The 72,089-nt window shown below is 36.9% G+C and overlaps 2 long non-coding RNA genes across 2 annotated transcripts; one reads left to right on the top strand and one right to left on the bottom strand.

Annotated features, from left to right (window-relative positions):
• Positions 1 to 30,888: 30,888 nt before the first annotated feature.
• Positions 30,889 to 32,479, top strand: LOC122196900 (uncharacterized). The gene is made up of 2 exons (XR_006189375.2): positions 30,889 to 32,284; positions 32,377 to 32,479. It is a non-coding gene; the product is annotated as an uncharacterized LOC122196900 (long non-coding RNA).
• On the bottom strand, positions 32,194 to 35,507 carry LOC122196901 (uncharacterized). The gene is made up of 2 exons (XR_006189376.2): positions 35,311 to 35,507; positions 32,194 to 32,708 (listed from the first exon to the last, which is right to left on the bottom strand). It is a non-coding gene; the product is annotated as an uncharacterized LOC122196901 (long non-coding RNA).
• Positions 35,508 to 72,089: the final 36,582 nt, after the last annotated feature.

Raw genomic sequence — 72,089 nt, forward strand, 5'->3', positions numbered from 1 at the left:
TTGAGTGACATGTCTTAAAGAAGGTTTAAAACACTTGTCAAATGTAAGAGTAAAAGTTTTCTACTCTTGTACATTTGAAATTGGTAAGTTGTGATGTTTTGGATAAAACAAAGACCAACTTAGGCCAATTGTGTGAAGTGTTTGTCTTGATTAGAATCCTCACTATCTCTTGGATATTTGACAAGGGAGTCTTATATGTCAAGAGGACAATGGGAGTCTTAAAGGTCTTGAAAGTCTCAAGAAATAATCAAGAGTAAAACCTGAAGTTCTTCGCTAGCACACGACTTGAGGTTTATAACCTATCGTGTTGACATATCTGTGCCCATTCCAGTTAAAGTTGGCTTTGCATATGAGTTCTTAGAGTTCTCAATTTGTTGCACAACAACTTGGAAGCAATGGCAGGCCCTTGAGCTGCCAGGTGGCAAGAAGTTAAGATTGAGTTCAATCCATATGAGTTTGGATTTGTCATTATCCTTGTCTTGTGACTATGGTTTTGACAATTCACATGGATAAGAACACATACGCCATTAAATCTAAGTGTCATAAGGTTTCTCTCTGATTCATGAAAATGATGGTGAGGAAACACTTTCACTAAGTAGATTTTAGCTAGATAGCAATTGTGATATTTGCATTCTCAAAGTCGTTAGTGGAGCGCGTGTGGTTAACCGGCACACTAATTTGGACTTGTGAGAAGTGGCAAAAAGGTCTAAACATTATGATTACGGCATCCCTCTTCATAATTGTTTAGTTACACAAGTGTGCTATCTAAGGGAAGGTGTATGATTTTGATAAAGACTTATCAAAACAATCTAGTATCAGAAATCTGAACTTTGGTAAGAAAGTCAGCTGATTTCTGAGTACATGTCAAAGCTAGTGGGAGCATAAGTGTTATGCTAATAATCATCATGTTAGTGGGAGCATGATAATTATGATAAGTATTGCAAGTTAGCAATGTTAATTATAGAAAACAAAAAATTTCAATTGGGAAAAAGTTGTTTTGCTATAATTAAGGGAGAGGAAATTATACTTCATATCAAATCTATAAGGTTTAGATCTGAGGTTTTAATCATTTAGTCAAGGATATATATGAATTTCATGTTGGAATGGCTCAACATAAGGAAATTCTGTATATGGGTCCATTATTTGCGTTCTAAAATTCGATTATGATTACGGCATCCCTTTTCATAATCTGAATTATGAGAACTTGGCAAATTGAAATGGAAATATTATAGCAAAAGACTGGTTTAGTCTTTATGTAAGACATCATGAATCGTGTCCCATATGCTTCGGATATAGGATCGATTACATGTGCTATAATCATCCGTTCTAAAATTTTCCAAATGCCTGGGGCATTAAGAAGGGAAAAGGTTTAGAACTGGATATGACTAAAAGGATTAAACAATTGTCGAGGACAATCTAAGGTTTACCAAAGATTGGTTGCTCAAGGATAGTTGGAAGTATAGTGATAATTCTGGAAGGACCATATTGACATAATCTGTAAGGAGGCAACTCTTGTTCAGAAGTGATAGTCAAAATGGAATCTGGAAATGTTTCAAAGTTAGAATTTTCAATCTGTTTAAGATTAGGAAACTTAATGCAAGAAGGATGTTTCCAAGGAGCTGATCTCCTTTGGAATACTCTGTAATGATTGTTGTCAAGTCTTTCTGACTTTGTGCATAATCATTACAAGAGGATCAATGCATATAAGTTTAGAATCTAACAGATTTCAGTAAATGGCATGAATTTGGAATTCTTGCATTTGCAGTATGGATTTGGGGGTGTGAAAAGAGAATCATTGAAGTTATGTTCAATGGATCTAGTTCACAAAGTAAAGATCATAGACAAACATAGTATGCATACTTGGTGTATGGCATAACTAGTGTTTAAGAAAACATAGTGTACATGCTTGGAGCATGGGACAACTATTGTTTTAAATTTAAGAATAAAGTTGATAGCTGAAACAGTATACAATGAATAATGTGTAATCATATGGTGATAAATAAAAGGTGTTTTATTTATGTTCAAAGGGTTGATACCATATCGGATTCTATTATTATTGTGTTTCACTTTGCATGTTTTGACTTCCCGAATAAACTGGGTTATTCTTCCGGAATGACTAAGTTATTCAAACCATCCACAGTCGGTCATATGTTGGAAGTAGATATGAATTAAGACTGTCATGATGGGTTGTAGAGGTCTAAGGTGTTGGACAAGGCTACAACAATCATGAGTGCTCATAAGTTCTGAGTATTGGATTCAACCCGCGCTCATTGGAATCACTTCATGGATTTTATCACGAGTGATCATGAGACGATAATATCTTATATTCTTCAAACCTAGAGATATGAGTTGTTACTATGAGTTGATAGTACATTGATTGCACGAAACCGCATTTGGTAACTCTGTGCTATAAAACGTGCCTTTGTGTGTGATTCAACAAGTAGTAGAACAAGCCATATGAGTCGAAGTTTATCCATTCCTTTTACCTTCGGGATAAAAGCGATATCTGTGGGCCCCTCGATGATTTGATGATGACAAATGGAAGTGCTCGGCCGGGCCAGGACTGATTTGATTTGTTCAATTAGTCAGTTGTCATAAATCGGAAATCGGGAAACAACAAATGGACAGAGAGAATGATTATAATCCATGTCTCAGTCCATATGATATCTAGAATGGAGGAATATATGATCCCTTATCTAATGGACAAGTCACTGACAAAGGTCAGAGTTCATCTACAAGGTCAGAGTTCGACAGAAGCTTTTGAGAGCTACGATTGCCAGTTGGTTCCTGAAGTCATACGCAATAATAGTTTTAGACTTATCCAAGTGGGAGACTGTTGGATTAATGTCTAAGTCCATAACTATATTTGGTAAGACTTGACCCGACCCGACATGGTCCATTTGGGTTGCATACCATCATGCACTTGAATGAGAGAAATAAGACACTTATGGTTATTAATATATTATAAGTTCTAGTATATTAATAATAAGAAGAATAATAAGATTATTTAATTAGTATTGATCAAGAATTAATCTAGGATTAATTAAGTGATCAAAAGAAGACTAATTAAATATATGGGTTGATTGTGTAAATCATCCATACTTGTATAGTGGGCTAATGCTCCATGGATAATCAAGTTGGGCTAAAACCCATAGGATGGTCCATGGATGCTCCATGGTGTATTTGTACCCATGGATCCAAGGAAATGGAAAGCCATGACAATTAAGAGTTTACCCTAATTGTGTAACTATATAAGCATCTTATTATTGAGGAAAAATCGGCCACTAGTAGTATTCAAGAAAGGGCTAGCCGATTTTGGTGAGTGTAGAATTCTCTCAAGTCATTCTAAGTGTTTTGATGATTGTGATTCCATTTGAGGTGTCACACTTGGGGCACTAAGCACTCAAGCTTCATGAAGACTTTCTACATCAAGAGGTATGTATTCTATCTTGTTACATTATTGTTTTGTATGCTAGATTAGGATAATACCTTGGAAGTTCTTATTTGCATGTATAATAGAGAAAACATAGATCCAAGGTATTTAGGGTTGCATGTACACTTAGGAAGTGTTAGAATGCTCAAAACCCAACAGGAGGATATGCTGCGGGCATGCGTTTTAGACTTCGGAGGTAGTTGGGGTACTTACCTTCCATTGGCTGAATTCTCCTATAACCATAGCTATCATGCGAGTATCGACCGTCCTCATTTCAAGATGTTGTATGGGAGGAAGTGCAGGACCTCGATATGCTGCGGAGAGGTTGGGCAGAGATTCATGGGGAGTACCGAGGCGGTACTCAAGATGACAGAGAGGATCCAGCAGGTTCGGAGCAGGCTTCAGACTGCTCAGAGTCGGCATAAAATTTATGTCAACAAGCGTCGATCGGGCCTGGAGTTCTAGGTGGGGGATATGGTGCTCCTGAAAGTGTCGCCTTGGAAGGGCGTCAGTCGATTCAGGAAGCGGGGCAAGTTGGGACCTAGGTATATTGGACCCTTCAGGGTTGTAGCCCGGGTGGGCAAGGTGGCATATAGGCTGGATCTGCCAGCCGAACTCAGTCAGATTCATAGCACTTTTCACGTCTCCCAGTTGCGGAAGTGTCTGGTGGACGATTCGGCAGTGGTACCCAGTGTTCTAAAAGGCGCGCCATGGCGTGAAGCGTGGCTTCGCCGTTACGAAAAGATTCATAACGTTGCTGTTAGGCGTGGCGCGTGGCAAGGCGTGATATGGCGCGCCATGGCGCGTTATGGTTGGTTATGGCGCGTTTTTTTTCATTTGAGACACAGTTTTTTCTCTTTGTTATGTCTTTTCAAATCGGAGATACAAGTATTGTGGTTTTTGTTAACTTTTTGTTATTGGTTATTGATCCAACACTTCTAAAAGGTAGTTATATTTAATATAAATTTATATTTATGTGGTAATATAATTTTAAATTAATACAAAATTGCCGCCTTACATCACGCCTTGAAAAACGTCATGGCTCGTTAATCTTGAAGCTTAGCCTTGCCGCCACGCCACGCCTAATGCCATTTAGAACCTTGGTGGTACCTTTGGAGGATATTTAGGCTGATGACAGCCTGAACTACATCGAGCGACCAGTGGCAATCCTTGACAGGAAGTCAAAGGATCTGAGGAACAAGAAAGTGGAGTTGGTAAAGGTGCAGTGGCAACACCGAAAGGGCTCGGAATGGACGTGGGAGCCGGAGGACGATATGAGGGAGCGTTACCCCGAGCTTTTTCAAGATCAAGCAGCAGACTTCAATGACGAAGTCTAAGAAAAGTGGGGGAGATTTGTAACACCCGATTACTGGTACGCAGTTAATTCAAGCATTTCTTGTGTTTTTCTCTGGGACTCAAGGAGTTGGAGGCCCAACTCGTTGAGTAGAGTCGAGATCCGCAGACAGTTTAAGTGACCTACTCGACGAGTCGGAAGACTGACTTGGCAAGTAGGTTTTGTTTGGGTAAAACCCTAAATTGAGGGTTTGCACCCTATTTAAACACCTTATCTCAGCCTCCATCGTCCCTTATACACCCAGAAGACATCATATCGAAACCCTAGCCGTTTTTGTGTGTTCTAAGTCCATTTTGGTGCTTTTTGGTGGGTTGTGAAGCTTGAGAAGAGGAAAGGAGCTTGTGAGACCAAGGGGAAACAAGAAGATCCAGAGTTTGGAGCTCATTTTCAGCTTATTGGAGGTATGAAGCTGAATCTTTGTTCATAGATCTTGACTTTTGGGCCTTTTCCTTCATCTTTCTAAGCCATAGAGAGGTTGTATTCGGGATTAAGTGTTAAAAGTCAGTGTATGCTTTAGATCCAGGTCTATTGGGGGGTTTTATGGCACAAAGGTTCCCATTTTGCTGCCATGAACACCCCATGCACCTTGGAGGCTACCTTTTATGGCTTTTTGGGCCAAATACCCCTTGCATGTGTACCAAGTTTGGAAATTTACGTGTAAAATGGACATTAGGATGCTATATCTATTGTTTTGGTGTGTTAATACCCATTTAAATCGACTGTATAGTGTTGGTCAAGGATGGTCTTGATGAGATGTTCTTGGAACTCGGCGAGTCGCGGTGTATTGACCACTAAATCCTTTCTGTGGATGGACTAGTTTTTAGGGAGGAAAGTCCCGTAGATGTTTAGACGCGGAAAGGGACCTAGGAATCATGGGACTCGACGAGTGTATGAACAGACTCAACGAGTCCAAGGCAATCTCCCAATCTTTGAAGATGGACTCGACGAGTTGTTCATACAACTCGGGATTCGTAGACTGGACACATTCTTATGAGGGAGATGAACTCGCCGAGTTCAAGGAAGAACTCGGCGAGTCGGATGAAGATGGTCCCGATGGTTTGAATGAAGGAGGACCCGTCGAGTTCTTGCTAGACTCAACAAGCGAAGTCGGGGTTGGATCGGGTTAGTGGAATATGGACTCGACGAGTTGGTAGAACAACTCGGCGAGTCAGGTCAACTGAGTGTTGACTTTGACCCGTGTTGACTTTATCTGGTTTGGTATGACCCCGGTTAGGGTTGCATACTCAAATGGAAAACTTTGAAGCATTGTCATGTAGGGATCGAGGAGTCAAGGGTAGTCGAATTGTACGCCGAAGATAGTTCAGTTACTGCACGACATCGAGGTGAGTTACCTTCTAGTAGGGGTGGGTCTAAGGCCACAATACCTACCCACCATCAGGGGTATTTGGTGGATAGTTGTCTCTGTGATAATTATCTTGGTGTGCTTATGTGATATGGTCATGAGATATGCCTGTATGATATGCAATGTGTATGGTAGTGGTAGTAGCAGGGAATAGTTCTTCCCTAACATCGGTCGTTAGGATCAAAGGGTAGGTCAGTACCCAGATATGCCTGACTGTATGATTATATCTTGATATTTTATGATAGCATTAGGATATGAAATTGTCCCCGGTTACTGGTTGAAAGATACCGATGACAGATACCGGTTGAAAGATACCAATGGCGATTACCGGTTGAAAGATACCGATGGCAGTTACCGGTTGAAAGATACCGATGATATGATATTGTATGTGGTATGATAGGGGAACTCACTAAGATTTGTGCATACAGTTTTGGTTTTGGTTTCAGGTACCTCTTCATTGAAGGGGAAGGAGTCAGCGGTATATCAGCGCATCACACACACACATGGTTTCCGCATTGGGTTTCTGGGATTGTACTCTGATTTTCATTACTTTTGATGTCATGGGTTGGGACACAACAATATGATTTTTTAATGTGTTGTTTTATTGACAATGTTTTGGTAAAATGTTTTATAAAATATTAATTAAAAAATAAAATTTTTGGTCTCGAAATTTGGGATGTTACAGTATTTGCATTTGTTGCAGTGTGGAAGGTTTCCAAGATATGATTTTCTCGGTGTGGGCGGAGTAGGGTTAGTAGGGGTAAGGACTGCTCCCGCTTGTTGCCTCTTGGTAAGCCTCTGAGTCGAACTGCCTCCTTTTTCGTTCCTGAACTTTCGCTTCACGACCTTAGGTTTAGAGTTTGGGGTGTCTCGGTAAGTTGTCCTTCGTTGGTTTCCCTGGTTCTTATTGCGGTTGAAATTATCGACACCGCTTCCATTTTTGGTTGCGTTGTTGGCATTGAGGTATGCCATGACAGTTGCCACGACAGCCATTACAGTGGTTTGGAAAGTGACAGAATCTATTCGTAGGACTGGTGCTTCGTCGGGGTGTTGGTTGTCCTTGTGAGTGGACATTATTCTGTTGCAAGATAGGAAACAGTTTTGTGAGTAACTATGGTTATTTCTACTCATATCTTGTCTATGATTATAGATATGAACTTATGCATGCACGCATACAAATCACATGTTTTGTTATACGTTTCTTGTTGTTTCAACCTACGTCCCCATGATGTATTTACGATGGAGAGTAAAATTAAGCATCGCACGAATGTTATGTTTTATCGGGATGTGGTATAGCCACCTATACAATGGTTGGATTCTGATTACATGGGTTCTTGGAGGGCGTACCTCTCTTGGTTTACTATTACTAGTTGCGGTTTAAGACATTATAAGCCTAAGGTGAGTAGTGTGGTGATTCTCCTATGCCGAAATGGCACACAAAGTGCTCGGCCATTTTACTCATTTCATGAGGGTCCCCTTCCGCTCTTTGTTTTGCTAAGGCTATCCTAGTCTTAGCTGTAATCGGATGTCGTCTTGGAGTGACCACTTCCTCCTCTATTGGGGTGTAGACGGCTCATAGGGCTCTCTAGTTCTACTTGTTGGTTCCATAAGGCTTTGGAATGGTGTTGTTGTTTGTGGGGAGTCGGATTTACATGGTCGTATATCAAACTTCGCCTACGGTATCCATTAGTCCACAATGGAGAGTCGGAAATCGAGAGTCTAGACGGGTCACTCGTGGCCCATATAGGGTGGGTGCTTAGATCATGAGGGTGTTAGGGATCGGAGCATGGTGCACGTCAATTGTGGATCGTTGGCTATCTGGCGGGTAGTTGGGTTGTCCCTTGTGGGAATGCGTCCTGAACCTGGTAGGTGTGAATCACTAAGCTTGCCTTTATGTGGGTATTCTTTTGTTACTAGGTACGTCTATTCCAAGAGTACTTATATTAGAAGTTTACGTATATGGGAAGAGAGAGGTGAAAGGGTCTCTTTCCTACTCCCAATAGGGTAAGACTTGCTAAGGGTGTCTTCGGCGCTTTCATCCTTGCTTGGGTCCTAGTCAGAACCCTCCTTTCATAATTCATCTCTTGGTATTCCTTAGGACCCACCTCTGGGTTTTCCTCATGGACCTCCATTGACCCCTCCTTGACCCGTCCGCAAGTCACTACAACAGGGTAGTAGAGGTCTTTGTGAGGAATTTCAGTTATATTTGTTTGTGCGAGAATATGGGTATGAGAAATATGGGGAAGATTTTATGGTTATCCTAAAATACTCCTATAATATTTTAAACTTGGTGTTCAATTTTGATGTTGCTCTTGCTTGCATAGTTGGTAAGTTTTAGGTTTGTGGCAACACCACCATCACTCCCAAGCACATTATTGGTCATATCTAAAATAAATATAGTTGATCAACCTATATTTATCCCAGATATGATTACATAACTGCCTAGATTTGACTGTAGTGTCCAATCTTTTAGTTACTTTTTTTTTCTTCTCATTATGATATTGTGGTATGTATACTTATATAAAATACTTATATTCTTAAAGTATAATTTTAGTCAGAGTGTTTTAGTCTCATTGTATCTATAGTTGTATATCTTGTATGGCTAGATATACTAGTTCACTATAAACAATGCTCTGATACCAATCTGTCACACCCCCCGGACCAGACGGCGGAAACGACTGGAGGCGGGTGACTTCATTGTGCAGTATCATAACAATTGAATATACATGAAACATAGTGAATCCATACATCATACATTAAGATAACAAACTTACATTGTTTACAATACTTGTTATGTTTAAAAGTTAAACATGAAATAACAAGAGTAGCAATATCATAATGCAGCGATGCCGGTCCTCGATCGTGATAATTACCTGCTTACTAGATCCCTGAGAATACAAGTCTTTTTCAAAAGCATCAACATAAAATATGTTGGTGAGTTCATAAGGATTTTTGTATAAGAATTTGTGATAGTTTAGAAACCCAGAAAATTCCAGTGTTTTCTTGTCAAAACAGTTGTGAGTCTTGTTTCCAATCCAGGATAGTTGCATGTATGTGTGTGTGTGTGTTTTAGTTTATCGTCTTTCGAAATTGTATAAAATCGTTTTCTCCAGAAAATCATATATTTTCTTATATAAAATAGTTGTAAGTCTTGTTTCCAATCGAGTATAGTTGCATGTGTGTTTTACTTTATCATCTTTTGGAATCGTATAAAATCGTTTTTCCCCAGAAAATCCTATATTTTCTTATATAAAATAGTTGTAAGTCTTGTTTCCAATCGAGTATAGTTGCATGTGTGTTTTAGTTTATCATCTTTCGGAATTTTATAAAATCGTTTTTCCCCAAAAAAATCCTAAATATTCTTATATAAAATAGTTGTAAGTCTTGCTTCCATTCAGGTATAGTTGCATGTGTGTTTTAGTTTATCATCTTTCGGAATTGTATAAAATCATTTTTTACCATAAAGTCCTATATTTTCTATGTATGTGTGTAATCATTCAGTGGTCTTAAAACCCTAAGACTGGTGAGGTGAGAGAAACCAACAGGCGATTGTGGGCAATCCGCACAATGCAAGTGGACGATCAACACACCGAATGTGGACAATCACTACCATGCATAGGGGCGGTCAACACAATGTGCCAATTTATTGGTAAGGTTTTCCCTACATAAATTTATAAATAACATTATCATGTTCTAGTGAGCCGTTATAACCATATTAATATGACAGAGGCCTGTCTTGGAGTTTCTCAGGCGCCCAAATCGAATAAAGAAATTTGTCACCCTAGACTGGCTGGTCTAGCTGTAGCAAACATCGAAGGTGCGGGGTGTCAACCCCGTATAGCTTTATACACAAATTACAGCTCTCCCTCCAGGAGACTCTGGTTACAACTCTTTACATGACTTTAAACGTACACTGATATATATATATATATATATATATATATATATATATAGGTACTTTGGAGATTCGTCTGACTAGAATACCAACAGATATTTGTGCTAATAGTGGAACTCCGTTATCTATTACATAAATAACAATAGTTGTACTCGTTGATTAGATATATCGTTTTGTTTTGTAACATTAGTTGTGCATCGTTGACTAGGTATATCGTTTTGTTTTGTTTATTGAAAAATAATCCATATTGAATCATAATTATCAAAGATGATTCAATATTATAGATATTGGCAAAAATGGCCCATCTTTTTATAAGGTATCAAAATAGACCCTTATTTGTCAAAAGGTGTCATAAGTGGCCCAAAACTTGGTGAATTGTTGAAAATGGCCCATTTCTTCTAAAATGCTCATTTTGGACTTATATTTGAGAAAATGTTCAAAAAGCCCTTGTTTATCCAAAAATTTCATTTTTGGTCCTTTAGAAATTGAGATGTTTAATAATTTCCCAAATTTATCCCATGATCCAAAATAGTCCTTATATATTTATATGGACGAAATAGTCCACATAAATGTCATTAATTTCATATTCTAACCACTTCCAAATATTTTGTCCCAACAACTTGTTTTAACTATTTTTGATGCAAAACCTTATGGTTCTTGATATAACAATTTATGATTTATATTTCATAAACATATTAGTTTTTGTTTCTACATCTAATTTGTGATATATATATATATATATATATATATATATATATATATAGTTTAAAACCTTGAGACATGCTAAAAACCTCGAGTTCTTTAACCAATATATAGGGTTCATAACTTTAAGCACATAAATCATAACATATATGCATAAAAAAGCAATTATACTAAGATTTCACAAGACCCTTGACTTGTATTCTCCCATAAAAACAATAAAAGCTCAAAAAAAAATAGGGGTATGAAGCTCACCTTGAGTTGGTTGATGAGTTGGATTGAATGATGGGGTGAAAATCTCTAGCTTAAACACTTGGATGAGTTAAGGAACTTCCTTGGAAGAAATGTTGTCTTAAAAACTCTAAGGATGACTTGAAAATGTTAGCCTTTAGCAAGATCCTTGTTATTTCTCTTGGGAGGAGTAATAAAGAGAAAATGAGAGAAATGAGAGAAATGGTGAAGTTTAAAATTCTCTCTTATGTCGTTGCTTTAAGGGGATAAAAAGGGGAAATATGCATGGAAGTCTGATGGCTCAAACATTGTTATTTGGTGGGTAATGCATGGGTTACTGTGATTTGCATGGGGAATAGGAATTACATCAAATCATAGAGTCAAACCCTCTTATCCTTATCTTATTCTCATCATGGCTTAAAATAATAATATCTTTATAAATCTTATTTATTATTTTAAATGATCAAATTTGGCTTAAAATGGGGGTTTAAGGGGTCTAACTTATGAAAAATACGAGTTTGGTGGGATTCCCGACGTCAAAATACCTCAAAACGGTGAAATGGTCCGAAGTGGTCCAAAATCTAGAGCCAAATGGTGAATTCCGGAATCAAATAGTGAATTCTGGAGTCAAACCAATTGTTCTGAAGCTCTTCCCAAGTTCCAAAGTGGAGTTTCGGGGTCAATCCTCAAGTTCTGGAGTCAAGGCATGAGTTCCGAACTCGAGTTTGCGAAGTCAACTCATCCGGAGCCATTTCCTTCCGAGGCCGCGAGAGCTTCTGGTCTGTAGTGCGAGATCTTCTGGAATGATGCGAGACCTTCCAAAGTCAGCAGTTCCGGATCAGCGGGTCGTCCAAAGCGAGATTGTCTGGGTGAAGGGATTCCGGAGTCAAACCCGAAGGTTCCGAAGTGGGAGGGTCCAAAGTGCGAAGTTGTCCAGTGCGGTTAGGAGGTTCCGAACTGGACTTGCTCCTTAAAATTTTCTCCTTTCATTTTTAGTTGGTTTTGACTAAGGAAACTACATTGGGGGATTAAGGGGAGATTTTAGGTACATAGAGAGATTTTGGAGAGATTTGAGATACATGGAGAGATTTAGGAGAGATTTGAGATACATGGAGAGATTTGGGAGAGATTTGAGATACATGGAGAGATATAGGAGAGATTTGAGATACATATATGTTTTGAATTATAACAATACATGGCTCATTAGGAATCATAATTTAAACCTTCACGTTTTAGCACAAGTCTTACAATGGTTTATGTTCACATGAGGATGAAAATTTCCTAGCTAAAAATGCTAGTTGTGACAGCATGGGACCAAAAACTACCTAAATCCTCGTATCTGAAACATATAACACTTGAATGATCACATGGATCCATAAAGTTGCCAACTTTATGAGATTGAACCATCCAAATTCTAACACCAAGAAGGCATGGGGGCAAAATAGATAGATTTATACATATAAATCATAAAGATTAGATTTTGAAGACTCACAAGGGTCCATAAACATGCTCAAGATAGATGAGGAGAGTTGGTTGCTGGAACTAAGCTCAAGATGGCCTTCTTCTTCTTCATCAAAAAAACCACCAAAATACACACAAAATCAAGGGTAGGCAAAGGAGGATAAGGTTTTCTTTTGGAGACTAGGGGAGAGCGAATGAGGCTGAAGGTGAGAAACCCTAGCCATCACATTCCTTAAATAGGGGCTCAAACCTCGGATTAGGGTTTTTCATTAAACAGCGGCCACACAATGGCGATATATGCCACGTTGTGGTGCCAACTTAAGGACCAAAAAACTCTTGCCTTGGCCATGTCGTGGGACTCCATCACCATGTCGTGGCCACCAGAAATACAAATTCAATTTATTAAAATTACTTAAAAAGGAACATACCTGAAACTTGGGTTACATCAGGGCCCATTATGTATGATGGGATGGGGCCTGATACGTGAGGTGCACAAGGCCCGTTTGGATTGCATAGGCAGGGTGTAACAACCCAAAAATCACGACTAAAAATTTCTTTTAAAACATTACTAAAATCATATTTATAAAAATCGCATCATAAGTCATAACATAATTTCTAGAGTATTAAATCAAAACATAACATCATCATCAGAGTCAAACGTTCCCAGGCTAACTGACTATGGTGTGTGCACTGCAATCTTCCCGAGCTCCTCTTTTGAAAACCGAGAACCTGAAACCAAAACTGAAAACCGTAAGCACGAAGCTTAGTGAGCTCCCCCAATCTACCATATACCACACAATAACATATAAAGCACATACTGGGCCTTGCCCACTGCATCGGACCGAAGTCCGGACTAACTGGGGCCTTGCCCCCTACATCGGACTAAAGTCCGAAGCTGACTGGGACCTTGTCCCCTACATCAGACCGAAGTCTGAAGCTGACTGGGACCTTGTCCCCTACATTAGACCGAAGTCCGAAGCTGACTGGGACCTTGTCCCCTACGTCAGACCGAAGTCCGAAGCTGACTGGGACCTTGTCCCCTACGTCAGACCGAAGTCCGAAGCTGACTGGGACCTTGTCCCCTACATCGGACCGAAGTCCGAAGCTGACTAGATATAGCATAACATATCCACTAGCATGAACACACATATACTACATCGGGCCATAGCCCGGCTCACATAACACATAAATCCTGTCTGAACCACGAAGGCATCAAACATGCTAACTACTGCATCGGACCGAAGTCCGAAGCTGACTGGGACCTTCGTCCCCTACATCGGACCGAAGTCCGAAAACTACTGCTAGCTAAACGGGTCGGCATTATGGCCTTAGACCCGTTCCTACTGAAGGGAAACTCACCTGAACTGCTGAGCTCTGCTGATAAACCTCTGGCTGCTACTCGACAATCTCCTGAACCGTTGTTCCTCTAGTTCTCCGAGCTGTCAATATCCATATAACACTTAGTCCAACTGACCTCCAAAGGTCAACTAGATCAACTCTGGTCAAGGTCAAAATCCTGGTCAAAGTCAACCTTCCAGGTCAACCCTACTCGTCGAGTCCTCCTAATGACTCGCCGAGTTCATATGCTCAGGGTCTTTCTATTCGCGACTTGACTCGCCGAGTCCAACTAGTTCCAAGTCCTGTCCTGACCAACTCGTTGAGTCACCACCCGACTCACTGATTCGAGTCTCAACTTGAAGGGTTTGGGTTTTCGCGACCTGACTCGCCGAGTCCACTAATAGACTCACCGAGTCCAAGGTAATCTTCAACCAACTCATCGAGTTGTTCTTCCAACTCGCCGAGTTCATGCTTAACTTCATCCGACTCGACGAGCTGTTCATCCCACTCGTCGAGTTCCTCCTCATCTTCAAGCTACTCGTCGAGTCCACTCGAAGGACTCGCCGAGTCTATTCAGATCTCCATACATGCAGAGGACTTTTGAGTCATGCATGGACTCCATACTGCAGATCTACCCTTCCCAAGCCTATTCCCCATGTAAAGTTGCAAACTTTACGTGTAGAGAAGGAGATCTAGGCACCATTCACCATAAACTAGGGTTTAAGACAAAAGGGGCTCAACAATCAACCCATAGACTGATGCTTTATAATTCTCTAGGCCAGGATACACATAGATTTGAAGTAGCAACTTCAGATCTGGGCTTCTAACTCGAAATGGTTCATGAACTTGTCCTAAAAGCCCCAAATCCCATGATAAAGGTTGATCTATATGCAAAAGAGGGAAGGTCACGACTCATTACCTTCAAATGCTCTGGAAGACCTCATAAACTCTGGATCTACTGCCAATTCTTGAATCCCCAATGTGTGCCTTCTTCCTTCTTCCTTCAAACCACCCAAAATGGCAAGAAAGCTTGAATGAGCAACAATGGAGGCTTAGGGTTTCTGGTTCTGGACTATAGGGCCGCAACTGAGCCCTAGGAAAGAGAATAAGATGCTTAAATAGGGTACCAAGTCCCGAAATTAGGGTTTCCAAACCCAGACCTGACTCACCGAGTCCACTTGCCGACTCGTCGAGTCAGTCAATTGCTTTACACCCGGATCCCGCTCCGACTCGCCGAGTTCCTCCCTGGACTCGACGAGTCAACCCTCTTCAACTTAGGGTTTTTCCTTTCTTTTCTTGACCTTTCTGATCTCGGGTGTTACACAGGGCCCGTATGGTTATGTGATAATTTGGGAAATCACTAAGCTTTGTGCTTATTGTTTTGTGGTTTAAATGTTTTAGGTACTTTTAGTTCCAAATGGAAGGGCCCGACATGATCGCACAACATCCCCTCTAGTTTATTTCGCACTATTTATTTGATTCTCTATGATGTTTGAGAACACGCTATACATTAATTGGTTTTGAAACAAAGGTTTATATTGTTTTTTGTGCTTTGAAAATGAAATTTTTTACTAGTATTTTTGGGACATTACACTAGAAATACCAAGAAGCTTTCCTACAATGACTAACCGACATACCCGTACTTTATCATTATTAACATAAACCACTAAAGCGCCCAACAACAAATAACATGCATAAGGCATCTCTCATAAGCAAGCATTCTAGCATGCATATCATACTATAGCACATATAATATATAAACAAGTATAAGTATTTTGGGAATCACTTACTTGAGCTCTGGTTGCTTGCACTCATCATATCCTCTTCTTTTTATAAAACCTTTTAGAAAAATGTTATGTAAAAAGATTCTCTCAGTCTTCAGCTTGAGTCTAGATGCACCCAATGATAACCCGAATCCCTCAAACCAAGGCTCTAATACTAACTTGTAACATCCCTAAATATAAAGTAAATTTTCCATTTTTAATTATGTTGGGAATAAATCTGATATGACGAATGCGGAATATCAAGAATAATCAATAATCAATCACTTTAATATGCAAGTAATCTGATAAAGGTTTTGTGTATATTGATTATGATATGAATGTACAAAGAAACCCCTAATCTGGAAAAAGTTTCCATCAAAAGCTAACCTAATGATTATTTATAGGGAACATAAAATATTTACCATAAATATAAAACCAATGCCTTAGAAGAGCTCTATGAAAAACTTCTACTATAAAGGCACCGTAGAGAATCATAAAACAATTAACCCTAAAAAGGCTTCCCTAAATAACCAAACATGCCAAATCAGTTTCAATAGCTCAAATACTCAACAATCTCCCCCCTAGATGTTGAAATTGATGAAGATCGCGATTTTCGATCTTCTTGGCATTTCTCCCCCTAAATTGTGAGACTCATCAGCATATGGAGTCTTCAAAGCGAGAAACAAATATCGTCTTCTAAATACGAACTCCCCCTTGAATAATCATCACTCCCCCTTGTATATTTAATAAATACCATGGTGAAAATCACCAACAAACTCCGCTATCCCGAGTTGCCAAAAAAAAAAAAAAAAAAAAAAAAAAAAAAAAAAAAAAACCTTCAAAACTCATCAGATTAGACGAAATAAATCCTTTTAGAATATACCCAATTCTCAAAAATTAAAACCGGAAAAATAACAAAAATTAATTTTGTATTTTTCGATTTTTAAATATTAGACAAAAAGAATGGAATTAGAAGCAATTATTTAGAAGGGATTAAAAAGAATAAGACCAAAGAAAAGGATAAGAAGTGAATATTTTGGTAAGAAAGGGTTAAAATGGTAAAAATCTATTTAATTTGTAAAGAATTTTGGATATAGGGTAGAAACTACTAAGTTGAGTAAGCTCCAAGGACTGAACATGTAAATTGAATTATATTATATCCTTAAATTTAACGGAGACAATTACGATCTTTGACTTGAAAAAGTCAAAATCATGTTAACGAGGATATGTGATACGCAGCAAATCCCGACGAGCAACAATTCCGAACCCAAAGAAATCCCGATTGAGACATTTTTCAGTCATGATTGTGAGACCACTGATCAATTCCGAACACAGATTCGTTCCGAACTCATTTTTTATTTTGATTTCCGAGGACCCGGAGTATGAACACAATGGATATACGGAAGAAACTCCGAACGACTTCAATTTGTGATATAGTTGCGAATCCGAATCTTCCGAGCCTAGAACTGCGAACGACAGAACTCCGAATCGATTGCAACCTCCGAACCTTGAACTCCGAACGCTCGGAGCGATTCGGAGACGAACGTCAAATTCCGATTACGAACGTAAGATCAGTTCCAATTACGAATGATTTGTTCAATACCAATTCCATTTGAGACCTGATATCCATATTGATACAGAGTGCAGATTTTTGATTCCGAGCCCATCTCAATCCCGTAATAATTCCGACTACGAACCAGGATGATTTCGTTGCCGATTCCGATTGAACTTCGTGGACGGGATGTAATCAGATCATTTGGAGACATTAACACTAGAGTTACGTATTTGGTCCCATGAGAATCAGTGAAGTAACACATTCAGCCCAATATACCGATCAAACACTATCTTTGATTATAATTCCGAATTCAGCCCTTTATATCTTCAAATATCCGAAACTATCCCCTTTTGTCAATAAGTCCGAATGTAACCCTCCAGTTACAGTACACTGACAGCTTGCACCCATTTTGCTGAAATATATCAGATGGCACCTCTTTTTTTTTTGTAGAAAATGTCTTTTTTCACCCCCTTTTCCAACTTTTCCACCTTTTGTCATTTCCAACCATTAAAAATCAATAAAAATTGATTTCTTCAACACAATTTCATATCCTTGACTGATTTTTCACTAGATCTCACCAGATTTTGTCCTCTTTTTGGATTTTTTTTTAAACAAAACTTTTATGAGACCTTTGGTAACCATTTGAGATTCAACATTAAATTTGGCTTCTTGCACATCCATTTATTTGAAGAAAATCAATCATCTTCTGAAAATAATACCCGCTTTTTAGTTGAAAAACCAAAATTTCCATAAATTTCATTAAACCAACCAAATTCTTTTTTCTCTTTTCTCCAACTTCTAACATATTCATCTGAAGAAAAATTGAATTTTCTTTGAACATTCTTGACTTCAGCTTTCTGAATCTTTTCACATGCATTAGGTACTTGTACCTTGGGCATCCAAACCTTCTTCATTTTACTCTTGTTCTTTTTCTTCTTCTTCTTTCTTTCCTTTCTGATTTCTAGGCTTCAGAAATGAATTTCGGATCTAAACAACCTCTTTATGTTTCTGAATCTGAACATTTGAAGACTTTTGGACACAATCCTTAGGAGTTTGGTAAATCTGAACATCTTGAATTATTGGCTTTTTGTAAGAAACCAATCCTTCAATAACATCATCAGAACTAGAAAAATCATTTGTTTGAGTTCCAATTGAACAAAACTTATTCACTTTCATGATTTCAGAAGTTTTGCTTTGTGATTCAGCTTTAGAACAACTAGATTCAGATTGTGACACTTCTGAAAGGCTTGAAACTTTTGACTCCCCCTCAACAAGAACATCTGGAGTCACCTTTTCTTCAGAAACATGAAGAACATTATTAACTTCATCAAGAACTTCTTCTTTTTCTTTTCTTTCTTTCTCTAACTTCTATTGTATATTTTCTCGATATAAATGTCCATAGATAATACAAAATTGTTCTACTATTCTCTCATTCTTTTGTAATTCACGTTCATTAACACGTGAGTATTCTTTTATTTTCTCATCAACAAAAAAATATATAACTCAATAACATCCCTCAACGTAAAATCACCAAGAACATGAAACAAAGTCGCTTTGTCGACACCATAGATTGGTTTAATGACATTTAATCCAAGTTCTAAAATGGAGTTACATAATAAAAGATTCATTAGATCTTCAACAAGTGACAGAACTTGAAGAGAGAGAAAGTAGACCTGATAAAAATTCTAGAGAGAGAAAGTAGATCTGAGATGATTTTTAGAGAGATAAAGTAGATCTAAACATAAAAGTTCGAATAAACACAAAATTTTTCTTCTAATTCCCTTCCAAAACACGATTCAAGAATAAATTAGATGAAATAATGAGTAGAAGATAACAGATCTGAACAAGATTTTGCAATAAAACGAGGTATTAAACTTTTTCTTTTCAGAAAACTTACAAAACTTGAAAAACAATGTGATATTCATGATAAAATATCGCCATAAACAAGATCGATTCTTGCAATAATCACTGAGATCTACAAAATCCTACTCTGATACCACTTGTTGGGAATAAAATATGAGATGACGAATGCGGAATATCAAGAACAATCAAGAATCAATAATCATAATATGCAAGTAATCTGATAAAGGTTTTGTGTATATTGATTATGATATGAACATACAAAGAAAACCCTAATCTAGAAAAAGCTTTCATCAAAATCTAACCTAATGATTATTTATAAGGAACATAAAATATTTACCATAAATATAAAACTAATGCCTTAGAAGAGCTCGATGAAGAACTTCTACTGTAAAGACACGGTAGAGAATCATAAAATGATTAACCCTAAAAAGGCTTCCCTAAATAATCAAACATGCCAAATCAGTTTCAATATCTCAAATACTCAACAAATTATAATAAAACCAATCCATCATCATTACATAAAAGGTAACGAAGGTATAAGTTTGAAATTCCAAAATCAAATATCATAGTAAATAAAATAAAAGCCACTACCGTGGAAATCTCTCGTAGATGCGATATAATCAGATCGTGTTCTTCCCTTTACTACCATAAATACCTGAAACAAGAACAACAAATGAATCGAGAAAGTGAAAATGAATATTTTCCACATAAATTATATGTGATTAGATACATATAATCACATGTGATTATATGCATTTAATCACATATGATAATTGTGGACAATATTTATCTTTGTGTTTGCGATTCAATAGTTGTTCCCGTGTATATAATCATATGTGATTATATGTATCTGATCACATATGATTTATATAGACATCATTATTTTTTGTCCATATAAATCATATGCGATTAGATACATATAATTATATGTGATTATATGTATTTAATCATATATTACAGTTGGCAAAGAACAATTATTGAATCGATAATGTGACAATGAATCGTATCCACATAAATCATATATGATTGGATACATATAATCACATGTGATTATATGTATTTAATCAGATATGATTTATATAGACAATATTTATTTTTGCGGTTTCGTTAAATAGTTGTTTTTGTGTATTTAATCACATATAATTTATATAAACAAGATTTGTTTGTTCCAAATAAAATCATATGTGATTTGAAAAATATAATCACATTTGATTAAATGTATTTAATCACATATGATGAAAGTGGAAGAAACAATTATTGAATCAAGAATGCGAAAATGAATCTTAGCCACATAAATCATATGTGTTTACATACACATAATAGGAGACTTAGTGTAACTCACCTCCTTGAACTTGAAAATCAGCTAGCGTGAGCTAGATGGATTCTTGCCTTTTCAAGAACCTACACAACAATTATAACATTATTTAGCTTGTGCTTTGTTGTATTACTCTTATAAAACTTATGTATATATTTTCTTATTTTCTCTTTGATTGTAGTGCTCTTTTTGGGATCTATTTTCTTACCTTTAAACTCATTCTTAAATTTCGATAAGATAATATTGGTAAAGTTCCCCCTTTTATATTTTCATAAATATAAAGATATCATTCTAATGATTTTTGGTTGATTTTATATTAAATTTACAAGTTAGTAACTTTAAGCTGTCACTTTCCGGACCACTCAACACTTTTGGAATAAAATATACCAATCTACTAAGAATTACATCAGTCCCTTTATATAGAGGAAAAAATACATCCATATCTAACTATAGGATTTGGAATTTTGCTATTTTGAGTTCTAATGAATTTATTATGATTTTTTAAAGACGATGCATGAAATCTGTGACAGCATGAACCAACCTGAGAAGATTGCCAATTTTACCCCTTAAGGAGTTGGAATTTCGAAATGTGATTCAAAGTTTGAAGAAACTAGATATACTAAGATTTCTAAAAAAATAAGTCTCATGATTTTTAGGTGTTCTTATTGACTTGCACGAATTTTAGAATTTGGAGGACAGATTTGGAAAAATTGATCATAATAGCTTTTAAATCACTTTTGGTGTTCTATTAAGGACTTAATGGTTAAGCCTAAAGTTTATCACTTTTTATATGATTGTTGGTTACTTATTAGGCTATTGAGATGTGAAATTCAATTTAACCTAAGGGCCTTAATGCATGCATATTTATAGACATTCTTTATTTTGTGAACAGAATCTATTTAGTAGATTAGTTCCTCCTCTATAGCAATTAGAGAAGCTTCTATAAGATGGACCAACAAAAACAATTGATATATTTTTATCTTCTAGTATTGATCCATCACAAAATATATTTTTTAGAGAAAGTAGCATTGGTTCAAGTCTAGTTGATGCAAAACGACTAACAAAAAGAATAAAAGATACCTACATAGATTTGTGATGCCACCGGCCACTCTTTGGCAAGCGAAATGTAATTCATCCAAAATTAAGCACTTTTTTAAACAGGTCCTTGCAAAGCTTTTTGTCATTGTCAAATCAGCCCCTAATTACTAAAAAATTCTAAGAGGACTTTCAAACAGTTGGTGTGCAACACAAAAAACTCCACCTCCATGTGAAGTATCAGTGTATGTATGATGATCCCATTTTCATTCCAACACACAAATTTGGTGACCAGTGAAACAAGATCGGAGAGGATAAGAGAGGGGACGGTTTTCGATGACTTGGTTTTTCGACAAGTTGATTTTGTGGCCTTTTGTTTCAGATCTGGTAAAATCAAATCTGATGGCTGATGAAACAATATGAGAGAGGAAAGGAGAGGGAAGTGGTTGCCGAAAAGGTGGTTTCACAACTAATTCGAGAAGGTGATTCAGGGCGGCGTTTCGGGAAGAGGAAAGGCGGATAAAGCTTATTTCTGACGAGAATACGAGTAGAGATGGAAGGAACCGCTAGATCGGGAGAAAAGGGAGAGGAAACAGTTGGCTGATTCAGACGTTGGTCCGACGATTCCGACGATAGACGGTGAACTCCGGTAATGGTCATGTGGTCTAAGTGGGTGGTGCAAGTTCAAAAGAGGTTGAGAGACGTCATAGTGGAGTGGGGTCTTTCGTATTAGTCTAATTAAAAAAAATGTCTCAAATGTTATCATTTGAACATATATATATATATATATATATATATATATATATATATATATATATATATATATGCGAAAAGTGAATATATGGTTGTCATATAGATAATGTTAGGTATAGAACCATCAAAATTGACTTCATTTTGATTAAAAAAAACATTTTTCTTTCATTGTTAGCTTCTTCTTATTGTCTTTGAACTCATATTATATTTGATTTCGTGATTCATTTCAAATATCTATCTATTTCGAATGTGTTTTTTGTTAGACCTCTAGTAGGTTGTATAACTCCTTTAACACCTATCTTATGTATACTTGTACGATTTTTCTATGGTGGCTTATGGAAAGATTTTTAGTGGGTTTTTTAATGAACAATTTCAATCTTTCAATGTAGTTTTTTTGTATTAAATTTCAATTTGGATACCTACAAGTAGTCGGTAAATATTCTTATACATGATTTGTGGTTCAATATCAAACTTATAAAATTCCATAAATATATATAAAAAGCTTAGTATAAACTCTAAGAGAGGACACAAGAAAGATGGTAGAGAGATTTGATTGCATTCTGTTAAAATCGTATAGTTTTTCATAGTTCTATATTTAACATTAGGTATATGACAGCCACATATTCCCTAAGCCATATATATATATATATATATATATATATATATATATATATATATATATATATATATATATATATATATATATATATATATATATATATATCACCTACCACATTACCAAGCATAACCAAATTCCTTACACCTTCAGATTCAACATACAAATATGAAAACAAATACATGAAGATAGTCTATATATCCATGAAATTATTATCATAATTTGACTCAAACTCCATTAAAATGTCGTCATGTTTCGACTAAGTTGATAGTATAAAACATATAAGTTGAATTTTGTTGCTGAAAATAACCAAAATACCCATAATAATATAATACAATGAATAGAAAAGGAGAAGAAATGAGGAAATACCTTCATTGGTTACATCAAATCGGAAAAATCCTTGCCCCGTGTGCCGATCACCCACCGCCCCTCAATCCCTACACTTTCAAAGCACATGACCCCTCCCCAATCCCCATCGTAGCTCGTCTTTCTACCCCAAGTACAATAAAGTGCGAACATGGTCCTTAAATCTCTTTGACCCTTCGTTGGTGTTAGTAGACGTTGGTGCTGGTGAAGGTGGTAATATGTGTTGTTGCTCGTGGATGTCTTCATCAACCCTATATTACGATAAAAGAAGCCCAAAAAAACTACATGAATAACACATAATCTTTTAAATCGAAAGAAACATGCAACTTGGGTTGCATACAACTACAACAAAGAAACCCAAACGGACTACCTGAATGTTATTACATTAACATAGCAAAATTGACTGACTGAAACATGGTTACCTAGATAATCATCAAGAAATGTTTGAAGATATTAAAGAACGTGAAGAATATAATGAGAATGTGGTAAGAATTGTATTTATTTCACCTGGAACGGTCTATAAGAATTTAAATATGGAAAAGAAAGCCACAAGTTGTTGTTCTTTTTCTTCTGATTTGTTACACATTGCCATTCCCAATCATCTAAGTAAATGTTGGAACATAGTGGACAATAGAGTAGCAAAGGAATACCGACAATCGCTCAAATTTCTTAACCTCCTGTAAAACTAAATTCAACAAATAATGAAATCGATTAAAAATGAGAGAAATCGCAAATTAAGATGAGAAACAATGTTCGTCATTGAAACCTCTTATCCACCATTTTCTTCTTTTAAATCGAGAAACGCCGGAAGAATGGGTGAGAGAAAATGTGTCCTCTTTTCAAATTGTATCCATAAATGCTAGAAGATCAACAACCTGCTATTACACATATATTTATTATTTACCATAGCAATAACTGTAAGAACTCAAAAGCCCTACAAAATTAGAGCAGACATGTATATATATTGTTGTTCAAAGTCAAGCTCATTTAGCCAATCCACATAGGGCTATAAACATGTTGTGTTTAACAACTCTATAAAAACTCTGAAGTGTCCATCCAATTTTTGGCTTAAATTTAGGATATAGATTCGTTGAATTTACCAAGTTTTTAGGTAAATATAATACACACATAGATACATGCATCTCGACTGAATTTAATTTTATAAAAACATGCTTGCTTAAGCAAAATATTTTCCTTTACTCTTAAATTCAGGGTGTTATATCGAATAATATCACCTTTTGCACTATTACTTTCCTCCTATAATCGAACATAAAATATTTAATGTTTTTTCCCTTGACATGAATATGTGTTCTCATTTGATAATCTTTTACATACCATACATGTGCTCAGACTTTTCCGATTAGTGGAGTAAGTGTGTCAAATTTGATGCAAGAAAAAGTAGGCATCTTGGTAATGCAAGACAACCCATGAATAGAAAAGTTGATAGGAAAATAAATCGATTAGATCAAATGATTAATGATAATACTCAAATTCGGATATAGCTTTTTAGGTCATGGGCAAAATGAATGTCATGTAATGATGGTTTTTGTCTTTGTTGGCTTGTTCTGAAGATTCAAATGCCCTAGGTGGATAAAAAATACCCTTAGGCCTTAACGTTTAACAAATTAAATTACATAAACTAATTTTTTTTATTAAAATGACGATAAACTTTATAGCAATAAACAAAGCAAAGTCATAGTATTTTAATGAGTAATTATATATCCTAACAGCTAACCGACGATCCATGAAGCTCTCATAGCATTCTTGATTGCAAATTGGTTGATCAATTCTTCATAGTCTATACTATCTAAGATTTCGTTCTCGATAGATATCTATTTCTAATAATCTATTTCAAAATTATTCATTGATTTCATTCAACATTGAATCATACAATCGGATTTCAATATGATAATATGACATAATGACAATACAACATAGTGATAAACAATTAAACATTCATGAATAACATTCAAGAATCTAATTATCTAAAACATTGAACAGTTAAAAGATAATCTATTTAATCTAGTTATCTAAAACATTCAAGAATCTAATTATCTAAAAAATTGAACACAATTAAACATACCATGAATCTGAAAAATTGATAATCTATTTAATCTATAATTCATTCAAACATTCAACTGATCCAAGTATGCAATGTTGCAATTGAGTTGACTATCATAATTTACTAACTCGCCTAGAATAGAATTTGATGTATAAGAGGATGAATGATGAATCGATGATTGTTGTGGCTGAGGCGTGTGACAGCTGTTGTGCTGCAATCGATTTTTTTTTAACGGAAAGTCGAAAACGCTCAATTGTTGCAATTCGTTTGCTGCTCTGCTTCGCGTGTTGCTGTTCCGATGATATTGGATTTCTTGGGCTGAACGATACATCATGTACTATAAAAAAAATGGCCCCTCAAAATTTTGGGCCCTGTTCCATTGCCCATATTGCCTCTGCCCTAAGTCGGGCCTGGTCTTTGTTTTAATTTGCTTTATATATATATATATATATATATATATATATATATATATATATATATATATATAAAGAGAGAGAGAGAGAGAGAGAGAGAGCTATGTTCAAATGTTTTTAGCAACTATTGTGTGCATAAATGCACCAATAGGAATTTAGGGATAATAAAGTTATTAAAAATAATATAAGGGTAATTTTGTAACTTTACATCACCTTCATTTATTAAACCAAAAATAATTCTCTTATATAAATAGAAAACTCCTTAATTAATGGAACAGTTACCATAAAAGGCCCTAAACTAACCCTAGTCGTCCAAGTCATTGTGTGAGGACGTGTTCCGTTGGTTCCCTTTTTGCTATCAGCCGAGAAAGAGAAATCTAGAGGGGAGGGGTTGTGTGATCGGAAGAGAAGTGGATGAAGGGAAGTGAGGTTGAAATCGAGTAGGAATAAGAAAAGGGTGTCTGGTGGTGTCGATTTTGAGGTAAGTAGGCATTTTGTTTCATCATGTATCATTAGTTGCCATCAACGACCAATTAACCATAGTTGCAAGTATGTTTTTCTTGTGTTTTGATTTTTGTTTGATGTCAATCGATTCCAATTTCAACCACGCTTCCATCATTGACTTTATGTTGAGGTTTGTTTTATTTTCTTTCCATTGATCTCTATAGAAGGTTATATATAAAATAGTAATCGATTTTAGTAGAAATTGCAGCTTTTCTTACAAATTCATGTTGGTAGTGCAGTTACAATTCTAATCTATTGAACTCAAAATTCGACTTTCTTTGTCAATAAATTAATTTTATGTGTTGTGCTTATGCAAAACTACAAAAGAGTACAACATGCTATTCCGGCCAAATTTTCAGCTCAAATTGTTATTTCTTATTTTCTAATGGAGGATATGATTGTTCAAACATTCAAGAATGCCTAGAATTTTGTTTTCATGGCAGAATTCTCACATATTGTAAATGCCTAGAATTTGATTTCATGACATTCTCATAAAATATAATTTTTTTTTTATCAAAGATAGATTTTAATCGTTGTAGATAGGAAATCATTTTACTAAAATTCACATGGTTCTAAATTTCACATGGATATTGGCAAACTGGATTTTGGTTGCAAAAAAAAGTTATTTAAGTGCATTCTGTAATGTATTTTGTCAGAAATTATTTATATAAACGCATTCTGTTAGAAGGTTTTTTGAGAATGTTTGAATGGTATTTAAGTGCATTCTGTCAGAATTTATTTATATAAATGCATTATGTTAGAATGTCTTTTGAGAATGTTTGTTAACAACAAGTATATTTGTTTAACGGGTAATAGTAAGTAATACTAACCAGTAATATATCTTATTTTTTTTCAGAATTGCATGGAGAAGAATTCAATATTGATCATACAAGAGAAATATTTGGAATCGAGTTCAACAACAAGTATATATGTGAAGATCAAGTGGATATTCGGTTAGAATATGTATAACTATATTTAAAATGTATAAGGATTTTAGTCTGTAAGAATATCTATGAATTTGTATTTAAGTTCGGATGTATAAGAATATATTAGAATGTTTGTTATTTTTCAACATCCGATTCAAGAATTTCATTTTTCTTCAATAATATTCTATTAGAATAAAATTCTAAAAGAGCATCATTCTAACAAAAAATATTCTGACAGAATAAAATTGGTAAAAATTGAAATTGAATTAATTAAAAAATTCAGATTTTTTTAAATTAGGAGAATTAGTCATCCCTAAAAATTCAAAATTCCGTTTATAAATGCAGTTAATTGTCCAAAATACCCTTTTGCTAAAAATTGTGTGATTATATGGTACATGTTACCCCATTGTAATATCATACACTCTCAAATCATGTCCATTGATTAATTTCATCCGTTGGTCCAGATCTGTGCATTCTGACATACAATACTTAGTAAAAACAAAATAACTTAAGTCTCTATATGTATATATATATATATATATATATATATATATATATATATATATATATATATATATTAGGTTAAAACCCGTGCAACCCATGGGTGTAAATTTTAAATTGAATTTAAAAATTAATTATGTAATAAAATAATATTTCATTAATTTAGAAAACTTATGAATTGTAATATTGCATATTTTAATAACTTTGTGATTTGTACGTGTTTAATTACACAGTAAATGGTAAGTATTTAATTACAAATGAAGATTTTTAAAACCTTGATTTTTGGTGTATGATTCTCGTTGAACATACGGAGATGATGCCTTACCCATGTGTGTAATGAGGTAAAATAATCTAGTACTGCATGCTAATAAAAAGTTTAACTAATCATGTATTGTATATAAATGTAAAGTAATCATAAAACATTGAATATAAAATAAATATTCACAGATATCGATGTTTTTTAAGATATCTGGTATTGATGTACTTGGAACGTTGGATCTTGTATTTAATTTCTTCGATCTTTTATTTTGCAAATATAATTTTCTTTGTCTTCTTTTCTCTTTGGCTTGAAAGTGCTACATGTTATTGTTGTTTTAGGTGTAACACCTGGTTCTTGGTACGTGTTCTTTTATTAAGTCCTTAAAATATTTTGCATTTTGGCCTTGGACTCGGCGAGTTGAAGGACCAACTCGCCGAGTAGAAGCGGGATGAGACGCGGGGTTTAAGCAGTGGACTCGACAAGTCGGGTCCCGGACTCGGCGAGTAGGCCCTGTCTGGACAAAAACCCTAATATGAGGGTTTGCACCCTATTTAAACACCTTAACTCGGCCTCCTTCGTCCCATTTGCTCCCAGAAGACCCCCATAGCAAACCCTAGCCGTTATTGAAGTAATCTAAGGCTTTTGGAGTGATTTTGGTGTTTTGTGACCCAAGGAAGGAAGGAAAATCTTGAAGGATCAAGAGGAGGCTAGAAGGATCCGATTTTGAGCATCATTTGCAGTCTATAGAAGGTATAAAGTCTATACCTTGTTTGTTCTTTTGATAGATCCCATTTTGTGGAGTTCTAGGGCTTTTCTAAGCCATTTTGGTCACCAACCATGATTGCAAGCATGGTTTGGGGTTGATGTTTCAGATCTGGGTCCTTAGAGGGGTCACAAGGCAGAAAGGAGTGGCTTTTGCACTCAAAGAAGGCCCCATGCATTGTAAGAGTTTATTTTAGGACCTTTTGAGCTCAAAGTCCCATGCAAGCACGTAAAGGTTGTAACTTTACGTGCTAGATCGATTGTAGAAGCATAGATCTATCTTATGATCAAGGGTTGTACATCAGAAATTGAAGATTTAGTGAGTGGATGTGACCAACTCGACGAGTCCATTCTTGGACTCGGCGAGTCTAAGGTTTCTGTCCCATATTAGTTGAGGGTCAAAAGGACCCAGTTGAGTGTGGAAAGATTTTAGGGAGTCCCGGGGAGTGACCCAACGTTCTGGGCCAAGCCATTGTTTTGGAAATTCATGGACTCGGCGAGTGCATGAGCAGACTCGGCGAGTCCAAGGCAATCTTCTTAAGGATGAAGATGAACTCAACGAGTTGTTCATCAATTCGGCGAGTCGAGGACAGAACTTGTTCATCAGATGAAGGTGAACTCAACGAGTTTTTCATCAACTCGGCGAGTCGGATGAGTTTTCATGTGATGTTCATATGAGGGTGAGGGACTCGGCGAGTTAACGGCCCAACTCGGCGAGTAGGGTTAACTTGAAGTTGACTTTGGCTTGGACTTGATTGGGGGTAGAATAGTCATTTTACCCTAAGAGTAGATGTCAGTTTCTGACTAAGTGTTTGTGGGGGATTGTAACCGGAGGATTTCTGGAGCAACAGCAGACAGAGACTTCCCACACGGATTATCAGCAGCTACTTGTTCGAGGTGAGTTACCTTCCAGTAGCGGTGGGTTTATGGCCACAATGTCGGCCCACCAGTAGGAGTTGTATGATTAGATGATTGTCTTTGTGATATCATCTAGGTTTGCTACTACTTGATATGTTATATGTTGGCATGATATGTTATATGTGATAGTAGTAAAGTTCGGTTGTAAGGACCGAAGGGTAGTTCGGACACCCCAGATATGTCTGATAGTATGTTTATGTTATGATATATGTGATAGTAGTAGTAAGGGGTGGAATAGTCCCCGAGGGTCGGTTGTTAGGACCGACGGGCAGGTCAGCACCCCAGAATGGCTTGACACGAGTAGGACAGCACCCCAGAATAGCCACATGGGTAGGTCGGCACCCCAGAATGGCCGTACGGGTAGGTCGGCGCCCCAGAATGGTCGTACCGGGTACGTCGGGCACCCCAGAATTGCCTGGCAGTATGTATGCTACGTGATTGTATGGTATGTGGCACGATGGGGGAACTCACTAAGCTTCGTGCTTACAGTTTTCAGTTTTGGTTTCAGGTACCTCTTCAGCAAAGGGGAAGGAGCCGGCGCGGTAGCGGCACATCATACACACACTCTTTGTTTTCCGCACTATGAGTTATTCTGGGATTTGTACTCTGACATGATTATGTTTTTACGATTCGGTTTTCAGATACGAGACATGTTTTTATTAAATGATATGATCGGATGATATTTTGTTACAAATGTTTTGCAAATCACTTCATCAAAAATGAAATTTTGGACGTGAAAATTGGGTCGTTACAATAGGATAGGCTATAAAATGTATAAGGAGGTAAAAAATATGTTTTTTATAATAAAATTGAAGAAATAAATATACCTTTGTAAGCATCGATAACCAGTGTCGAGCAATATTTATTTGCAGCGGACAAAAAAATTGCCTAAGTATCAACGGTTTTAGTTGTTGCGGATAGATGTGTTGATGTGGTATCCAATTTAATATTATTTGTATTATCTATGAGGAAACTATTTAATTTTCTAGTCTTTTTAGAAGAAATTGAATGCATTGTATGTCTACAACATTAACAGATAACTCGATTTAGTTAATAAAATAACATGTCTAACAGTACACAATAAGTAATTCATATATAATATGTATATGTTGAACAAAGGGGTAAAATGTAATTTTTTTGACATATTGACAAATTATGATTATATTACAAAGAAATAACATATAAACCTACAATTTGCTAGTACATAATATGTAATTGAAATATTTTTATTAAACTTTATACTATGGCACATTAGTTTCACATATATCCATGTTCTTATTTTTATACAATTAATATAATATTTCAAAAAAAGTATACATATTAAATAATAAAAAAAATCTAACGTTTAGGAATGTGTAAGTTATGTTTGAAAGTTTATAATGAAATATGTTGAAAATAGTGATATATAAAAGTAAATATACTATTGAAATATTGTTATTACATCATATAAAGATTGTAATTAAAGATTGTAATTAACAACTATGTAAGAATCCCATTTATATTCCATTAACCATAATATTAAATTTTAAAAAAGGAATATTATTCTAAGAGCAAGCATTTACATGTGAAAGCACATGTAAAACGACATAAAATTAAAGTTGTAAAAAATGATATTGTTAGAAAACATATAAAACAAAGTAAAAAATGATTTTGTAATCTAATTCCAAAGGAGGGGCTAACATGGTTTAAAAGAATCAATGTTTGAGATTTGAGCTTATTTTGTTAATAATTTCCATAAGGGTCTGTTTTGGTCAAATTCATAAAGTGTAGGGGCTGAATTGGTCGATTAGACCAAAAATTGAAATTGGGGGAAAAGGGGTCAGGTCTCCGTTTTCTTCAATTTGAGAAAAAGAAACAACCGATCGAAGAAAGGGTTCCGATGGCCTTCGATCGGTAAAAGAAGCAGGGGGAGGATCTCTGGGGTTTCACTGGACCGAAGGAAGGAGAAGAACGAAGAATGAAGTTGTTGTCGATTCTTGGTGGGTGAAGGTTTGAGGATGTGAGCACCTCTGATGTTCAAATTGTCTGCAGAAAAGGGAAGAAGCAGGGAGCCTACTTCTTTTTTGCTCTTGCAGTAAGATGTGAAGGAGGATGGGGGAAGGTGGGCTTCGAGAGAGAGAGGGGGGAAAGGTCTTTGGTCCTCAGTTGGTCCGAGAAGAAGAAATACAATTGAAGGTAGGAAGTGGGTCGGTGGTGGTAATCTATCGCAAATAGGGAGAAGTCGAAATACTGCGACCTCCTTATGGTTGCTCTCTTCGTCAGCAGTAGTAAACAGATGGGGTAAGGACGAAACACTGAGGCTGCTCTTCTTCTACTCCTGTTAGTGTGGTGCGAAGGAGAAGAAATGTTGGTGGAGGTTTTTTCGACTGAAAGTGACGAAGAAAGAAGGTGTGTATGTAATGCTCACCGAGAACAGCCATCTACAATGGTGTTTGGCTTGCTTCGATCAACAGCAAAGAGGCTGCTGCCTCCTTAATTTTATAGAAAAAAAAAATAACAACTTGTGGGGTGTTTCTTGGCAGTTCACGAAGCAGAAAAACAAAAGAGATACGAGAGATAGTTTGGCTATTTGTTTTGGTTGAATAAAGGTGAAGGATTTCTGCGAATATGGCTGATTATTTGTGTTTCTAATATGTGTGTACTTTTGGTTGATCATTGAAGCAATACCTTTGACAAGATCTTATGCAGACTTTTGAGTGTGAGGGAAGCTTTTGAGTGTAAAATTGTATATTATATGATCTTCTTCCCTTTTTAAGTAGATTTTACATGATTTGATTGTATGCCTTTATGCAGTTTTGTTTTGTCAGGGCTTGTAGAGGCTACAGCTCTTCCATATCTTGGTATTCAAATCGGAGAATGAAGTGTTGATGAGAAGGCATAAATAATCTTTTTTGCTCAGGTGTATGACTTTTTAATTTTATTTTACTATTACATTGTTGAATTAACTTATTATTAATAGATTAAGTTGTCTTGTTTGTTTATGTTTTTCAGCTTCACAATAGCTATTTTACTTGCAACACTTTATAGTGTCACCAACAGAAGTGGACAAAAATACTTGTATAGCTATTGTAATTAATTAATTATCACTTTATCAGTCATAAGTCATAACTCGTAACTGAAAACATACTGTTTTTTTTTTTGTTACAAACTTATTGACATTTCATAAAATTAATTTTCCAAATCGGAAGAATCCTTTTGATTTTCAAAAAGGGTGGCTTTTGTGGGCTGGAATAGATCTTGTTGAGCCTTGATTACTATCTCACTTACTGGAGCTGCCATGGTCTTTTTTAGTGGTGAGCCACCTCAAAGATAGGTAAGTAAATCTATATATTAAACAATTAAAAAAGTCATTTAGAAATTTAAATTTTTAAATATATGTACTTCTATTTTTTTTAAGCATTAAAGGGAACATTCCTCAATTAATAAACTGATTTGCATCTTTGGTCCCCGATAGTTGTTCCGACATTGGAAATAGTATGTATATAGCATTCTACTTTTGAATAAAGGACTAGTATTATAAAAACCCTAAATTTTTAACGCGTAATTGGAAAAAATCCTGATATTTTTTTTTTATTATTGTTGTGGCTACAACTTTCTCGCAGAATTATCACTCTAGCCCACTTAACGAGTTTCATGGTTAAGTTGGTTAACTTTTTTGCAAAATTAGTCCTAAAAAGTTCAAATTTAGTCCCTGAGGTTTGAAAAAATTACACCACTTGGATTTTTAACTTTATTTTTCGTTTTTTGTATACTTTATTTATTTTCGGTTTTTTTTATAAATATATGTACATTTTTATTTTCTTTTTATATATACTTTATTTATTTTTATTTTTTAACTTTATTTTTCAACAATTTTTTTAACCTTTTTACTTTTTGTTTTCTATTTTTTAGTGTATATATAGAGTATATTAGAGTTATTTTAGGTTTTTTCATATTTCTTTTCGTATTATATTTTATTTTTTTTCATATGTATATATTTTTATTTTTTTATATTTTTTGTTATTTATGGTTTTTCTAAGGTTTTTTCATATTACAATTTTTGTTTTCTATTTTTTTTCCTATTTTAGTTATTTATGGTTTTTCTAATGTTTTTATTTACTTTGATTCAAGTAAACGAACTTGAATTCAATATAAATTACTATAACAAGTTTTTTTTTTATGAATACCGACTATTATTATTATTTTTTATTTTTTTTAGTCTATTATCAAATTGAAAAATATTATCTTGAATTTAATCTATTGATATCATATATAGAAATATGATTTAATTTGCAAGTTATATAACACATTGAAACACTAATTCTTAGCAAACAACTAATTTTTTTTAATTTTCATTTTTTCATAACATAAATATAATAGCACTAAAGAAAAAAAAGAATAAAAAGAGAATAATTTGGACCGAAATTACAAATATAAACATAACTACTTTATTTACTTGAATAAAAATAAAAAAATTACAACAACTATAAATTATCAAAATTGTAATATACTCTAATATATTAATACATTTTATATTTTTTGAAAAAGGTCAATAAAAAGATAAAAAAAACAAAAAAAACAAATAATTGGAAAACAAATAAGAAAAAAATAAAAAGATGAAAAAAAATAAAATATAATACGAAAAGAAATATGAAAAACCCTATTAAAAAAACTCTAATATACTCTATATATACACTAAAAAATAGAAAAAAAAGGTAAAAAGGTTTAAAAAAATTGTTGAAAAATAAAGTTAAAAAAATTGTTGAAAAAAATGAAAATAAATAAAGTATATATATAAAAAGAAAATAAAAAATGTACATATATTTATAAAAAAACGAAAATAAATAAAGCATACAAAAAACGAAAAATAAAGTTAAAAAACAATGTGGTGTAATTTTTTGCAAACCCCAGGGACCAAATTTGAACTTTTTAGGACTGATTTTGTAAAAATGTTAACCAAGTTATCCATAAAACTCGTTAAGTGGACTAGATTTGATAATTCTAAGAGAAAGTTATGGCTATAGCAATAATAAAAAAAATATTAGGTTTTTTTCCAATTACGCGTTGAAAATTTAGGACTTTTATAATATTAGTCCTTGAATAAATTAAGTTTTCTGGCATACATTTGTTTTTAGTATGAACATTGAACTCTTTGATGTGTTTTTTTATTTTAAAAAAATAAAAATTATTGAATATATTGCTCCATTAACACTTCTTTAATAAAATCAAGGTGTTAATTGTTAATAAATATATAAACCAACATATTTACATTCAATCTTCAAGAGTTCCCTTTTATGTATTTATACATTTAATGAATGGCATGAAGGGGAAAATACTTAAATAAGCTTAAAATATGCATTTTACAAAATCTATTTTTTGTTATTTCATGATGTCGTAACACTATATTTGAAATTTTGGTTATGTTAAACATAAAAGTATTTGGTAAAAGATAAATATAAAACTAAGAATTGATAATAATAATAATAACAAAAGAATGTTTCTTGGTACTTAATAACTTGAATTGATAAATCTAAAGTATATTTTTGTGAATTCTTAATTTACAGTAACATATTTATAATAACTTGAACTAAAATCATAGTTTTAGTGAATCGAAGCTTACAGTAACATTGAAATAATTAAAAAAGAATATATAGTTTAATTGATTAGTTTATTATAACATTATACTTTAAATTATTTGTAAAAGATACATATACATACACATCAATTAAAACAGCAATGGATGAAAGAAGAAGATGAATACATCGAACAATACTTTCATCCATATGTTAAATAGACATATGAAAAAGTAAATCCAATATGCATCCAATTTAATAAAGAGAAGAAACAGGAGAATGGAGAGTAAAGAAAAACCAAAAGATGTTATAAAAAAAGAGAGATATACAGAAGTCGTATAGGAGGATAGAGTACAGATTAAAGATTCCTAACCTTGTGGATGATTATGTAGTAAACGATCACAAAATCAAGGAAATTAATCCTGGTACCGACAGGAAGGATTGAAGAACTTATGTTAGATATAAATAGATAGAAGTTAAAAAAGTATCATTTAGAAGATTTAAGAAAAACCCTAATATCATCTCCTACATGAGTTGTAGATAAACCCCATTTCATTACATAGCAAGCAATTTGAAGGAACTCCTTTTAAGATTGGAACATGAAGATATCCCAATTGATATTGGTGGTAGTGGTGATGGGTCCTAAGAGGAGGTGGTTTTAATCCTAGGGGCCCAAACTGTTTCCTATATTGCCTACATATTTTTTAGAATTGCAATTACTAAGTCTTCTCATTCCGCCATTGTTGATGAATTACTTCATGCAATTTATCATAGGTCAATCTATGGCCTAGCTACACCTTAATATAGAAGAAGTGTGTCCAAAGTTAGGAAAAGATTGTATCTTGAAGATGTGTGTTCCGATTAGGAAGTGGTTGTAGCATGAGTTTATGATCACTGTCTCCTATCTTGCTTAGCAGTATGCATCTAACTTTATTTTAACTAATTATTTTGAGTTTTTAACTGAATCATACAACTTTTAACCTCATATGATCCTCTTAGTTTACATACGTTTTTTATGTGGTGATCTCTCTTATTTTCATAAAGCTTTATGTATTTGAATGTGTTGTTTTATCCGTTGTTATGTTTGTTTATTCTATGGATTATGTTATTAGGAAAGAGTGTTTTTTTGTTCTTTGATCCTTTCGATGTTGGCAATATTAGAATGACACATGAAGACTCCCACAAAATCATTTCTAGAGCATGATTTAGGCTTCTTAAAACTCATTGGATATGAAGCTCATAACAATAGTGAAGGAGTGTGCCGATGGTGAAGGGAGATCAATGGTGATATTGTCGGCGATGATGTTCACAATGAAAGGGGCTAAAGAGAGAAAAATGCAGAAGGGGTTGGTGGGGTTTGAGGGTAAGTAGACCCCTTTTTATTTTTTATTATTAAAAACTATAACTTAGTAACAAAAAATGAAATCTTCAAGAAAGTCTTTATATTTTGGCCTCATAATCAATTTAGTAATTATATTTTTTTTTATTCAGTTAATTCCCAATATTAGTAATTGTTTGCATTTTGATTATTTTACCTGCTAGTCAGCAACAGAATATGAGTACTTTTCACAAATATGATCAAAATATAAGTTTTTTTCTAAAGTAAATTAACTTAAATTTTTTATAATATTATCTTGGTATCTTAATATAATGTTTTATATGTGGCACAAAGTATTATCTTACTATTACTTTATTGTATTTCTTTGTTATTATCATACAATATTCTCTTTAAAATGAACATAAGAATCTAAAAATTACAAAAAGCTATCTTTAGAAAAGATAAAAAACCTTGTTAGACAAATGATATCAAGGTTGTTAAAACACAATCCTTATCATATGATTGTATGATCACCTAGGTAAAATGATCTTATTAGAGATGTATATTTCATGTTTTAAAGGATTTATTGTTAACTGAATGATGAACTGAGAGACATAAATATATTTTTGGTGTTCTAGAATATGTTTTGTTAGGATCTTACATTATTAACAACCTATATGGGATCTTACGATCATGATTTTACGAAGTAGAAAACTATCTTATATAGTAGAAATAAAATATCTAAGATTAATGTAAGATAATATTATAAAAATGATTATTTTTAAAAGATTTTTTTTCATAACTTAAAAAAAATACCATAATATTAATATAAGATAATACAATCCATTAGACAAAAAAAATATACTAAGAAATAAGATAATGTTGAAAAATAAAAAATAAAATCTTTATATATTGATCATATTTGTGAAAAAAATCATCATATTATGTCGGTGACAGGTTTACCGGATAAAATGATCAAAATACAAACAATTGCCAGATTTTGAGACTTAATTAAATAAAAAACATATAAATGACTAAATCGATTATAAACCAAAATATAAGATTGTAACACCCTATTTATTTAATATATAAATAGATAAAATTAATATAAATAGTAGCCCTGAATGTGGAATAATTTAGCAAGGCGTTAGTTCTGGGGATTTAAAAGTTATAAATTTAGAGGTTGTGGGTTAAAAGTGTAAGTTCTGGGGATCTATTTTGTAAAGGTTTTTAGAAGACGGGGTTGTTTGGGAACCGAGGGTTCTATTTGGTAAGCCTTGGACTTGTTATGAAACGATTTTGAGAACCGAGGGTTGTTTGGGAAAAATTCATACCTAAATTGTAAATGATTTCAGGAGTGAGGGTAGAAAAGTTAAATCAGGGACTTAGTTTAAAAGAAGAATGAGAATGAGGGACCATAATGGTCATCCTGGAAATAAGTTGGAATAGCAACGGGTATATAAGCTATATGAGAACCCTAGCCCTAACGCAAGGTTCAGCCGCCATGTGTGAAGTCGGTCGCCCCTTCCCCCCCCCCTTCTCCTCGTTTTTCCGATCTGATCGAGTCGCCGCTTACCATCGGGACACCGTGTGTGGCTTGGAGGACCACTGAGACCGGAGCATGGGCTGTGAACGAACAGAATAACGCCGGAGTCTGTTGCTGTTGTTTGCTGTCGGCGATTGCTGGAGACGAGGCCGACGTCGGGGTCATCGCATCTCTATCTTCTCCAGTAATGACAACCTTTCTCTCTCTCATTCCTCTGCCATTTCTCTCATGATTGTCGTCATCTCCGCCCCGATAGCTATCACCTTTTTGTTGATATTCTTCTAGTCACCGCAAACCATCAAAGGATGGCAGTGATGTGTGTATTTGACGTGTATTTCTATTTTTTAGCAAAGGATGTGATTTTTGTGCATGTTCCGTCGTCACCATGGAAGTGTGTGGGTGAAAGGGTGGCTAGCAACGCATGAAGACCACCATGGAATCCAACCATGGTGGTTGTCGCCGGGAGCTGCTGCCAAACGTCACTGCCACCCCAAGACTATCGTTGTTACCGCCAAGCGGTACCAGGTGGTGGTTGTGTTACTTTTCCGAGCTTAGGGGTGGGTGTGTGTTATTTCATTGATGTATGATTGGGTTTGTTGGCTGGATAGATCAAGAAATCCACTGCCACGAGCCACCGCCGGCCACCACTAGGGTGGATGTGTGTGTGTGTGTTAGAGTAGTTAGTGTGTGTTTGTTTATGGATTAAAAGCTTGTAATTGTAATTAGTAAAAGATGTAATGAAAAGAACCATAACCAACACCGTAAGGTGGTGGTCGCCGCCGTGAGCCGCCGTTGACCACTACTACCCGAGGTGGTAGTGGGTGGTGCCCCACAAGTAAAACCCTAAATGAACTAATGAAACTTTAATGGGCTTAAAGATTAGTTTTGGGCCTATTGGGCCATGTTTGGATGGAAAACCCTAATTAGGGTTTAGAAAACCCTAATTGTGAGTATTTGGGCCTTGGACTTATTGGGACCCACATTGGGCCATTGGGATTGGATTGTGTATTAAGACCAAATTATTCCATATCATTTATCTAGTAGAGTAAAGGACTTAATGGATTAATTCCTTAATGGGTTAAGTGAGAAACACTTAACCCTAATTTCACTTGGACTTTGAGTTGGGCCTTCCTATTGGGCCTTGGTGATTGGGATAATAATGGACCATCCAAGAGCAAGCAAATGTACTAGAATAATCTAATAGACTTAGGATAAGGCCCACGTAAGGAGTTTGGGCCCAATTTGGAAAATCGGGCCATCGATGGGCCATAGTCGGGGCCTTGATGATTATAAGATTTTGGACTATGAGAATGTCAAGTGTTGGACCAAGAATGATTGATTGGGCCTTAAGGCAAGACCATGTAGAGGTTGGGCCCAATTTAGAAATTTTGGCCACAGTTGGGCTTTGGTCCATTATTAGACTTTTGGGCCTTTGGATTGGGCCTTGGGCTTTAGCCAAGCTAAGATAGGGGTAAAGTAGTCTTTTACCCCAAGTATTGACTTATGGTTATGAGTTGGAACCCAATTATTAATTGGGTGTTATTTTGATATTGACATACTGGGAATCTGTCATCCAGTAGCTATGGTTTGGTCAGAGGGACTTCAGTAGTGTGAGGTGAGTTTTTCCTCCAGTAGGAACGGGTCTAAGGCACCAATGCCGACCCGATTAAGTAGTAGACTATGTCGGGGTGAGCCCGATGCTGGGGTAAGCCCGATGCAGTTTATATGTTTTCGGACTTCAGTCCGATGTTGGGGCGGTCCCGAGAAGTAGCTATGTATGCTTGATGTCTTTGTGATTCATGCATGTTTATGTGTTATGTGTTATATGTTCCGAACCTTGGTCCGATGTCGGGCAAGCCCGATGCAGTATATGTGATTATGTTATATGTTATGTGTTCCGGGGTAAGCCCGATATCGGGGCAAGCCCAATGTATGTTAGTCATTATGCCATGTATTATGTATTTGGGGCAAGCCCGATGTATGCTAGTTTATGTGTTATATATTCCGGACTTCGGTCCGATGTCGGGGCAAGCCCGATGCAGTTTACATGATTATGTTATGTGTTTATGATATATATGTTATGTTGAGTATGTGACGGGGTAAGCCCGATGCCGGGGTGAGCCCGATGTCGGACAAGAGCCCAATGTCGGGATTTGTCCCGATGCAGTTGGGAAGAGACCTAGAGTTATGTTATTTGTTATATGTGCTATGTATGGTATGTGGTAGTTTGGGGGAGCTCACTAAGCTTCGTGCTTACAGTTTCAGTTTTGGTTTCAAGTACTTCAGGTTTCAAAAAAGGAGCTCGGGAAGGTTGCAGTGCACACGCCATTTGTTCAGTCTGGGATGTTTATACTCTGATATACATGACAGTTGTTATAGTATTCTGAGATACATTGTTTATGATTTTTCTATGACGTATGATGATTATGCTTTTTATCATTAAATTAAAATGAAATTTTTGGCTTGTATATTTAGGATGTTTCAAGTTGGTATCAGAGTCTTGGTTTGAGGGATTCAGACACACTTTTGGGTGTGTCTGAACTCAAACTAAGGAAGTGGTATAAATTTTTTAAAAGAAAAGAGTTTTAGAAAAGCGAAAAGAATTTTTAGAAAGAAAAGAACTTTGAAAAGAGAAAAAAGGTGTGGTGCATGCAATCAGCCGAGCTCAAGTAAGTACTCTCAAATTACCCATACAATTTTATGCTATGATATGATTATCAGCTTTATTAGAACAGCATGCTAGATTAGGACTAAGGATCTAGGAAGGATGCCTTATGTGCCTGTTATATGTGTTTTAGCTTTATGAGAACTGCTTTCTAGTACAGATTAGTCAGGGTGATAGCCTGAGTAGTATATGCTTGATTATGTGTACTCAATGCCCAAATGTTGTTTTCTTTTTGCTTTTAGAAGTTCTAGTTGTCTTTCACTAACTAGTAAACGAATATGTTAAGTTACATATTGCCATGACTAAATAATTTCAGAAAGTTAGGTCTAGCTCTATTTCGCAGCTCTTGTTTGAGTCCAACCATTGTAGATTAGGATCTTTCATTCGAATAATTATCTAGTCTGAGTAATATGTAATAGTATTCGCGAGCTAGTTAGGGGAAGAAGACAGGGACTTCATATGCAGCTGATGGCGGAGAGTGAGTTAGTGATTACCCTAGGGCAAGCCTAGGATGAGAGTAGCAAAGAACAATATTATTAGAAGGGACTTGGTGGAGTCAAGGCAGTTCTTGAGGAAAGTAGGGATATATGTGGAAGGTAGTATGGTCCCATACTACTGAAAGCAGAGGATTCGTACTCGAATCAAGGAAGGGTGAGATAAGACCAGGGAACTTGTAGTGTGTGAGATCCCTCGAGTTTTGATGAGTATTGTGATGTTAGTGATGGTATATTACCGAGTATAGTGACGCTACGTGTTAGACCATATGGTAGTTCTAATGTCGACGAGGGATCAGGCTCGGACTGTGACAACCGTCAAATTCTGGTCAATTCAAAGTCAAATAAAGTCAACAAGTCAAACCGGTCAACTCAATTTGCCCGTAGGTACTAGAGTTTAAGTTATGTAATTTCTAAACAACTCTCTATTCTAATGAGAGATCATAAATCGAAAAGTGCGTACATCTAGATCTCCTTAACCTAAAACTGTGGTACGTGGCGAGCCAAACCGATAAAACAATGTTGCATACTCATCGGGAGTATGCAAGATCCTTAAATAAGGCTTAACGGGGCTTACGGACCTTGCATTTCGAAGCCAGACACTCACATTCATCACACACGAAACCGCTCTCAATCGTTTTCACTCTATCTCTTTGTATGAGAAATCTCTCCAAGAATGTCAAATCTCTCCCAAATCTCCCTAAGTATGAGAAATCTCTCCCAAATATCTCTTTGTATGAGAAATCTCTCCAAGAATGTCAAATCTCTCCCAAATCTCCCTAAGTATGAGAAATCTCTCCAAGAGTGTCAAATCTCTCCCAAATATCTCTTTGTATGAGAAATCTCTCCCAAATATCTCTTTGTATGAGAAATCTCTCCAAGAATGTCAAATCTCTCCCAAATCTCCCTAAGTATGAGAAATCTCTCCAAGAGTGTCAAATCTCTCCCAAATCTCTCTAAGTATGAGAAATCTCTCCCAAATATCTCTTTGTTCGAGAAATCTCTCCAAGAATGTCAAATCTCTCCCAAATCTCCCTAAGTATGTGAAATCTCTCCCAAATATCTCTTTGTATGAGAAATCTCTCCAAGAATGTCAAATCTCTCCCAAATCTCTCTAAGCATGTGAAATCTCTCCCAAATATCTCTTTGTATGAGAAATCTCTCTAAGAATGTCAAATCTCTCCCAAATCTCCCTAAGTATGAGAAATCTCTCCAAGAGTGTCAAATCTCTCCCAAATCTCTCTAAGTATGAGAAATCTCTCCCAAATATCTCTTTGTATGAGAAATCTCTCCAAGAATGTCAAATCTCTCCCAAATCTCCCTAAGTATGTGAAATCTCTCCCAAATATCTCTTTGTATGAGAAATCTCTCCAAGAATGTCAAATCTCTTCCAAATCTCTCTAAGTATGTGAAATCTCTCCCAAATATCTCTCTGTATGTGAAATCTCTCCCAAATATCTCTTTGTATGTGAAATCTCTCCAAGAATGTCAAATCTCTCCCAAATCTCTCTGAGTATGTGAAATCTCTCTCGAAATCTCTCCCAACTTTCTATAATCACTCGGGGCATTCCGACCCTCGAATTTGGCAAAAACAGCCCAAAAGCGGAAGTCTACGCGAAAAACGGGTTTGAGGAACCGAAACCCCTCTTAGGACCCGAAAGTCCTCTTAGGAACCGAAAGTCCCCTTAGGAACCGAACCCTCCTGATGAAGAAGGCTGCTGAACCGAACCGCACCTCACTCAAAGAACCGAACCGAACCTCACTCAAAGAACCGAACCAAACCTTCGCTTCTGACCCTTCGGACCGAGCCTTCGGATGAGCCCCTCGCCTTCGCCTTCTTCTTCTGGTTCGCACTTCGTTTCCGGCTCAGCACCAGCAAGGACCGAACCTCGGCCTAGGACCGAGAGGTCTCGCTGGGAACGCATTTTCTCCCGGTTTTCGACTAAATTCGCATTTTAGGCCCGTTTTTAATTGTTTTAACACGGGATTTTCACCCAAAACTTTATTTTAACATATAAGGACCCTTAACTATTAATTAATCACATTTTTAAGGATAAAACCTTATCCAAAAGAGAGTGGGTGAAGTACAAAGGTAGAGTGTTGACTTTACTTATTTCTATGACACAAGCAACCACTCTCATACCCACTCCATGTCACTATTCACCACCAGCCCATCCCTAGTCACTTCATAGGTCCTTTCTCACTATTTTCAACTATTCCCACGTTCTTAGGGCTGGAACATCCATCCTCTCTCCTCACACTTTAATCATTCTCTCATTTTTATCAAGAATCACACTCCAAACTCTCTCATCTTTTTCTCTCTAATTCGAGAATTTCAAGGCATACTCCAAGACTCTTCTCCTACCATTAGTAAGTATCATCATCTTTCTTATGATTATTACACATCCTCCTACTCAAAATCAAAGATTGCTTACACAAACATGATCACATTCTTGTTAGATCTTCGAATCTTCAAGTGATTCTTCAAGTGTTCTTGGGTTGAACACTTCTCTTCTTCAACACTTACCTACTAAAATCACTCAAGGTGAGTTCATACCCCTACATTTTCATGTTTTCTCAAGTTTTTAGGGGGGGAATACAAGTTAAAACACCAAGAACATAACTAAACTTTTCTAACAGCCTTCATCAGAAAAGTTCAACTCCATTCACGGACTGTTTTGGACATCTTAAACATTTTAGTTTTCAAAACTGTTTTAGGTGCATGTAGTTCCACTTCTTAGCTTTAAAATGACTACTTGCACATCTCCATACGATTTTTCTACAATTTATGGTGATTTTTACAAAACTGCCTATCATTTCAAACATCAATCCGGACCAGTCTGTGATTATGGACTTTTTCACACAAGTAAGAGGTCATTAAAAATTATAATAAAAAATTATGAACAAACTAGACTCATTTTCCAAACTCTCAGAAGTTACAGAACTTGATTTGGACATCTTATGATTTTTCTACAAATTTTCCAATAACAGTTACAGAAAACGTTATTAACAGAAAAACACTATAAATTTCATTTCACCTTGTAACATGTTGAGCAAGGTATACATCATTATGTGATTATGTGTTGTTGCAATATATGACAATTTTGTATTCTTATATAGACATACATCAGAAAACAAATGGATTTTTACCTCCACAAGTATGGCAAATATATAAATGATATTACAAGGTTATATCCATTAAAATATAAACATTGGTAAATTATGACAAGTAAGGCTTATGCTCACTACCCACACAAATATTTAATAAACTATAATAGGTATAGTTTAGGGTTATTTTACATAACAAACACATGATTAAAGGTTTTACACATACAAAAGAGTTATTACCACTATGGATAATTATGATAAACTATAATAAGTATAGTTGAGCCATTATACCCCCACAAACGAACACGCTAGTTATAATCGGTATAGTTATGGCACATATATATATTACAAACAAAGTGACAAAATATAATAGGTATAGTTTATGTTTCATCTACACTATGAACTTAATTACAAGAAAGAAATTCACCATCACCACCACTTTTGATAAGCTATAATATGCATAGTTCATGTTCACTACCACTATCACTATTTGATGAACTATGATATGTATAGGTTATATTCCCCATCACCACCACTTTTGATAAGCTATAATATGCATAGTTCATGTTCACTACCACTATCACTATTTGATGAACTATGATATGTATAGGTTATATTCCCCATCACCACCACTTTTGGTAAACTATAATATGCATAGTTCATGTTCACTAGTCACTATCACTATCCGATGAACTATGATATGTATAGTTTATGTTCACAGTCACTATTCCTATTTCGTACACTACACTAGGGTTTAGTGCCGGTTTTTGGATTTAAGTCCGCATTAAATTTTCGCATTGTTAGACTTCAACTATAATCGTTGAGCGTATATGCTTGAGTCATACAAGAATTTAGTCTGGATTAGCTTAGAATTGGTGGTGCCCGCCTCATCTCCTGTTCCTCGTTGGGTTGTGGACCTAGGGCAGACCCACTATATTCAACGTTTTATCTAACTTAAATCTTATATAACTTATATACGCTGGACGATTATAGGGGAAATCTACGGGTCAATCTAGGGTTCATTAACACATCATATAGGAATATTCTGTTTACACTTAACTAAGAAAATATTGGATTTTCTGGAAATCAACTCTATCGATTTTATAAGGAAAACGATTTCTACTCCAAACAAAACTATTATGAACTCACCAACTTAATTGTTGACACTCTTTCAAAACTACTTGCATTCTCAGGAAATCAGTGAAACAGGAAAACTTCAGCGCTTTGAGGATGGGACGTTAAACCGTCAACAATTTATTTTTGTCATCATAATGTAATTGATTTTGAAACATGTAAACATATACTTTGGTGTAACTTTTTCAATTATATTTATGATGGTTGTATTTACTTTGAGCATTATTATACACGTTGTTGTGATACTGTACATGAAGTCCTCCACCCCCGGACGTTTCCGCCATCCTTGGTTTGGGGGTGTGACACGGACTCTGTAGTCGAGCAGCTCGAAGATCTAAAGAAACGAAAAATAGACTCTTTGTCAAGAACCAAATCAGTTCTTATGATCTTCTCGATTCATCCATTCCAATCATTCAAAATATATATATACACAAGTTTGAATTAAAGATAAGTTATGCCAGATAAGAGCTACTATGATAAACACTAGATAACAGAAAACAAAGAGATAATCATAAAAGGTTAAAAGGGTAGATACGTAATTTTGTTCCATTGGAAAGGAACTTGGTCTGCAGCCCTCTAAACCACAATCAGCAAGTATATCCAGAGTATACTTTCTTTGACTAAGAACAATTCCATCTGGCGTTCGAGCTACTTCAATACCAAGAAAATATTTCAATGGCCCCAAATCTTTTATACTAAACTGACTATCAAGAAAGGCCTTTATTTTAGCCATATATTGATCATTATTTCCTAAGAGAATAACATCATCAACATAGATGAGAGCCGCAACATACGTGTCCCTTTGTTTGAAAATAAAAAGAGAATGATCTGCCTTTGAATGTTGAAAACCAATCTGAAGAAGAGCTTTAGTAAATTTATTGTACCAGTTTCTAGACGCTTGGCGTAGACCATACAACGACTTTTGAAGGCGACATACTCTAGTATCTCCTTCCTTTGCAAATCCTTGTGGAATTTTCATGTAAACCTCTTCATCCAAATCTCCATGTAAAAACGCATTATTTACATCGATTTGATGAATGGTCCACCGTTTCATAACAGCACCTGCTAAAAAAGTTCTCACGGTAACAAGTTTAGCCACAGGTGCAAACATCTCATGAAAGTCTAATCCTTCCATTTGAGTGAAACCCTTCGCAACGAGTCTCGCTTTGTAGCGTTCAACATCCCCAGATGGCTTGTATTTGATTTTGTATACCCATTTTGAATCAATAGCTTTCTTCCCGGGAGGCAAGGTTGTCAAAGTCCACGTGTTATTTTTCTCAAGGGCTTGGACTTCTCTTTTCATAGCATCCCTCCAACATTGACTTTTAACTGCTTGATAATAATGTTTTGGCTCATCTTGTGAAGATATGGCAGCCAAAAAGGCTTTGTGTGAGTTAGTAAAACTTTTATAAGAAACAAAATGAGAAATGGGATGTACCTTAGAAGAAGTTGTATTGTCATTGGAATGGGAATGGTCTATAGAAGGTGGTAATTCAACTTCAAAATCTTGCAGGCGAGTTGGTTTAGTGCGAGTTCGTTCTGGACGTCGATTGTGAGCTATCTGTGGCTCATCACGTTGGGCAGTCTCTGGCTCAACACTCGCGTTTGGGCTGCGATGCGGGCTGCTGGTCTCACTCGATCGATTATTTTGGGCCGAGAGATCAAAAAAGTTGTCAAAAATCCCAAGACTCATTTCAACCTGATCAATATGATCGTAATGGAGGTTTGGATCCATGTAATCTTTATCTTCTATTTCATTCCTGCCATCGTTTTCATTCACCCTTTGGAAAGGAAAAGCACACTCTATAAACTTAACGTCTCTAGAAACAAGAATCTTTTTGTCCTCAATATCAAAAACACGGTACCCCTTTTGCCCCTGTGGGTATCCAATGAAAACACAAGGTCTCCCCCTTTCTTCAAACTTATCCTTTCCAGCTTTATTCTCTTTAACATATACCAAACAACCAAAAACCCTCATGTGTTCATATTGAGGCTTATAACCGAACAAAATTTCATATGGTGTCTTGTTTTTGACTGATCGAGAAGGCAATCTATTTATGATGTAAGTGGCAGTTAGAACACATTCTCCCCAAAACTCAATAGGAAGACTTGCTTGGAACCTGAGGGCTCTGGCTATTTCAAGTAAATGCCTGTGCTTTCTTTCAACAACCCTATTTTGTTGTGGGGTGTGAACACATGACGTTTCAAGGATAATGTCATGTTCCTCATAAAATTTGAGCATATTGTTGGATACAAATTCGCCCCCGTTATCACTCCTAATCCTTTTTATTCTCCGTTCAAATTGTGTCTCAATCAACTTGTAAAAAGCAATTAAGTTGTGACTTGCATCTGATTTTTGTTTTAACAGGTATACCCATGTTGAACGACTATAGTCGTCAACAATAGTTAGGAAATATCGTGCCCCTGACAAAGACGGAACACGGTAACCTCCCCATATATCACAATGAATGAGATCAAAAGGTGCAGAAGTTTTAATAGAACTAGCTTGAAAAGGCAATCTGGTTTGTTTTGCTCGAATACATGAATCACAATGATCTATATTTGCTAAGCTACTTATAAAACTAATGTGTTGTAGTCTAGAATTTGAAGCATGTCCCAACCTCATGTGCCAGATCTCTGTGTCTACTTTGACAGCCATCGCCTTAATTCTAGCATCCACCTCTTCCATGTTGTATAGACCATTCCTACATTTCCCCATGCCAATCAGCTTCCTCGAATGTAAGTCTTGTACATAACAAAAATCCGGGAAAAATGTTATAAAGCAATTGTTGTTCTTGGTAATCTTGCTAACTGATAAGAGATTGCACTTAAAATTTGGTATGTAAAGGACATCATTGACTTTCATGTTACTCGGCAAACAAGCATTCCCAACTCCCTCAACAGGAACACTATCACCATTTGCTATGTTAACCGGAACCCCATCAGAGGACCTTTTTAGATCTAGCAAAATGGAATCATTACAAGCTATATGTTCCGTGGCACCGGAATCAATGACCCACGGTTGGCAAAAGTCAATCTTACTAGCCATATTGACCTCCGACTTAGGACCATCATTCAATTGTTGCAATAGTTTCTTGTATTGTTCCACATTCAGTCTGGGTATTGGGTTGACCTCAATTCCCACAGCTGCCGCCCTTGGCCTTTGCTTCGCCTTCTTTTGATCACTGGTTGGTTTTCGTTGTCGAGTATCCCACCAATCAGGATACCCAATCTTTTCAAAACACCCTTCTATAGTGTGTCCAACTTTATTGCAGTGCTTACACTTTAGGCCTTCTCGATTGACGCGCTTGTCGGAATGGTTGCTATCAAAATTTTGCGGTCCCCGAACTTGAAACGCAGCAGCTTCAACAGCTATTGCAGGTTTTCTTGTGACAGAGATGTTCTTCTGTTGTTCGTCCTCAGCCACCAGATGATACATTGTTCCCAAACTTGGTATAGGCTTAGTGCTAAGTATTTGGGTTTTTATGGTTCCAAAAGACTCATCAAGGCCCATTAAAAACTCATATATATGCGTTCCTTTTCTTTAGCCTCTACAAGTCTTTTTCCCAAATCACAAGTGCAATTGTTACAGGTGCACTTAGGTAAAAGGGAAACTGATTCAATTTCGTCCCATACTCCTCTCATCATTGTGAAGTAGGACGAGACTGAGAGCTTGTCTTGTCGCATATTGGTCAGAGTTCGTTTAATTTCATATGCTCTCGGGGCACTTTCTTTTCCGAATCTCTCTTAAAGATCTTCCCAAATCTGCTTAGCTGTTGTTGCATACTTCACACTATTTCTGATCTCCTTCTCCACAGCTATGGTAATCCACCCTTTAATGATTGCATCACTGTGTTGCCATGCTCTGTATTCTGGCTGATCTTCTGCTGGTTTTGAAATGGTTCCATCGATGAAACCAATCCTATTTTTGGCAACAAGAAAGTCATTCATCTCACGGGACCAGTCTGCATAGTTGTTGTCATTTAGACTATCATTCACATGCATCTGTCGTGGGTAATCGGTGGGATGAATGTAGTAAGGAGAATCAGGATCAGAAGATGGAGTTTTAGCCTTGTCTTTACCACTAGCTGATGCATCTTCAGATCCGGCCATGGCGACCTTTGGAATAGAAACTCAGCGGATCAGAAGACCTGCTCTGATACCATAAAGAAACGAAAAATAGACTCTTTGTCAAGAACCAAATCAGTTCTTATGATCTTCTCAATTCATCCATTCCAATCGTTCAAAACATATATATACACAAGTTTGAATTAAAGATAAGTTATGTCAGATAAGAGCTACTAGGATGAACACTAGATAACAAAAAACAAATAGATAATCATAAAAGGTTAAAAGGGTAGATACGTAATTTTCTTCAAGATCAGATGTGGGAGTTCATTCCATCTGAGATTACGCGCAGTATCATTGACCAGACTCCTGTGATCCCCAGTATGATCATAGAGGGCATTATAAAGATTTGTTATGAGAGGCCGAGTGCAATCTGCACTGAGATAGCAGTCATGATAGGGACCCGTACGTTGATGTTTCGGGAATTTAGAATTTGTGAGGCTTTAGATTGTAATGGGGTTAGGGACCCCATTGTTAGCAGCAGATGGTTGGTAGATGTCACCAACACTTTTTGTACCAGACGTTGTCTCGAAAGGAGACACGATCCGACTTACTTCCTGCCTCCTGAAGGATAGGGCGTGTGATTCATGGGAAAGAGGTTGGTAGTGATTTGAGTAATGATGTGGTCAATGCTATGTCATGGGATGACTTTTCGATCGGATTTCGGGCCGAGCTTGCCCAAGCAATTGAGGCGCTGCAGTTGGTGCAAGAGTTGTTAGATCTCCGCTAGACTATGGAGACAGTGGCAGAGATCACTGCCAAGTCTTAGGAGAGAGATTTTAGTTGGTTACACATTATGCAACAGACGAGGAAACGAAGAAGGTAAGGTATCATGACTTACTGCAGAATGATAGCAAGAAGATCGTGAGTATCTTGGGCTGCAAGACCCTGACTGATATGACTTCTAGAGCCCGGGAACGGAATATGGACTTGGAGCACATTGTTAAGAGGGAATTAGATCAGTTACTTATATAGAAGGGTCTTGGGAAGAGGCCCAAGATTTCAGAACAACTTTTGAGAGACCGCAGGGTCAGATTCGGTATAGCACGTGCGGTAAACTGCACGGTAGAGCCTTTAGTTCCAAGGGTTTGAGTAAGTGTGACTCTGGGTTATCCTCTATTTGTGTTTGAATTATACTTCCAAGAAATGGCATATGCCAATTGCATACCGAGAATTATTAGCGGATAGTGAAATATCATATCCTAAACCACGGGATTTGGGAGAGTACAACGTCATCTTGGTTTATTCCAAGACTAAGGTGATGGGTTTGAGCCATAAGAACTTTCCTATGTGCACATGCAAACCCTAATTGCTTGGATCTAGGTTTCTCTAATTGAACATGCATTGAATCCAAGACTTACAATACTAGATCTAATGTAAACAATTGATTCTAATCATATGAATTAAGATCTAGAACTATACCTTGGATTACTTGCTTGATACTTCTTCTTCTTCTTGGAGCTTAAAGTCACAATTGTCACTTCTCTAATGGCTTACAAACACCAACTAGCAAGAAGATGATTTAAGAGAGGGAGAGAGGTGAGAAATCGGCTCTAGGGTTTCCTCAAAGATTGATTGGCCGATTTCTCCAACCCTAAGGGTCTATTTGTATTATGAGCTCCTAGGGTTTCACCTTAAACCCTAATTGGATAACTTAGCCTCAAAGCAATCCAAAGATACTTCTAGATAAGGCCTTGGATGATTTTTAAGATATCCATATCCTTAAAATCGTCCCTTCCCATATCCATAAGGATTCATAGCCCTAAACACAACTATCACACATTTGACAGTTTATGCCCCTTTATTCAATTAATCTCTTTAAGTCACCAAATTAATTCCTAATTAATTTATGACTTATATCAATCAAATAATATTATTATTCCTTTAACATATTATTCTTATAATACATTAATAATAACATCTTTTCTCTCTTTATAAATCACCTTGTCAAGTTGCTATGGTGAAGGCAACCCAAAAGGACCATGCACAACCGGGTCAAGTACTTACCAAATATAATTACAGCCTTAGATACTAATCCAACATTCTCCCACTTGGATAATTCTAGTAACTATATATGCAAACACAATCCGATTAGCAATCGTAGCTCTCAAAGACATTGTCAAACTCTGATCTTATCAGTATCCTGTCCTTTAGATAAGGGATCGTACAGTCCTCTGTTTAGATATTATGCGGACAATCTTATGGAACTTGTTGTCCAACAATTGGTTTCTCGATCTCAGATTCATTTGACATAGAACTTAATTGAACACATCAATTCAGTCCTGACCGGGCCCGACACATAAGTCAAATCAAATAATCGAGGGGCCCTGATATCGCTTTTACCCTCTTAGGATAAAAGTAACAGATAAACTTCGACTTATATGCATTTACTATTTACTAATCAATCATACACAACAATGCATTTTACGACATCAATTTACTGATGCGGTTTCGCATTATCAATGCACAACCAATTAATAAACAATAAACCATATATTTTGGTTTTAAGACCATATGATATTATCGTCTTGCGATCACTTGTGTCTCATTCCAAAAAGTGATCCCAGCAAGCGCGGGTTTATTCCAATGCTCAAAACTTGTTCATAAGCACTCATGAACGTTGCAGTAAACCTTTGCTATGTCTAATACCTTTTAGACAATCTTCATACCAATTCATGACAATCTTCATTCATACCTACTTCCAACATATGAACGATTGTGGATCATTCGAATAATTCGATTATTCTTAATAACTCAATTATTCAAAAAGTCAAAACATGCAAAATGAAACAATAGTTAAACAATTAACGTAAGACAGTAGCTTTACTTATAAATAATACTCCTTTATTTAAACATCAAATGTCAATTACATTTATCTATTACATGTTTCCAAAACTATCTAATCTAAACTAATATCGTCTTTCAGCCCAATGCTCCTAACGTGCTGCAGGTGCTTAACCCTGCTCAGTCCCTTCGTAAGCGGATCTGCTGGGTTATCCTCCGACGATACCCTCTTTACTACGAGGTGTCCTTCTTCTACTCGATGTCTAATAAAGTGATATTTTCTGTCGATATACCGAGATCTACCATGATCCCTCGGTTCCTTGGTTAAGGCAACCGCTCCCTCATTATCACAGAAAATTTTCATAGGCTCCTTTATGGTAGGCACAACTCCAAGATCACCAATGAAGTTCTTCAACCACATCGCCTCCTTTGACGCTTCGCTCGCCGCAATGCACTCTGATTCGCACGTTGAATCAGCTACTGTTTCTTGTTTGGAACTTTTCCAGGTCACCGCTCCTCCATTAAGGGTAAAGACCCAACCCGACTGCGAACGGTAGTTGTCCCTGTCGGTATGGAAGTTGGCGTCACTATACCCTCGCACCTTTAAGTCATCACTCCCTCCGAGGACTAATAACATTGGTCCTCCGAAGGTACTTAAGTATATTCTTGACCGCAATCCAGTGAGCCCTGCCAGGGTTCCCTTGATATCTACTGACCATGCTCAAAGAAAAGGCCACATCAGGGCGAGTACAAGTCATAGCGTACATGATTGAGCCAACTGCGGAAGCGTAGGGTACTCGGCTAATCTCAAATATCTCGGCTTCTGTGACATCCCCATTTTCACGGCCAGAAAAGACCGATTTTGTTTATGCTTTATAAAAATCAGAGTACTTCTTTTCATAAAAATGTTGCGGAGTTTGTTCCCAGAAAAATACGATAAATACGTTATCAAAACTCTTTCGAAGAAATGTATTTTATTCATTTTAAAACGTTTGGGATGTCATTGTCAATACATGAACATAAGCATGAACGGAACTTACATTTATTTACACTAGTGATCTACATCTCTTTAATCTCTCAGGGTAATGTCACTTCATATCGACACCTGTGATATAAATAAACTGAGTGGGTCAGGTTGGGAAACATGGTGAGTACATAGGGTTTTCAACCCACAATAATATAATTATTATGTTTAAACAATTAAACAATCAACCCAAATTACCCATCCCCATTATCTTCTTTATTCTTAAGGATCTACCCTAAGAATCAGCTATTCCTAGTTCATTTATTCCTAAGGAGTATCCTAAAGAATAGGTACAAATTTCATCGTTGTGAATGACGCATCTGTCAAGCACAACTGCAAGTTCTGTCACTAGGGCGTAGCTGCCAAAATTGTGACATTCTCTATGGGGCGCATCTTCCAAAATAGTCCTTTAGGAGCATCTGTCGGGGTTATGAGGTTCTCTATTAGGCGCTTCTGCCGGTAGAGTCTTTTAGGCGCATCCGCTGGGTTTTACTGACAGTATCGTTTTCGAGAGTCCACTCGCAATACATATCAATGGGTTTTTAGAGTACACCAGTGAACACGTCGTTCACAACACCTACAGGTCGCGAGCTTGCTAGTGTTCCACTGGACTGTCTAGAATAGTCCGTGGTTGTCATCCATACTCTGTTGAATGACGGGGCCATCATTTGGGTAAAAGGCTTCTCACATCGTCCACCTCTCACCCTCACCTCACGGTCTATTTCACCTCTCAACTCATTATCCAACTCATATTTCATCTATTACATCTACCCATGTCTTATCCGAACATTTTCGTAGATATAAAATACTTATACAGTTTAAATCATTTAAAACGTGTATAAAATTGCTCATCCATAATAGATAACAAGTATTCAGATAATATGCACACATAGCACGTAATTTATAAAAAATACTTCATATCTATGTGTAAGCTGAAAGGGACCATGCACTCACTTGAAAGGTGGCGACTCAGCACTCGGACAGCGCTTCGATACTCTCAAAACAATTTTCCTTCGATAAAACCTAGTATCAATACCACTAGGGTTTAGTCTAATGATAACCGCGACAAATTAATAGCCTGACTATTATTACTATTATATAGGCGTTAAATAACACTCAATATAACTCATAATAATAGCCCAACTAATTATTTTAAGGACCTAATAACATTACAATAATTATTTAAAAGCTATATTAAAAGTTGCGTAAGCGTAGCTCACTTACAGCGGATTTTAAAGAAAACTGGGCTTTATTTGGAGTAGCGTTTCGAAACCAAAAGACACTTTTCTCGGGACTCCGGGAGCCTCGGGGCTTCCCTTGGGAGCTAAAGGGGTTTACCTAGGGTTTTAGGAGGTTTAGGGATCCTAGAGAGAGAAAGAAACTAGAGAGAAATGATTTTTGGTGTGAAAATGCGGGCAGCCTCGGCCTCCTTTTATAGCTGCGAGGCCTCGGTTACGCTGGGCGTAATTCCAAGGTACGCTGGGCGTACTCTTGCATCGTACAACACGTGTTGTGGCTTCGGTGGGGCGACGTGGCTTCTTCTGGACCGAGGGAATACAACTGTACACGGGGCGCAATTCTTTCCGACGCGGGGCGTACTCCGGACGCTAGGTGTCTCTTCGCTATAATGGGCGTAACCCTCGCACCAGGTGTCACCATCCGAAGCGAGTTCATCCGATGGCTGGGAGTTCGGCCACGTCATCATTTCATGCATCAGCTTCGCAAGCTCATGCTTCAACTTTAAAAATTCATAACTTTCGCGTACGAGATCCGTTTTTGACATTCTTTATATCCACACAAAGGTGGGAACGTACTCTACAACTTTCATTTAGACTCCGTCAGCTAATTTTGACTTTATTTTAAAAGATATATTATTAACAGGCCGGGACAGGATTGGTCCATTAAATTCTCATAACTTCTTCATCCGACGTCAGTTTTCGCCAATCTTTTTCTCGTTACGCTGCTCTTAACGAGATCTTCGATTCTGGTTTAGGTCGTGTCGGCTAAAAACTGCTCGATCTAATATTCGAATTTCGGGTTGTACACTGTTAATCCGAAACTTCGAAAAATCATAACTTCCTCATACGAAGTCAGATTTGGGTGTTCTTTTTATCGACGCTCTTAGTTTAACATATTCTATGACTTTTGTTTAGATCGCTAAGTCTAAAAAGTCCTCTATTGTAAATTCACTATTTACGCTTCCAGGTGTCGTGCCGGTCCTGTTGCGAAACTTCGACGGGTCATAACTTCTTCGTTATAATTCGGATTTCGGCATTCTTTATATATACGGAAACCTTGTAACATATACTACAACCTGGTTAAGATTATTTGTTCTAATTAATATTTTGCCAAAAAGTCATTTTCGACCCTTATTGCCTCTAATTTGACTAGCCCGGATCTACGGGCGTTACAATTATCTCCCCCTTAGGATGATTACGTCCCGGAATCATCAATGAAACAAGGCTTGTATAATGAATCCATACGTCATCTCTTCATCCTAGGTAATAATTATAACTTCTATATTCCTTCAAGTCTATCCCTTAGACTTATTGACTGGAAGCAGTACTTAATCGTGCACCTACTCTCTACCTCATGTTAGACTCCAAATTATGACCTATCATCATGTGATGCTCGTTTAGACTCAAGTCTCTTAGAGTTAAATTCTAAAACAGACTATGCCTTTCTTCATGTTCTAATGTGATATAATCACACTTTAACATGTAGCATTTCTAGCTACCAACTTCTTTAACAACGAGCGCGATACTTCTATTGACCGCTTTGATTTCAATAGTTTGGTTTAAGTCGGATGCTACATCAAACTTGGTTCTCTGAACCACGTAACGTACTCATCATAGTCGGACTCAATGTGATATGACCACTAGGATCGGGATAACAACAATTTTTTTCTTAGTCGTTACCGAAACAATGGTAATGCCATACTTGAATAAAACGAAATCAATTACTAGCTTCTTGGTAACCTTGTGACTTTCCCTGATCCAAGTGTGAGTCATGTGCTTCCAGTATTATAGGCCTCTACTACCATTCACACCTACTCATACTTGTCCCAAGTATTGTCCCGTAGTTTTCCAAGTCATCATGCAAGGAATCACATAGCAGTTTAACACGTCAGATAACAAAAGGAAGGATTTATTATTATTTCTTGAAACTATTACATAGGTGTTCAAGTTCACCCTAGACTATGCCTCTAACAGGCTACATCGCGAGGTACTATCTACACGACCCCTTCATAACTCGATCTTTGGATGTCAAGCCTTCACTCCTGAATCCTCGCATTGTCATATGCTTCGTCAAGGATCATTTGAAATGCTCTTGCCTTTGGCTTTGGCGGCACATTTGGCTTTGTAGCCCCTTCTCTCTTTGGGCAATCTTGATTGAAGTGCCCTTCCTCATTACATTCGTAACACACCCTTTTGTTGAATTTACACTCGTTGGCATAATGCTCATGCTTCCCACACTTGAAACAAGTCACCTCCTCACCGCATTTTCCAGAGTGTTTCTTTTTGCACTTCTCGCACCATCTTTCTTCACTCCCTCCTCTAAACTTCCTGGTACTGGACTTGCTTCTCTCACCGGGCTTCGCAGACCCCTCAAGCTTCCTCTTTTCGCCAACCTTGGTCTTGTTGGCGGCTCTTCCCTTGATCATCTCCTCAACCGACTTGGCAGCCCAGATAGCTGCCTCCAAAGTAGGTGCCTGAAGCACTGGCACCGCGTACTCCCATGGAAGTCCTTTTGCATATTTGTCGATTTTCGTCAGCTCATCCGGAACAAGACGTATGGCGAACTCCATCTTCTCTGTGAAGTTGTTGGTGTATTCATCAATACACATGCTTCCTTTCTTCAAGGTAAGGAATTGGTTTTCTAGCTCGAGCAGATTTTGGGCTGAGCAATACCTACGTTTGAACTGCACCAAAAACTCTGCCCACGTCAGTTGCAGGGGCTCATTGGGGCTTAGAGTCTTCCCCAGAGTGTTCCACCAACGAACCACGCCTCCTCTGAACTGGCATACCGCAAACGTTGTTTGTAGTTTGCCTGTGCAACCACACGTCATGAAAGCTAACCCCATCTCCGAGATCCAATCCATGACCCCGATCGGATCTTCCTTTCCATTGAAAGTCGATGGCTTGCAAGTCAGAAAATCCTTGTACTTGCATCCATTCCTCTCGAATCCGTCATCTTGGTTGTTTTGTCGAACTATTGGTGGGTTGACTTGACCAACGGTTCCACTGTAGTTCCCCTCCTCAGTCTGCCCTTCGTTCAACTCGGGTTGTTCGATCTGTATGGTCGCTTCCTCTCGATTTTGTTGGAGCAAACGTCTGGTTTCCTCCATTTGACGATCCAACATCGCATGGATCATTGCTTGCACTCCGGTCATCGTTATTGGCTCAACAACGGCTACCACAACCGGTATTTGCTCAATCACTAGGGGCTGATCTCGGTTCCCATTTGCATTCACGTTTCCACTACGGGTCCTTGCCATCTTGATCTATACACCGAATAAGGTGAATCTAGATCTTTATTTAGGATTGACGTTTAAATCATCCTTATCACCCCGAAACGTTTATATGATAGTTCTAATATCGTAGTTAAACGCTTAGAATTCTAAACACATAAGGTTTCCAGATCCGGTCGACAATAGACCATAGATCCGAACAAATAACAGCATATCAGGCACAAGCATTTAGCACATAAAAGCATTTTAGGCACAATCCCTAAAATAACCTAGTGCTCACACCGCACAATCATCGCTTAGCATTCTAAGTTTAAGTCTAGAAATAAATCAATATTCCTAGTTCGTTTAAACTAATGCTCTGATACCAACTGTGACATCCCCATTTTCACGGCCAGAAAAGACCGATTTTGTTTATGCTTTATAAAAATCAGAGTATTTCTTTTCATAAAAATGTTGCGGAATTTGTTCCCAGAAAAATATGATAAATACGTTATCAAAACATTTTCGAAGAAAAGTATTTTATTCATTTTAAAACGTTTGGGATGTCATTGTCAATACATGAACATAAGCATAAACGGAACTTACATTTATTTACACTAGTGATCTACATCTCTTTAATCTCTCAGTGTAATGTCACTTCATATCGACACCTGTGATATAAATAAACTGAGTGGGTCAGGTTGGGAAACCTGGTGAGTACATAGGGTTTTCAACCCACAATAATATAATTATTATGTTTAAACAATTAAACAATCAACCCAATTACCCCATCCCCGTTATCTTCTTTATTCTTAAGGATCTGCCCTAAGAATCAGCTATTCCTAGTTCATTTATTCCTAAGGAGTATCCTAATGAATAGGTACAAATTTCATCGTTGTGAATGACGCATCTGTCAAGCACAACTGCAAGTTCTGTCACTAGGGCGTAGCTGCCAAAATTGTGACATTCTCTATGGGGCGCATCTTCCGAAATAGTCCTTTAGGAGCATCTGTCGGGGTTATGAGGTTCTCTATTAGGCGCTTCTGCCGGTAGAGTCTTTTAGGCGCATCCGCTGGGTTTTACTGACAGTATCGTTTTCGAGAGTCCACTCGCAATACATATCAATGGGTTTTTAGAGTACACCGGTGAACACGTCGTTCACAACACCTACAGATTGCGAGCCTGCTAGTGTTCCACTGGAGTGTCTAGAATAGTCTCTGGTTGTCATCCATACTCTGCTGAATGACGGGGCCATCATTTGGGTAAAAGGCTTCTCACATCGTCCACCTCTCACCCTCACCTCACGGTCTATTTCACCTCTCAACTCATCATCCAACTCATATTTCATCTATTACATCTACCCATGTCTTATCCGAACATTTTCGTAGATATAAAATACTTATACAGTTTAAATCATTTAAAACGTGTATAAAATTGCTCATCCATAATAGATAACAAGTATTCAGATAATATGCACACATAGCACGTAATTTATATAAAATACTTCATATCTATGTGTAAGCTGAAAGGGACCATGCACTCACTTGAAAGGTGGCGACTCAGCACTCGGACAGCGCTTCGATACTCTCAAAACAATTTTCCTTCGATAAAACCTAGTATTAATACCACTAGGGTTAGTCTAACGATAACCGCGACAAATTAATAGCCTGACTATTATTACTATTATATAGGCGTTAAATAACAATCAATATAACTCATAATAATAGCCCAAATAATTATTTTAAGGACCTAATAACATTCCAATAATTATTTGAAAGCCATATTAAAAGTTGCGTAAGCGTAACTCACTTACAACAAATTTTAAAGAAAATCGGGCTTTATTTGGAGCAGCGTTTCGAAACCGAAAGACACTTTTTCTCGGGACTCCGGGAGCCTCGGGGCTTCCCTCGGGAGCTAAAGGGGTTTACCTAGGGTTTTAGGAGGTTTAGGGATCCTAGAGAGAGAAAGAAACTAGAGAGAGAAATGATTTTTGGTGTGAAAATGCGGGCAGCCTCGGCCTCCTTTTATAGCTGCGAGGCCTCGGTTACGCTGGGCGTAATTCCAAGGTACGCTGGGCGTACTCTTGCATCGTACAACACGTGTTGTGGCTTCGGTGGGGCAACGTGGCTTCTTCTGGACCGAGGGAATACAACTGTACGCGGGGCGTAATTCTTTCCGACGCGGGGCGTACTCCGGATGCTAGGCGTCTCTTCGCTACAATGGGCGTAACCCTCACACCAGGTGTCACCATCCGAAGCGAGTTCATCCAACGGCTGGGAGTTCGGCCACGTCATCATTTCATGCATCAGCTTTGCAAGTTCATGCTTCAACTTTAAAAATTCGTAACTTTCGCGTACGAGCTCCGTTTTTGACGTTCTTTATATCCACACGAAGGTGGGAACGTACTCTACAACTTTCATTTAGACTTCGTCAGCTAATTTTGACTTTATTTTAAAAGTTATATTATTAATAGGCCGGGACAGGATTTGTCCGTTAAATTCTCATAACTTCTTCATCCGACGTTTGTTTTCACCCATCTTTTTCTCGTTACGCTACTCTTAACGAGATCTTCGATTCTCGTTTAGGTCGTGTCGGCTAAAAACCGCTCGATCTAATATTCGAATTTCAGGTTGTACACTTCTAATCCGAAACTTCGAAAGATCATAACTTCCTCATACGAAGTCAGATTTGGGCGTTCTTTTTATCGACGCTCTTATTTTAACATATTCTACGACTTTCGTTTAGATCGCTAAGGCTAAAAAGTCCTCTATCGTAAATTCACTATTTACGCTTCCCGGTGTCATGCCGGTCCCGTCGCAAAACTTCGACGGGTCATAACTTCTTCGTTATAACTCGGATTTCGGCGTTCTTTATATGTACGGAAACCTTGTAACATATACTACAACTTGGTTAAGATTATTTTTTCTAATTAATATTTTTCCAAAAAGTCATTTTCAACCCTTATTGCCTCTAATTTGACTAGCCCGGATCTGAGGGCGTTACAGCTTCTGTACTCGGACTTTGAGTCTTACTCAATTTGGCATTACTCTGTATCGGTAGTTCTCCCTTCTTCGAGTTTTTTATACAAAAATGTTTTAGTACTTTATCCAAGTAAGTATTCTGACTAAGTCCTATTAGTCTCTTACTTCGTTCTCTCACTATCCTTATTCCCAAAATATAGGAAGCCTCTCCGAGGTCCTTCATAGTGAAGCACTTCCTGAGCCAGGACTTAACCTCCTGCAAATTCAGGTTTTCGTTTCCTATGAGCAGTATGTCATCGACATACAAAACGAGGAAGCTAACTATACTCCCACTGGCCTTGACATATACACATGATTCATCCTCACTTCGTACAAATCCAAACTCTTTGACTTTCTCATCGAAGCAAAGATTCCATCTGCGAGATGCTTGCTTAAGTCCATAAATGGACTTCTCAAGCTTTCACACTCTATTAGGATGCTTCAGATCGACGAAAGCCTCTGGCTGAGCCATGTAAACATCCTCAGCCAACTTCCCATTAAGGAAAGCGGTCTTGACATCCATCTGCCGTATCTCAAAATTATGAAATGCATCAATGGCTAGCATCACCCTAATAGATTTTATCTTAACAACTGGTGAGAAGGTCTCATCATAGTCAACTCCGGGAGTTTGAGTAAAGCCCTTCGCCACCAATCATGCCTTATACGTGTGCACATTCCCATCCATGTCGGTCTTCTTCTTAAAGATCCATTTGCACCCAACCGTCTTACGTCCGGGCACATTGTCAACCAAATTCCAAACTTGGTTGTCATACATGGACTGAATCTCGCTGTCCATCGTCTCTTTCCATTTTGCAGACTCTGGGCCTGCCATGGCTTCCTTATAGCTATTAGGTTCATCTAGATTTATTAGTGTACCATCACTAATATACGTGTCCCCTTCGGTAGTAATATGAAAACCATAAAACTGGGGTTGAACTCTAACTCTTTCGGAACATCTAAGAGGTAAGGATTCGTCAATCGGTTCAACCGGAGTTTCCTCCTCGGGTTGAGCGCCAGTGTTAGATGTTCCTTCATCGCACGACTCTTGAACCTCTTCAAGATCGATTTGCCTCCCATTGTCCCCTTGGCTTATGAGTTCTCGCTCTCGGAAAACCCCTCTCCTCGCAACGAAGACAACATTGTCACTCGTTCTATAGAAGAGATATCCAAAGGATTTCCGTGGGTAGCCGATGAAAATACGTCACTCACTACGAGGTTCGAGCTTGTCATGAGTTTCTTGTCTTATGAAAACCTCACAACCCCAAAATGAGATAGGTAGTGAAGCACGACTCATCATAGAACGAACCATGTCTAACAGGGTTCGATTACGCCTTTCTACCACACCATTCAACTGCGGTGTCCTAGGTGGCATCAATTGCGAAACTATTCCGCATTCCTTAAGATAGTCGTGGAATTCAAGACTTAGGTACTCTCCTCCTCGATCGGATCGAAGCATCTTGATTTTCCTGCCCAATTGATTCTCCACTTCATGTTTGAATTCTTTAAATTTTTCAAATGTTTTTGACTTGTGCTTGATTAAGTAAATATACCCATATCTACTATCATCATCGGTGAAAGTCATGTAGAAGCGGTTTCCATCCTTTGTGGTGGATCTAAAGGGCCCACACACGTCGGTGTGTATGAGATCCAATAAACCCTCACCCCTCTCACAAGTGCCAGTGAAGGGTGACTTGGTCATCTTTCCAAGTAAACAAGATTCTCACGTGTCATCTTCCCTAACGTCGAATGACTCCAACACTCCATCCTTTTGGAGTTGAGCTATGCGCTTCTTGTTGATATGTCCAAGACGACAATGACACAAGGATGCTCTATCCATACTATTGGAGGAATCCATACATAACACATCATTTCCTAGGTTATCTACAACCATAACAGTTTCATAAATTCCATTACAAGGCATTGCTTCAAAATATAAAACACCATTTAGATATGCATAAATCGAACCATTCTCACTATTAAACGAATATCTAAATCCTTGTCTAAACAAACCATGAAAAGAAATGATGTTTCTTGCCATATCTGGCGACTAGCAACAATTATTTAAATCTAAATTCAATCCATTACTAAGCACTAAAGAATACACTCCAATCTTGGTAACAGGCGACGATCTTCTGTTCCCTATGATTAGATTTATTCTTCCAAGCTCCACATCCCTATTTCTTCCTAGTCCCTGCAAATCAGAACAAATGTGGTAACCACACCCTGTATCAAGAACCCAAGAAATAGCATGGGATGAATTATTAGATTTAATTGTGTATATACCTGCAAAAGATGGCTTGATCTTTCCATTTTTGATGGCTTGCAGATATTGCGGGCAGCTTCTCTTCCAATGCCCTATTTTGTGGCAATGATGGCACTCTGCCTCCTTTGGGTTAGGGTTGGGCTTAGCAGGATCAATCTTGGTCCCACTAGAAGAGGAACCATCTTGGGACTTTCCCTTGAGGTGGTTCTTCGAAGAAGCCTTCTTCTTCTCGCCCCTTCCCTGCCCAATAGCCAAAACAGGAGCAGCGGATGGATTGGGAGTTGGTGCAACAGACTTGTCCTTTAGGTTGCTCTCAGCAGTCCTTAGGAGCCCTTGGAGTTTGCTTAGGGTGACCTTTTCCTTGTTCATGTGGTAGGTCATCCTAAATTGATTGTAGCATGAGGGCAAGGAGTGAAGAACAATGTCGATAGCCAAATCTTCCCCAAAGTTGACATTCAACTTGCGAAGACAATCGACATACCTTTGCATCTTTTGCAAGTGCACGGTTAAAGACTCTCCACTTCCCATTTTAGCAGTGATCATATTAGTTATGATCTCATAGTAATCTTGCCTCGCGCTTTGGTGATATCTCTCCATCAAGTCTAGATGCATCTCATAAGGATACATGTCCTCATAGGACTTTTGGAATTCGGAGTTCATTGTGGCTATCATGATGTAATCGACTTTCGTTGCATCCCGCTCATGTGTCTCAAACACAGCCATTTCTTCGGGAGTAGCAGTTTCTGGATTGATCTTTTCGAGCTTCTCATCAAGAACATACTCCTTGTCCTCATAACGCACGATCGTGCGAATGTATCTTATCCATTCGCTAAAGTTCGATCCATCGAAAGTCACTTTTTGACAAAGGCTCATTAGCGTGAATGAGCTAGCAACAACGTTGTTTGCGTTAGACATCTACAAATAGAAAGGAACAAAGTTAATTAGAGTTATGTCCCTAATTAACACCCAAAATGGAAATTTAGGGCTAGGACCCAACAACATTATTTACACATTAGAAAAGGGATACCGTGATCCAACATGCAAATAATTTGGAGGTAAGTGAATGACGATTCACTAATTCTTCACCATGAAAAACATAAGCTTAAGTTTTAAATGTATTGAGAATTCCTAGATTCTTTGAGATTCATTAAACCTTTCAATGGCATGTTTAAATCTCGATATGCCCCTCTAGTTTGTGACTGGGATACCGAGGATCACAAAGCGGGTGTGAATAACCATGCAAATCGACATGGTGCCTTCATTGTTACAATCACATATTCGATGTGCCGGTAAACCACACACGCTCCACCGAACTATGACAAACAATGAATCACCCTTTGCCACCTTTGCTTAGAACAAATTAGTGTGCCGTTTAACCACACACGCTCCACTAACATCTAATCAAGGGTGCAAAGTGTAATTTCATGGGATTGCATCAATTCACTTTTCCTAAGGTAACTAAGATTGGGAATTTTATAAAATAGTTTAGTTACTTTAAACATATTCATTATACTTATTAATGAGAAGAGATTTGCCCTATCCTACCTGTTCGCCTAACGACCCTCCACCAGTCAAGCAAGCGGTGGGTGTGAGTGTACACCCATTAAGCTTCATTTTATAGGCAGCAACCTTATACCCACCTTATAGACTGGCTTCGTGAATGAGGCCTACTAACGGTAAGACTAGCATCTTTAATCATACATACATACATACATACATACATATATATATATATATATATATATATATATATATTAAGCTTGTAATAATATATTAGTATAGTGTTGAATTTTAAACTTGTAAAATTCTAGGGTTTGAAATTTAAATTATTCAAATTAAACTTTTAATCACAAAATTCAAATTTCAAAACTTGAGGACAAGTTTTAAACTTTCAAAACATAAGGGTCAAATAGCAAATAATATAAATCAACTAATAAGATTATTTCAATTTGATCTTATTCAACATTACTTGCAAGACAATTTACTAATTCAATTCAAATAATCAATTATTATCATATAAGGAAATTATTATTCAACTAATTGGTAATTATCTTTTGTTTGGTCAAGAATATACCCATATATATGTTTAAAATCGGATTTTAATGACCCAAAACAGTTAAGGCAAGCTTCCTCAAGTAAAACAGCAAGAAATCCTGAAACTCCCTGTTTCTGACGCTCGAACTCGCCGAGTTCCCACTATGGACTCGCCGAGTTGGAGCTACTCCCCGAGTCCACAGTGGAACTCGCCGAGTTCATCAGGCAGAATCACAAAATCAAATTTTTCAAGCAACAAGCGATCAACCAATGCATCAATTCAATAGAAATCAATCAAAGCTCTGATACCACTGATGGGTTTGAGCCATAAGAACTTTCCTATGTGCACATGCAAACCCTAATTGCTTGGATCTAGGTTTCTCTAATTGAACATGCATTGAATCCAAGACTTACAATACTAGATCTAATGTAAACAATTGATTCTAATCATATGAATTAAGATCTAGAACAATACTTTGGATTACTTGCTTGATACTTCTTCTTCTTCTTGGAGCTTAAATTCACAATTGTCACTTCTCTAATGGCTTACAAACACCAACTAGCAAGAAGATGATTTAAGAGAGGGAGAGAGGTGAGAAATCGGCTCTAGGGTTTCCTCAAAGATTGATTGGCCGATTTCTCCAACCCTAAGGATCTATTTATACTATGAGCTCCTAGGGTTTCACCTTAAACCCTAATTTGATAACTTAGCCTCAAAGCAATCCAAAGATCCTTCTAGATAAGGCCTTGGACGATTTTTAAGATATCCGTATCCTTAAAATCATCCCTTCCCATATCCATAAGGATTCATATCCCTAAACACAACTATCACACATTTGACAGTTTATGCCCCTTTATTCAATTAATCTCTTTAAGTCACCAAATTAATTCCTAATTAATTTATGACTTATATCAATCAAATAATATTATTATTCCTTTAACATATTATTCTTATAATACATTAATAATAATATCTCTTCTCTCTATATAAATTACCTTGTCAAGTTGCTATGGTGAAGGCAACCCAAAAGGACAATGCACAACCGGGTCAAGTACTTACCAAATATAGTTACAGCCTTAGACACTAATCCAACATAAGGAGCAGCATGAGAAGCACCTGAGGGAGATGCTAGAGACTTTGAAGAGGGAGAGACTTTTTGCAAGGTATTCCAAATGTGAGTTATGGTTGCACGCGGAGCAATTTCTTGGGCACCTTGTCAATCAGAAGGGTATTCTAGTCGTTTCGGCCAAGATAGAGGTCATAATGCAGTGGGAGATTCCGAGGTCTCCAATTGAGATTCGAAGCTCCCTGGGTCTAGCGGGTTATTACTGGAGATTTATTCGGGTTCTTGGAGATGGTGTGATATTTTGGACTGGCTAGTATTGAAACACTAGCAATGGTAAGCGTGGTTTTCAGCAGATTGGGCATAGAATGGTAAGAAGGATTGAGAATCCTTCCAGTATTGTGTGTTGTAAGACGTTAGTTGAATCAAAGTAGGGGAAAATCCTCTAAGGATTCAGAAGTAGGAGTAGTTTTGAAACTAGGTTACGTTTCGCATCCTTGTCAGGAAGGAAGACAGCCCAAGCGACTGTATGGTTTGAGGATAGTGTGAGATGGAAGTTCGGAAAAACTTGCCAATAAGGAGATCGCGTTCCTGTAATGTTTGCCAGCAAGCCTTAGGGAATCAGGTTGGGGATTACAGTCAGGACATGAGTTCAGTTGAGTGCGGGTCAAGAACGTGTCGATCCAGTATGGAGAGTATTGTAAGTCTGCGGGTGTAGCCGTAGCATTCACTAACAGCCAGATAGTGTTAGAGTGTTGTAAGTCTGCGGGTGTAGTCGTAGCATTCACTAGCAGCCAGATAGTGATAGAGTGTTGTAAGTTTGTGGGTGTATTTGTAGCATTCACTAGCAGCCAGATAGTGTTAGAGTGTTGTAAGTCTGCGGGTGTAGCTGTAGCATTCACTAGCAGTCAGATAGTGATAAAGTGTTGTAAGTCTGCGGGTGTAGCTGTAGCATTCACTAGGTTGGTAGATAGCGTGAGTGCGTTTTTAGGACGCGGAAGGAACAATAATACCCACCGGTTCAGGTGTAGCAGTGAGGACATGGAAATCCATGGATTGGATTTTGGAATTACCTAGACGGATTAGACCTGGTTAACCAATGATAAGACTGTAGAAGCGCCACTACAACTATGAGAGCAAGGAAGCAGGGGACTGCTTAAGGTCATTCATGACATGAGGCTACCAATGGTCATATAGCAATCATTTTTAGCCTTGGGTTTGGTGACGTCAGGATTCGACGTATAGACTCGATCAGTTAGATCAGAAAGTTATTAGAGCCTCAGTGGCATGGTAACTAGTGGCAACTAGTTCTAGAGAAGGAATTTGTTCAGAAGTCGTGTGAGGCGACTAAGTGGGAGTCCTTTTAGCTCAGCGACCGGACTGGAACCCGGTATTTCAGATGACTGACGGATGAAGTGAGACCAGGAAGGTCTCGATAGATTTTGGAAATCGGTCATGTAGCAACATGTTGTTTCAAGCAGTTTCAACGATTAGGAAGTATTAGTATTTGTGTTTAAGGTTACGTATACTAATAGAATGGTGGGTTGACTGGGAAGTGACAAGTCACTCACAGTGGGATTACCTGAGCTTTAGCCAAGTATAAGTGATCTGCATGGATATTTGGGTTTGGGAATTATATGATGCGAACCTCGAGTTATCAGAAGTTGAGTAGTCAGTTGAAGGATAAACGGACTGGGTTCAACGATAATGATTCAGTATGAGTGGTCTGTCAGGGATTCAGACCATCTCGAGACAGCAGATTTTGGACAGAGTAGATGTGATTCTGTTGTAAGGAATTCATTCATCTGCGGATTCTAGAGCCTTGCGAAGGTTGGTCACCATTACCCTAGAAAGGCTAGGGTGTGCCCAGGATGGCGACCATGTTACTAGAGTGGTTTGAAGTGAAAGGAATGGCAAGGAATGATTTCGAGGATGAAATCTAAATTAAGTGGGGGAGAATTGTAACACCCTGTTTATTTAATAGATAAATAGATAAAATTAATATGAATAGTATCCCTGAATGTGGAATAATTTAGCAAGGCGTTAGTTCTGGGGATTTAAAAGTTATAAATTTAGAGATTGTGGGTTAAAAGTGTAAGTTCTATGATCTATTTTGTAAAGGTTTTTAGAAGGCGGGGGTGTTTGGTAAGCCTTGGACTTGTTATGAAAGGAATTCTAGAACCGAGGTCTATTTGGTAAAAATTCATACCTAAATCGAAAAGGATTTTAGGAGTGAGGGTAGAAAGGTTAAATCAGGGACTTAGTTTGAAAAAAGAATGAGAAGGAGGGACCATAATGGTCATCATGGAAATAAGTTGGAATAGCAACGAGTATATAAGCTATATGAGAACCCAAACCCTAACGCAAGGTTCAGCCGCCATGTGTGAAGTCGGTCGCCCCTTCCCCCCATTCTCCTCGTTTTTCCGATATGATCAAGTCGCTGCTTACCACCAGGACTCCGTGTGTGGCTTGGAGGACCACCGAGACCGGATCATGGACAAAAACGCCGGAGTCCGTTGGTGCTGTTTGTTGTCGGCGGTTGCTGGAGACGAGGCCGACGTCGGGGCCGTCGTATCTCTATCTTCTCCGGTAATGACAACCTTTCTCTCTCTTGTTCCTCTGCCATTTCTCTTATGACCTTCGTCATCTCCACCCCGATGGCTATCACCTTTTTGTTGATATTCTTTCCGGTCGCCGCAAATCACCGTAGGATGGCAGTGATGTGTGTATTTCACGTGTATTTCTGTTTTTCAGCTAAGGATGTGATGTTTGTGCGCGTTTTGTCGTCACCATGGGAGTGTTTGGTCCTATTGGGCCATGTTTGGATGGAAAACCCTAATTAGGGTTTAGAAAACCCTAATTAGGGTTTAGAAAACCCTAATTTTGAGTATTTGGGCCTTGGACTTATTGGGACCCACCTTTGGGCCATTAGGATTGGATTGTTTATTAAGCCCAAATTATTCCATATCATTTATCTAGTAGAGTAAAGGACTTTATGGACTAAGTCCTTAATGGGTTAAGTGAGAAACACTTAACCCTAATTGCCATTTTATGTGAAACCCTAATTTCACTTGGACTTTGAGTTGGGCCTTCCTATTGAGCCTTGGTGATTAGGATAATAATGGACCATCCAAGAGCAAGCAAATGGAGTAGAATAATCTAATGGACGTAGGGTAAGGCCCATGTAACGAGTTTGGGCCCAATTTGGAAAATTGGGCCATCAATGGGCCATAGTAGGGGCCTTGATGATTATGAGATGTTGGACTATAAGAATGTCAAGTGTTGGACCAAGAATGAATGATTGGGCCTTAAGTCAAGACCATGTAGAGGTTGGGCCCAATTTAGAAAATTAGGCCATAGTTGGGCCTTGGTCCATTATTAGACTTTTGGGCCTTTGGATTGGGCCTTGGGCTTGAGCCAAGCTAAGATAGGGGTAAAGTAGTCTTTTACCCCAAGTATTGACTTATGGTTATGAGTTGGAACCCAATTATTAATTGGGTGTTATTTTGATATTGACATATTAGGAATCTGTCATCCAGCAGCTATGGTTTGGTCAGAGGGACTTCAGTAGTGTGAGGTGAGTTTTTCCTCCAGTAGGAACGGGTCTAAGGCACAAATACCGACCCGTTTAAGTAGTAGAGTATGTTGGGGTGAGCCCGATGCTGGGGTTAGCCCGATGCAGTTTATATGTTTTCGGACTTCGGTCCGATGCCGGGGCAGTCCCGAGAAGTAGCTATGTATGCTTGATGTCTTTGTGATTCATGCATGTTTATGTGTTATGTGTTATATGTTCCGGACCCTAGTCCGATGTCGGGCAAGCCCGATGCAGTATATGTGATTATGTTATATGTTATGTGTTCCAGAGTAAGCCCGATATCGGGGCAAGCCTGATGTATGTTAGTCATTATGCCATGTATTATGTATTCGGGGCAAGCCCGATGTATGCTAGTTTATGTGTTATATGTTCCGGACTTCGGTCCGATGTCGGGGCAACCCGATGCAGTTTATGTGATTATGTTATGTGTTTATGATAGATATGTTATGTTGAGTATGTGTCCAGGTAAGCCCGATGTCGGGGCAAGACCGATGCCGGGGTGACCGATACCCGATGCGGTCGGATGCCGGGGTAAGCCCGATGTCGAGTAAGCCAATGTCGAGATTTGTCCCGATGCAGTTGGGAAGAGTCCCAGAGTTATGTTATTTGTTATATGTGCTATGTATGGTATGTGGTAGTTTGGGGGAGCTCACTAAGCTTTGTGTTTACAATTTCAGTTTTGGTTTCAGGTACTTCAGGTTTCAAAAGAGGATCTCGGGAAGGTTGCAGTGCACACACCATTTGTTCAGTCTGGGATGTTTATACTCTGATATACATGACAGTTGTTATAGTATTCTGAGATACCTTGTTTATGATTTTTCTATGATGTATGATGATTATGGTTTTTATTATGAAATTAAAACGAAAATTTTGGCTTGTATATTTGGGATGTTTTAAAGATTTTGCTTAAATAATTCCTTGAAAAAAAATACCAGGCGTGGTAAATATAGTCATTTTATATATACAAAGCACATGCAATTATATAAACAAATGACATTCAATTAATTTAATAAACTTTAGGGATACAACCTATCAATTTTCTTGATTAAGGAATAAAATTACAAATTTGAACAAACCATGGAGACTAAAGGTGTAATTTGCTCTTTATAATATAATCAATAATATTTAAGAAATATATTTATTTTTCATTATAAAAATTATATTTCCATGGTCTTCACACGCGCGCACACACACACACACATACACACACACACACACACACACACACATATATATATATATATATATATATATATATATATATATATATATATATATATATATATATATATATATATATATATAACTCACTCGTCTTATTCTATATTGGGTCATAAAATAACGAGAAAATTACTTACCAGTGTAATCATCTTTATCGATTTGTCCACATTTATGCAACTTCTTTATTTTTGTATACAGTTGACCATTTAATTTGTTATATGTGTTCACATATTGCCATTGTCATTGGCTATAACAGGTGACAATGTTTATATGTAAACACATAAATAAGTTAAATGGTTAAATGTGTACAAAAAAAGTTGTCTAAATGTGAACAAAACGTAAAATTAATTACTCTGTTAAGTCATTTTTCTCACTTTTAATAGTGATTTTATTTTTCATATTTGTTTGTATTATTTTTTTCAAACATTATTTTTAAAATATCCATAATTTCTTAAATATTAAATAAATATTGATCAATTCTAAACTTTACTTTTTAATTAATAAATATGTTTTTGGTTTTGTGATATATTTTATATAGCCACTTATAAATTTTTTCTTTATTTTTAAGCATATACAATATTTTTAAAGTAAATAGTATCTAACAATAAAATTAAATATGTAACAATAAGTATGAAGGGTTTTTTAAAAAAATAAAAAAATATATTATTTAGCAAATAAAAAAAATCTATATAATATAAATGTTTTAAAATTATTACAACTTTTTAATACTTTTTAATTAGAAGTTTATAAAAATTTATTTTTTAATACAATGTTTTAAACTAGTATTTAACGAAAGTATTTTAAAATGTTATAAAAAAATATTAAATTGTCATACAAAATCTGTGACACACTTTAAAAATGTTGTAAAAGAAAGTTTAGAAATAATTGTATGAATGTTATAAAAAAATTGTATAAAATGTACAAAAAATAATAATAATAAAATAAAATAAAATAAAATTTAAAAAATTCTAAGAAAAATTTGAAAGATTTATAAAATATTTGGTTTAAAAGCACTTGTATTAAAATTATATGAAAGTATAGAAAAAAGTATAAAAAAAAATTACAAGCAAAGTTTAAAACACTGTATTAGAAAAACCTATAAAAAAGATTCATAAAAATGTTGAAAGAAATTATAAAAAGTCTTAAGAAATTTATAAAAAAAAAATTATTCACATTTGTACAAATTTTTTTGTATACATTTGTCCAATTAACTTGTTAAATGTGTTTACATATTATCATTGTCACATGCGGTAATATGTGAACACATTTAACAAGTTAAATGGTCAAATGTGTACAAAAAAATT

The sequence above is a fragment of the Lactuca sativa genome, chromosome 3, assembly GCF_002870075.4.
Source record: "Lactuca sativa cultivar Salinas chromosome 3, Lsat_Salinas_v11, whole genome shotgun sequence".
NCBI classification, from domain to species: Eukaryota; Viridiplantae; Streptophyta; class Magnoliopsida; order Asterales; family Asteraceae; genus Lactuca; species Lactuca sativa.